This window comes from Trichomycterus rosablanca, chromosome 16, assembly GCF_030014385.1.
Source record: "Trichomycterus rosablanca isolate fTriRos1 chromosome 16, fTriRos1.hap1, whole genome shotgun sequence".
Taxonomy (NCBI): domain Eukaryota; kingdom Metazoa; phylum Chordata; class Actinopteri; order Siluriformes; family Trichomycteridae; genus Trichomycterus; species Trichomycterus rosablanca.
The window spans coordinates 1,629,568-1,701,656 of NC_086003.1; the positions used below are offsets into that span (position 1 = coordinate 1,629,568).

The window sequence follows — 72,089 nt, forward strand, 5'->3', positions numbered from 1 at the left end:
TGGATATGACTAAATTAGGGTGTAGTGCTTTTCCTGGTCATATATACCCCGGACAGGGTGCCAATCCATCGCTCCTCAGACTTAGCCAACTGTGTCTGTGTAGATGCCGAGCAGGCCGGTAGCACTGTGAGATTCGAACCCGGGCTTTTCTGTTACTGGATTATCGTTTATTATTTATATACATCCTAACAACACTGCTGCACCTGCTAATGGTCCACAGTAAGAGGAGGGGTGATCATACAGTGCAACGGATGGACTAGAGTACTGTCAGTAATTGTATACCCACACATTTGATCTGTTTGTTATAAATGACTAACAAACACGAGTACGCCATAGGCATACCTAATAAAATGCTCAGTTGTGCCGCTATTAATCACGTTTGTAAAAAACAGCTTGAACTGTTTGACCTCTAGGTGTCGCTCTTGCATAAAACAAATCTAAAACGCCCCCCGTCTTCCGTCCCCCGACTCAAAACATTAACGTTCCTGATAAACGCGGCGGCTCCAGAGGAACGAAAACTAGACGGTGAACGCAGAAGGTTTCAGACACGCCGAGTTCAAGGGGAAGTGGGTATGTTTAACTGGAAGAAGTATAGTAATCTTCCCCTGCTCTAAATCCACTGGTGCAGAAGAGTCGCGGAACGATCCGGTAACCGGTGCGATCTGATAGACGGCTGCATCGAAGCCGCCACGGACCTGTTTTACACGCGTTTATATTCACGGCGCGTCCCTTCCTGCCCAGGCACAGACGGATCCTATAAAAAGCGCACGTGAGAGGAAACGCGGACGATGCTAATGCTAATGTGCGGTTTGTTGGGAAGAAAGGGGGGGTGTAACGTTTAGGGAGAGATTTACTAAGTGCATCCCAGCGCTCTCATCTGCTGAGACAGGCGTGATTAAAATTTCAGCACGGCTTTAAGAGCGTCGGGCGCAGACGGCCGAACACAAACATTCATCAAATATTGAAGAGGAAGAGCAGAAAGAGAGCCGGAGACTTAACATCAGAGTCTCGGCGGGTCGTGAAGACGGATGCCGGTGCTGAGGGACGGTCGGGGAGGGAGAGGGAGGAAGATGAAGAGAGCGACAGAGAGCAGAGAAATCAATGCCTAATAGCACGGCTTCCTCCCGAGATACACACTGCACATTAAATACACATCACCTCCGGCCCTCCATCATCCTACACACCTCCTCACACGCTAATAGAACCAATCAGCTCCGGCGCACCGAACAACAAACTTCCTCCGGGCTTCTTCTGTACTTTTCACCAAGTTGGACGTTCCAGTAGGGATGTTACGGCTCTGCTCGGCGTTTCCATGCTTTAGATTAAATTCCACTCACAATTTGCTGATCTGAAGAACAGAACAGCTCTCGTCTCCTCGGCAGGCGCTTGTTTTCACCTGACAGCGAGACGTATCGCGTACAGAGAGTCTATGCCCTTGACCGCCAGCAGAGGTCGTGTTTACTGAAGCACGAGATCGAGAACCCCGTCGATCACCCTCCCTCAGGCATGGCCAATCGTGCCAAGTAGATACCCAGATAGGTTGATGGCACAGCTCAGATTAGAACTCAAATCAGGCTGGTGTATCAGTCATTTCCAATCTTCTACCCAATGGTAGACCATGAAGTTTCCTACCCCATGGCATTCTTAAATCCTACCCAATGCTACACCATGGCATTTACTATTTCCTACCCAATGGTAGACCCTGGCAGTTCCAATCTTCTATCCAATGCTACACCATGGCATTTCCTGTCTACTACCCAATACCAGACCATGGCATTTCCCTTCCACTGGTAGACCCTGGCATTTCCTCTTTCTTACCCAATGGCAGACTATGGCATTTCCTCTTTCTTACCCAATGGTAGACCATGGCATTTCCTGTCTACTACCCAATACCAGACCATGGCATTTGCTACTTCCTCCCCAATGGTAGGCCATGGCATTTCCTCCCCAATGGTAGACCATGGCATTTCCTCCCCAATGGTAGACCATGGCATTTCCTCCCCAATGGTAGACCATGGCATTTCCAGTCTTGTACCCAATGGTAGACCATGGCATTTCCTCCCCAATGGTAGACCATGGCATTTCCTCCCCAATGGTAGACCATGGCATTTCCTCCCCAATGGTAGACCATGGCATTTCCTCCCCAATGGTAGACCATGGAATTTCCTCCCCAATGGTAGGCCATGGCATTTCCTCCCCAATGGTAGGCCATGGCATTTCCTCCCCAATGGTAGGCCATGGCATTTCCTCCCCAATGGTAGACCATGGCATTTCCTCCCCAATGGTAGACCATGGAATTTCCTCCCCAATGGTAGGCCATGGCATTTCCTCCCCAATGGTAGACCATGGCATTTCCTCCCCAATGGTAGACCATGGAATTTCCTCCCCAATGGTAGGCCATGGCATTTCCTCCCCAATGGTAGGCCATGGCATTTCCTCCCCAATGGTAGGCCATGGCATTTCCTCCCCAATGGTAGACCATGGCATATCCTTCCCAATAGTAGACCCTGGCATTTTCTATCTTATAGTGGACCATGGCATTTCTTGTCTACTACGCAATGGTAGACCCGGACATTTCGAATCTTGTACCCAATAGTGGACCATGGCATTCTTAAATCCTACCCAATGCTACACCATGGCATTTACTATTTTCTACCCAATGCTACACCCTGGCATTTCTTAATTCCCACCCAATAATAGGAATCACATCCGTTATTGTTTTAGGTCAAATATTCCAACATCACGTTGGAATCAAGACACCCACAGACAAGCCATTACTCACCTGTGTCCATCTGCCAGACGTACACCGAGCCGTCGGAGCAGCCCACCACCAGGTAATCGTCGCACGGGCGCCATTTGATGACCTGGATGGGGAAGAGGTGGCGCGACGCCAACATGATGCACTTCCTCTCTCGGAGACTCAGCAAACCCACCGAGTGGTCGCTGGCTACCGAGCACACGCAGTGCTGCACCCTCGTCTACAAAACACAGCACAGAGTTACTGTATTAGTATTTTAATTAACATAATAGTAATATACATCTTATACCTGGCTCATATCTGCATATATATATATATATACATATATAACAAAACACTAAATTATATATACACACCCCTTTCATAAAAATAAAATGTGGGCTTTAAGACTTATGGGGCAGAAAACGAGGTAAATCATCTCCAGCTGACGTCTTTCAGTAAGACGAATGAGCAGCACTGAACAAGGACGTTCACCTACAGCAACCTTGAGAACTGAGGAACCAAGATATATCGGACACACACACACACACACACACGTCATGAAGGATGAAGACCTGTGTGTGATTCTAAAATGGAAAAACAAACACACTGGGCGCGTTTACCTGCTCGAAATAATTCCATTAATAATAAATAAGTGACAGATCAGCTACAGACTTGAACCAGACTTTAAATGTGCATGTCTGCATGTCTGCGTGTGTGTGTGTGTGTGTGTGTGTGTGAAGGCCAGTGGAGAGTAGATTGCAGTGCTGCTCGGTGTTGACAGATAATGTTCTTAAGTGTTGATATAGAGCCTCTGAGAACCTTGAACATGAACCAGTCATCGCCGGCCTGCTCTCCATCACCGTCGTCGTGACGACCTCGCTGCGGCAGCTCGTCCCTACCGCATCAGCACCGCACAACCTCGAACCTCAGACTGATCCGTATTTTTTTTTATTTTATCTATGCATTTTCTCCCTCCTCTGACCCGCGCGCAGCCCTTGGCAGGACCCTTTTCCACCCATGCACTCTGCACAGGCGCCTCTATTTGCTAATCAGGGTCCTTACACAGCGTTTGAAGACCCCACCCACTTAGTCCGGTCATCCCGCCCTAGCAGAAACGTCTGCTGCAGGCACTGCCAATTATGCCAACCGGGGGCAACGCCAACTGAGTTCAGAATCTCTGCGCTGATGTGCTAGTGGAATATCCCACTGATCCGTATTAATATATCTTGGGCACGACTAAATTCACAGGAGAACGTGCTTAATTTCATGGACCGATTTTTTTTTTTAAGAAAAGCGCCGCATTTCACGTCAGTCCACCTTATAGATGTAAAGTCAGAGACGATCGCTCATCTATTGCTGCTGTTTGAGTCGGTCATCTTCTAGACCTTCATCGGTGGTCACGGGGCGCTGCCCATGTGGGGCTGTTGGCTGGTGGACTATTCTCAGTCCAGCAGTGACAGTGGGGTGTTTTAAAACTCCAGCAGCTGCTGAGAATCATCCACCACCCAAATGTTGGAATGAAACACTGCAGGTATATTTTAATGGAGGGAACCAAGTTTCTGATCATGATCAGCTCAGAAGCTCCAGATCAAGCAAAATAGAAGCTTTGGCTCACAAATCGCTCATCACGTAAATGCTGTACGACTTCCATCAGGCTCATACAGACCCGACGGGAATTTATTTATTTATTTATTTATTTATTTAGGTTTTAACGCCATATTTAACACATGTGTCCTTCAATGGCAAAATGGTTTCCATGCTTCACTACACAGATACGTACGCAGGGCGGAAGTAGATTCAGAAGCACTCAGTATCGCTTAAAAGCGGAGTAGCTCAAGCAGCGGTATTGACGTGCAGTAAATCTGCCGGGACGTAAATCCACGTCCATCTATTCGCTTCTACCTCGTCACCCGTCACGTCTACCCAATCATTCACATGAGAAACAGCAAAAATGCTCCTCCAATGAGACGAACTGTTCGATACGACGTGGTTAAAGCGACTCAGGCCGAACGAACGGCGCTTAACGTGACTTATTATAGTAGTAAAACAGCGAGTGAGGAATTTTCTCCCTTTTTCTCCACATTTAGTGCGTCCGATCGCCCAATTTGCATCACGCCTCCTCTCTGCCTCTGCCGATCCCTGCCCTGACCGAGGAGATCGAAGCTAACCCACATCCCCTCTGACACGTGCCGTATGCATCTTGCCACCCACACATTGACGAGTGTTGTGCCACCTAGCGTTGCGTGCGGAGAGACAGAGAGAGAACCACATACGACCTTAGTCCCGCCCATCTGAACAACCGGCCAATGCCAATCGTTGTTCATATAGTCGCTCAGCCTCGGTCGGTAAGGCAGAGCTGGATTCGATACGACATACATGTGTTTTTACCGCTGCGCCACCCGAGCGGCTATTAGTGGAGGAACTTATGAGCAGTAATAATGAAGAGAAGTTTAGTGCTCCTGTCTCCTTCTTTTACTACATTAAACCACGTTAAGCTTTATTCTGAACCAGAAGCGTTTTAGACTCTGGGAGAAGCTGATTCTGATTCTCACCATTTCTCAGAAGCTGGAGCTGTAACACAAGTTTAAAAGTGAAACAGGGAGGAGAATCCAGATAAACACAGATACACGTGGAGCTGTAACCCTGGATCTGACGCTTATTCCACTTCCGATCAAGCCGAGCGCCTTAGGAATCAAAGTAAGCGAGCGGTGGACTCACGCTGCAGTTCTCCGGAGGGACCAGGAGCTGGGTGATCTCTCCACCGTGCACGCAGAAGATGTGCTTCATCTCTCCGGTGAAAATGTCCCACACGATGACGGAGAAATCCACGCCGCCGGACACCAGGGAGCGCTGGTCGTAACGTGGGGACACCTGGTGAGGGTACAGCAGGCAGGTCACCTTATTCCTGTGACCCCTCAGAGTGCGGTGAGGAGGCCAGCCTGAAAGGAAACGCGTCAGATCAGGGCGGTGGACATCAGTGGGGAAACACCGGACGCGAAGCCTGGTCTACGTGGCCTCTCACCTCTCCGCAGCATGTGCTCTCCCTGCAGCAGCTGCACGATGGCGGTCTGCGTGGCGGGCACCAGGACGATGCTGCCATCCTCTCTGCCGCACACCAGCCGGCCCTGCGAGGGGATGTACACGCTGGCCGTGACCTTGATAGGGTCCTCGGAGCCCGGCAGAACGCTCAGCTGGTCGATGATGCCCGCTGGCCGGGGGGCCAGCTTGTCAAACGCCTCCTGCAGGCTGATAGTGGAGGAAACTGGGAGCTCTGGTAGGAAAATAAAGCAGAGACGTGATATTTCCTGTAGCTATCTGGGAAATTAATGTCATATTTTAAATACAGGTGAGCCAAGTCAGCAGATCTGAGCATTCATAATAATGGCAATATTTCAGCGTTAAGAGCCTTGCTCAGGGGCCCAACAGTGGCCCGCTGGCAGTAGATTACTTTGTGTTTATATCTATTCTATTTCCTAAGTACTAAGTCCACACTGAATCTCATTGTACTTGTATTCGTATTCATATTCGTGAGGCTTGAACCAGCAACCTTCTGATCACGAGCACTGCCCTATTTTGGAAATGAATCCTTTTGAATGGCACCCCAGTTTAATTTAATCTGAGGGCCTCCATTTAGGGGCCAAACCCACCGGCAGGAAGATAAATATGATTTTTGAGTTGCAGTACTCAAACTGAACAGCAGATGGAGACAAATAGCGAAAACGTCATTAAATCAATTGATTCCAATAAAATAAAAATAAATAAATAAATAAATAACAAAGGTTTGTCACTATTTTATGAATTGTAATTGCATCAGATTTTATATTTGATTCATTTCCTTATTTATCTGTTCTTTTTAGCTGCCCTCTTCCTCCCACAGTCCAAAAACAGTGAGTGAGTGAGCTGCCCTCATATTTAGGCGTTGCCACAGAGGATCATTTTGGTTGTATACCCAGACTGGCATCATTTTACAACAGATGCCCTACATACAGACATGATTGGCTATGTCTCAGGGTGGACTGAGTGCCCGAGGACCTGCGACTGATTGGCATCCTGTCCAAGGTGCGTGCTTTCAGAAAAAGCCGGACCCACCACGACCCTGACCCTGATAAACCAACAATAATAAATAAATTCATGACTTTTATTGCACAGTTGAATAGCTATTAAATTTATCTTCCGTCCACCTCACGTATGCTTACCCGCAGCCGAAGACCGGCGCTGTAGCGGCGCCGCGTCCGGAACGCTCCACAGGGTCAACCTGCCGGCGGAGTCTCCCTGAACCAGCAGCTTGTGGAAGGGTTCTCTGCGCCCGTAAAAGAACCGGGTCACCGGGGGACAGATCAGCAACTGTAATAACACAGCGGCCCGGACAAAGTCAGACACACACGCACACGCACACACACGTATGTAAGGTTCCTAGTTCACAGCACGGCAAGCAACGGTCCTCTGTGAAGCCACACAAGCCATTATGTGGTGGACACGCGTGTCGTGTTATTCAGGGTAAGGAAGCAGGGCAGCGGGGCCTCGGCTAAACCCAAAATCCTTTTCACTATACCATCCATGGTGGTATAACAGGCAGGCATGTGTCATGAAACAGGTTGAAGGATTTATGAGTGTATAAGTGGGAGTTTTAAAGCTCATGCAGGTTCACATGTGGTATGATATAATAAGTGAACGTCCTGTTATTTAAACGCATAACAAATGACTACATAAAGATAGAAAGAATGCCAACTGATTTACACATCGGTGCTGATTATAATAATAAACTGGCACTAATATCTTTTCTTTCAGCTGCTCCCGTTATATACAGGTGCCACCACAGCAGATCTGGTCCTCATAGACGTGGCACAGTCGAATGCCCATCCTGACCCAACCCTCCTATTTCCATCTGGGCTCGGGACCGGTACTGAGAGTGCATCCCAATGGTGAGGCTGTTTCAATCATTCTGTATTGATCAGGGTCGGTTAAGCCGAGTAAAAGCACAAATTCCTACAGACACACTCCAAAATCTTGTGAAAAGCCGTCCCAGAAAAGTGGAGGCTGTTATAGTCGCAAAGCTTCCAACCAAGCTCATGATCCGGTGTCCATATACTTTTGGCCATACAATGTACACTCAGTTAACACTCAGTCCCACCCTGTGTCTTTACAGAGCACCCAATCCACCTTCTGCATGTTTGTGAGAGCTGAGGGGGGGTAATACTCTATGGGAACCCACACAGACAAGGAGAGAACATAAAAAACTTCACAATCCCCACAGACATGCTCTTAAATCTTGTGGAAAGCCGTCCCAGATAAGTGGAGGCTGTTATGGTGGCAAAGCTGGTGCGAATGGGCTTCCAACCAAGCTCATGATCCGGTGTCCATATACTTTTGGCCACAAAGTGTACACTCAGTAAACACTCAGTCCCACCTTGTGGCTATACAGAGCAACCAATCCACCTTCTGCATGTTTGTGAGAGCTGAGGGGGACCCACACAGACAAGAAGAGAACATACAAAACTTCACAATCCCTACAGACACGCTATTAAATCTCGTGGAAAGCCGTCCCAGATAAGTGGAGGCTGTTATGGTCGCAAAGCTGGTGCCAAACTTGTTTTGGAATGGGCTTCCAACCAAGCTCATGGTCGGGTGTCCATATACTTTTGGCCATAAAGTGTACAGAACTTTCTGAACCACTAAATAATATAAACAGACACACTCAGTCACACATTGTGTCTATACAGAGCAACCAATCCACCTTCTGCATGTTTGTGAGAGCTGGGGGGGGGGAGAACATACAAAAGTTCATAAAGACGGAATTCAGGTCCTCAGGACTCACAGTACCCGGCAACCAACTGTGTCGTGCAACTTCAAATAAATACAATATAAATAAATGTTGGAACTGAACACTTTTACAGGACTGTAGATGTTTTTTTATAGTTAATAATTATTTATTTTTTATTATTGTTAATAATATACCGAGCCTGATGTTTCCTATTTTTCCCTCGTCATTAAGTGTCCGAAAACACGCAATCGAATTTACTTCCACAATCGAGGGGTGACGGGAAATGTTATGCACCGTGTAACGACAGTATCGCTCTGACAGCACGAGGTATGTCTATGTGTGACATGGTTGTGATGAGTCCATGATGAGAGTGACTGTTTCTGCTAGAACAAGACGTGTGCAGGACATAACAAGGAATGGAGGGTTCTCAAGGCATTCTGGGTAGCCTTGAGTACAGTGCAAAGTTCCAGCAACGGGTTTTACCTGGTGCTAAACACACACACACACGAACACACACCTACAAGGAGGAAAAAACAGGAAGGACGGCAGGACAGAGCACTGCAAGCTTTAATAAAGACTCAGTGGGAAAAACGAAGTGCCCATAGTCATGGTTCGTATTCCATTTCTGTTCTATCTATGCCTTCCTCGCTATCAATTACGCCAAATCAATTATAACGTTTTTGATTACCACTAGTAAGGAGAAAGTGAATCATGGCAGTCTTAGAATTAGGAATGAAGTCGAGGACTGATTTTAGGTGACACAATGGGCGTACCAATTCATCCCAAAAGTGTGTAAAGAAATCAAGATCAGGCCTTCACGTAGGCAACTAGAGTTCCTCATGACTGATCTAACCAGGTATTTACAGATCTCACAAGGGCACAAAAACAAGAAAGGCCCTTCCCCAAACTGTTGCCACAAAGTATTCTGGAGTATAATATTGATTGTTAGCAATTACAGTGACTAAAAACCCCTGAGCTTAGCAATTAAAAGGGTGTGAACATACTTGTGGCCACAGGGTGTCACTGTTTGACCAAAAAAAAAACAATAATAAATACAATAATAATGTACAAACAGCAACTCAGATTAAGCTACACCGTACGTCATTATGGGAAAGTAAAGCTTGCTCGACTGTGGACAGTATCCACTATGTTCCAGCAGCTTTTAATTCAAAAACATCATGGCTCTGTTTTTGTGGGTTATTGGTATTCAACCTACTATGCAAATAAACATTTATCTCTTAGTATTACACTAATTCTCATCTATTTCTTTGTGGCCATGGAAGGAGACAACTGTTCCACGTACTATTTAATGTGGGAAGTCAAACTACAAGCTAATCCTTTAACATGAGCGCAGAGACGTCGCTAGAAACTGAGTTAAATGATGTTATAGAGATTTTTGGAGCTATGCTATTCGTCCATCCTCCCCCCACCCTCAGACACAGCCGATCATTCAAACCCGTGATTCGATGATCCAGCAACGCCCCCAAAGCTCAAAATAAACTCAAATGAATTGACGTCAAGACTGCCATGACGCACGTGTCCCGCGCCCGGGCGTCCGTGGTCGTCGCCTCCTTCTCTAGCCGAGTACGGAGCGCCGGGGTTCTCTGAGGCAGCTTGAGGACTTTGCATGGATCTTCACCAGGTGAAGAAGACAGATGATGGGAGTCGGTGATTGGTCGGTTTTAGTGGGAGGAGCATGAGACTGGGCGAATCAGGAGTGAGTGAAGGAAACTGGCTATCAGTCACAAACAGTGATGCCGGGGGCAGGCGCACCATGGTGGGTCGGGGGGGGGGGGGTCGGATCTCGGAGCATCCGGTCCTATTCACCACTGAGGGTTCTCGATCCCATTAAATACTAATAATACTCATAAGACTAATAATTCACACCTAAAGGGCAGAAATTAGAATTAGAAAATATAACAGGGTCAAAAAGTCCACTACCAATACATTTTAAATAGTTTAGGTCAATTTTGTGAGTTGTACACCAGAGATCCAACTTTTTTTGCACCACGGACGGGTTTCATACAAGATATAATTTCCCGGACCAGCGGGGGCGGAAGGATTTCAAATAGAATAACAATACCGCTCACAAATGATGGAAAATCACTGGTAACGCTGAGCTTTTTATGCTGCAACGAACGCTACACTCCCACCTAGTGGTGATAGGAGACAATAACACCTGAAGTGACTTGACTGCTTTGTAGCGTCTCTAATTATCTATTTTTTATGTGCAGCCCGGTAATAAATGACGGAATCTCGGCACTGATGTGCTAGCTGAACATCCCGCTGCGCCACCTGGGCGCCACTAGCCCTTCATCTTAACCGCTTAGCTACCACGGCCCCATTTTTGCCTCAGAAAAGGCAAAGATTTAACGTTGATATTTGTTAAAGGCCGCTGGGTTACAGGGCTTGAATCCCTAAGCAATACTACTCACCGGTCGGGCGTGTACATACAGGTCATTGGCTACGTCTGAAGCTAGACCCACCGCAACCCTGACCAGGATAAAGCAGCGGTAAATATGAAAATGAATTGAAAGCAATTTCTGACATAAGATTTACTGATTTTACTGAGTTTGTGTCATTTTGTGTCCTTTCATTTTCATTTTCTACCACCAATTTATCCTGGTCAGGGTGGCGGTGGATCCAGTTTCGCTGAAAACACTGGGCACCATCACGAGGCTTTGAACCCTCCCACCACCCTATTTCCTCAGACACACCAATGATGCCTGCTAGGATTCGAACCCGGATCTTAGAGGTTTGTGGGCTTGTGTAATAGACAGTTACTGGTAGTGGATTTATATATATATATATATTTAGCTTGTACAGCTTGTACCATCCCAGTCACCCCACTAAATATTTCCTAACACTCCTCAGCAGGTGAATAAGAGGGCGGATGTCTCCGGGATCACACACACACACACACACACACACACTGAGAGCGACCCCTGCTGCCTGGGAGAGTTGGTGCGCCCGCGCCCCGGCCGCCTGAGGTTCTTACTGGTGCCTCTATAGGCCGCTGGAGGTACAGCAGCTCGGGGGTGTAGAGCTCCGGACCGGACGCGCTGTCGGGAACACACACCACAACACACCGCCCCTCGCTCTCCTCCGCCGGCTGGACGGGCCGGAGGGAGGGGCGGGTCACAGGACAGGGGTTACAACACAGAACACACAGTCATGTGAACAGAATACACACAACGTAAACGACACACACGTAACACACACTCACTGTAACACGAATATTAAAAAATAAAGCACAAATAATGAAACACAAACATGTCAAAGACACAGACGGGTTCAAATTTGTATCACAAATGTTGCCTAATTTTTGCTCTTTTACACCCAAATGGCCTGTATAATTATTAATGAATTACTATTAATTAGTTTGTAAGCTGCACCGACCAAACAGACACATTATGGATGTACAATTACTGACAGGAGCGCATTTGTGGCCCTGTATTTCCACCTCTAATGCTGCAGACCTACACTCATGGCCGAGGAGACCCGTGACTAGCACACACCCCCCCCTAAGACATGCGCAGTATCAAGTACAGTTCATATGGAGACCCGTATGGCGCACGGAGAGTCACGCACCATCCCCGTTACACCTTATCTCTGTGCAGCGCCTCACTTAGCCACCAGAGGTCGTAATAGCAGCAGTTATGAGGAATACGAGGAATCCCAACAAGTCTCCCTCCCACCCCGACAAGCCAACTATCGTCCCCGGGGTCGCGCGATCCGATCCGGGCGCGGGCGCCTGACCTGTTTGTCCGCGCGGTCCGCCATGCTGTACACCAGAGGGGGGATCGAACCTTCGCTGGTTTTGCCTACGTTAGCGCGGAAGTGCTCACTGGCCGGAAGACAGCTGAAACACACACACACACACACACACACACACACACACACACACACACATCACACAAAGTCAGAATCGTGAAGCTCAGAACCTTATTACATTATTAATTCACTTCATAAGCTTCATAAGACGTGAGGAGAACATGCAAACTCCACACGGAAAGGACCCGGACCGCTCCACCTGGGAATCGAACTCAGGACCTTCTCACTGTGAGGCCACAGTGCTACCGTCTACATATCTCTATATATCTAACTATAAACAACATACAGTAACGAAATACCTGTATGTGTAGCCTAGGGCAGTTGTAGACTAGTGGTTAAGGTACAGGACTAGTAATCAGAAGGTTGCCGGGTCAAGCCCCACCTCTGCCAGGTTGCACATGTTGGGCCCTCGAGCAAGGCCCTTAACCCTCAGTTGCTTAGACTGTATACTGTCACAGTCCTGTAAGTCGCTTTGGATAAAAGCGTCCGCTAAATGCAGAAAATGTGAATGTGTGTGTGTGTGTGTGTGTGTGTGTGTGTGTGTGTGTTAGTCACCTGGGAGGAAGCTTGTAGATGTAGCTGCAGCCGTCCTCCGTCCAGACGATAACTTTATCAGCGGCGATGAACTCCCCTCCCGTCCACGCCTGCTCGTTCTCGCTGGGTACGGAGCACAGGAGCGAGAAGTCGCCCGCGTCGAACACCTACGACACACCCACACACAGTCAGGAGGAAGCATGTGCCAGCCTTACGCCCCTAGACGGCGTCCATCAGCTGCCCGGATTATATCCAGACACACACACACACACACACACACACACACTGACCCTCCAGTATTTGGAGCACACGACGAGCAGTGAGAGCTGAGTGAAGGTGCAGAACGAGATACTCTGGCAGCTCTGGCAGTAGATGGGCTTGGACTCCTCCTCGAACACGGGGTCCAGGTCCTGTCCACACACACACAGAGTCAGAGCCAAGGGGTTTAGTTTGAAGCCCCTCAGGATGTCAGCCCCAGGTTTACCCTCACTTAATACAGGTACATACAATTAATGATAGTTTCACACTGCACCCTTCCTGTTTAATGGTCCATAAAGACATGGTTTTGTATGGTCAATCCACCATCACATGTGACTGTTTCTCACTGGACAAATGGTGTCACAGTTTCTGTATCATGCCGGTAGAGAGCTTGGCTCTCAAGAATCAACGCGGCGGCTTTATCGAGGAGCCGGATGATTTGTTGGGTACTAATTAGGACACGATTATTTCCCTTAAACGGCTCATTACAAGGCGCTCGGGTGGAGCAGTGGTCTAACACCCTTGGCCACCACTGCTGAGATCTCAGGTTATTGGTCAGCACGGACACGATTGGCTGCATAGAGACGGGTGATAACGGAGCTGCATGACTCTCTCCACACCCTGGCGTGGGTGATTATTTATTGATTTATTTATTTATATTCATACCTGCATTCTGCTCACTTCCGCTGTAATGATCCACACTTTGAGAATTCCAGTAACAGAGACGGCGACCACGGTATCCTCTGCGGCACAAACACAAAGCATTTAAAGCAACTTTGACCTGGTTGTTTAAGCCCATTCACTTGTAATATATTTAAAATTAATTCAAAATTCAAGTCATTTTAACGTTATCAATGTGTCTAACAGAATAATAAATCGACCTGGACTTGATAAAAACACCAGAATGTGTTTTAAATACCAGAACAAGCACTTAGAAATACAACCAGCATGTGCTATTGACCGACCGGGCACCTACACACGATTGTCTGTGTCTGATGAAAATAACGATCGAAGGGATTGTGACCTCTGCTGGCTGGTCGGAGGTGTGACTAGTGCGTGACTCTCTGTACGCGATACTGCTCTCCGTGTGACCCCCATCTCGAGTGGGGTATTTTGGGTACGGCTCTCCACAAGGGGAGAGATAGAACAGGATGTTTGGATATGACTAAATTGTAAGAAAGTGGGAAAAATGTAAAATTTTGGCTCCGTTTCAATTCACATACATCTGGCGGGTGAAAAGAAGCAGCCATGGACTGCAGGGATTGAGGGAGCTAGTGCTAGTCTGTGTCTCTCCATATGGTCAGATGTATGGGGACACCTGACCCTGAAACAAGGGTTGGACTATGGGATAAAAAGCACAAAAGCCAAGTAAGTAAACTGGGTTCTGTTCTGTGTGTGTGTGTGTGTGTGTGTGTGTTCACGAGAAGGTGCGATACCCTGGGTGCGATGAGAGCGGATGATGCTCATAGAGCTGATCCAGTCGGGCGATATCTTGGACACTAGCGAGTAGAGGACCTCCAGACTGGTCGCGTCCATCACAAGGATCTCCGGGTAGTGGCCGTGGCACAGCAGGCGGCCCTCGCGCTGAGTCCCGATGGCGAACTGGTAGAACTGATAAGAGTTTAGGAATAAGGTTTGACCACATGGGGGCGGTATAGTACAAAATCAATGCGTATCACCGTTACCTGGATGCCCGTGTGGGCACAGGCTAGCTTGGTGAACTCGATGCAGCGCCCATCGTTCACATCCCACAAACACATATCCCTGTAAAACAACACGTTACACATGTTAGGTAAAATATCGAGGTGTCCATAAACTTTTGGGAAGTCCAGCTCACCCCCTCCAGACATTTATCCATTTATTTTATTAGCCTGACTGCATGTTTTTTTGGACTGTGTAAGGAAACCCACACAGAAAGAACCCGGACCACCCCACCTGGGAATCAAACCCACCGAGCCACCGTCCACTCCGACGTGCACCTACCCACTCTCCGAGGCGCTGACCATGTACTGTTTGTCGCCGCTGGCGCTGGCCTTGGCCAGACAGGTCACAGAGGCGGTGTGTCCGAACAGAAGAGCCCTCGGGTTGATCTGCAGAAGCCAGAATAAAGCACACGCACACACACACACATCATTATCAAAGGTCCGCACCGGAACCAGTAACCGAACTGGAACCACGAGAGAGAGAGAGAAGGAGAGAAGCGCCGGTGTGAGACCTCACCTCGAGTTCAGGGGTTAAGTCCCAGATACAGATCTGGCCATCGTGACAGCCGCTGATGATAGTGGCCAGGTCGTCCATCACCAGCAGGCTGGAGATACAGTGAGTGGGGGCATTTCGACCCCACAGCACGATGGGTAGGACCAGAGTGTTTCCCGTCATGTTCTCTTGCCAACTGTGAGACACAGAGAGAGAGAAAAACGTTCGGAGAGAATAAAGACTCAGGATACAAAGGGAGGCAAGAGAAACGATAGAAATGGGAGGGGGGGGGGGGGGGGTACAAGGGTATTAAGGAAAGGGCAAAGAGAAAGTTAAGGATAAAGGGGGAATAATAATAATGATTAAAAGATATTATTAATTTTATTCAGATTTAACACAACATGGACTCGAGGCATGGACTCCTCTAGACCCCTGAAGGTGTGCTGTGGTACCTGGCACCAGGATGTCAGCAGCAGATCCCTTAACTCCTGTAAGTTGTGAGGTGGGGCCACAACATGGATCGGACTTGTTTCGTCCAGCACGTCCCACGGATGCTCGATCGTATCGAGATCTGGGGAATCTGGAGGCCAAACCGTTCCTGAAGCATTTTAGCTTTGTGGCAGGGCGCGTCACCCTGCTGAAAGAGGCCACAGCCATCAGGGATACCGTTTCCAAAGATGCTTAGGTAGGTGAGACGTGTCAGAGTAACATCCGCATGGACGGCAGGACCCGAGGTTTCCCAGCAGAACGTCGCCCAAAGCATCACACCGCCCATAGTGCATCCTGGTGCCGTGTGTCCCCCAGGTAAACGACGCACACTAATATAATAACACGGCTATCCTTGTATTTTCTCGTGTAGGGAATCCTCTTATGGTTCCAGGTACGAGTATTTGTTGCCTTTCCTTAATGTATTTAAGACGTTCTATTAGAAGAAAGGATATATAAGGCGCAGAATAAAATCTAAAAGTAATTCATCATACATTAATCACCCAGAACCTTATTCATTTAGGTTCTGGGGAGCCCAGGTGGAACAGTGGTCCAACACTCCACCCGACCGCTCTTGAGATCTCGAGCTTTTTACACAGACGTGTGATGTGTATGAGGGACGGTGGGCAGAAGGGATCCCTCATTTCTGCTGCAATTGCGGCCTCTGCTGGCAAGTCGAAGCACCGCACAGAGACGGGGAATAATAGAGAGCAGTGCGCAGTACGTGATACCAAGCCCTATGTGAACCCGCCTCGTGCAGGTGAAAAGAAGCGGTTCGATAGCGCACACAACCCTCCTCGTTTAGGATCAGGGTCCGCAGCAGTAGAGGCGATACAACTGGGTAATCGGAAAAGCTCGTTTTAATATTTAATTCTAGATCTCTGCGAGATAAAACTGGATGTTAAAATCTCTATCAGTACCAAGAGCTTCATCCCCCACCCTACAATTTCAGAGCAGTTTGAGTCTGTGGAAGTCTATGGAAATACGGGGTCTATAGTGATTACAGACCATAATGATCTGGACGGAAATGATTGAAGAGGCAATTATTTATCTCCCCACTGGCATCAGTCCACACGTCCACGCATTGAGCCATTCGCACTGAAAGCTGAACTACATTAGCCGGACGAGCCGAACAGATCCGCAAAAAAATCATTCCCGCGTTCCGTAACCGCCGGAGCGAAAACACCCAGCATGCACTTCTGCACATACATCAATCCGTTTTAGCACGCCCCGCTGCACCGTCACCATGAGCACGCCGATATTAACACGTCACCAGGCTTGTTATGTTATAATTTATCATATATACATCACACACTCGACTATACTGTTCCTTTTTTATCTTGGTCAGGGTCACAGTGGGTCCGGTTTCCCTAGAATCACTGGATGCAATGCGGTAACACTCCCCAGACATGGACAATTATATCTGTATATAGCACTGTCAGATATTCGAACCCTGGATCCCAGCAGTAATGTGCCAGGCTCTGCAGCACCCAAGCACCCTTACTCATGTACTTTACATTGGTAGTGAATGTAGAACAGCAATGTGCTATGAGTGAGTAAACACAAGGTTTCCAGGTATCGCCCAACGATGGATTGGCGTTCCATCTGAGGCGTGTTACTACATTGTGCCCATTGATTCAGGGGAAACAGGACCCAGTGCAACCCAGACCAGGACAAATCGGTCATAAAACATGAAAATGAAATGAAGTTGATAAAGTAAAACCTTGAATATCTGAATAAAACAGCTTAACATCACTGCTTATTGCTTTTATTTGCATTTTACCAGCTGTCCCAACTTTTCTGGAATTGCCTGCATCACTAGACATCAAGTTCAGTCTCTATTTTTTATCAAATAAAAGGGAAAAAGACAAAACCATAATGTAAGTGTATTTGTTTTGGAAGCTACAAGCTTGCAGAGTTATTAAGCCTCCACAAGAGTCCCGACGTCACCAGGTCGCCTCCTAAAACTTCACTACTACACATTTAAATCCAACGTGAAGCCTATTTACCTCTCACAGAGCCCACAATCTAGAAAAACACCAGAAATCTGGCAAAGAGAAATGAAACGCATCACACTACCTGACGTGTTTGCTCCGTTTGGCGCCGAGCTTCACGTGGAGTTTTCGTAACATGGTTTTAATCCTGACTAAAGGAGCCAGCCTCATCCTGACCTTACGGATCTCCATCTCAAATATATATATATTTATATAAATATTACAATTTAAAGTAAAACCAGCCCAGATTCAGCCGTCGAGTCTCCGTCTGCATGCAGCACAGACCCACCGAATGGCAGGCGGCAGGACGGGGTCAGATCTAGCAGTGCTTTCTGACTAATCGATGGTCGCACAGCCGGGTCTGAAAGTCAATAGTAGTTCAACTGGTTGGAACTTATTGGAAGATTATAACCACTGAGTGAGTCTATAAAACAGCCAGAACAAAACCAGGCAGGTTTATACAATCTAATCCAACACCCATCAGCAGACTGGTGTATAATACAAGACTGACCAATAATGGAACTTTCCGTGTTGTGTAAGACGGTTTGACCGGCTATAAAAATGGGAAGAACTTTACAGCAGAGATGATTCGTTCACCACGGCACCCATGACAATAAAAAAATAATAAACATTTATGAACATACCGATCAGCTATAACATTAAAACCACCTCCTTGTTTCTACACTCACTTTGTAGTTCTATAATTACTGACTGTTCTTCAATGGTCAGGACCCCCACAGAGCAGATATTATTTAGGTGCTGGATCATTCTCAGCACTGCACTGACACTGACATGGTGGTGGTGTGTTAGTGTGTGTTGTCACTGTCACTGCTGGACTGAGAATAGTCCACCAACCAAAAACATCCAGCCGACAGCGCCCCGTGGGCAGCGTCCTGTGACCACTGATGAAGGTCTAGAAGATGACCGACTCAAACAGCAGCAATAGATGAGCGATCGTCTCTGACATTACATCTACAAGGTGGACCGACTAGGTAGGAGTGTCTAATAGAGTGGACAGTGAGTGGACACGGTGTTTAAAAACTCCAGCAGCGCTGCTGTGTCTGATCCACTCATACCAGCACAACACACACTAACACACCACCACCATGTCAGTGTCACTGCAGTGCTGAGAATCATCCACCACCTAAATAATACCTGCTCTGCTCAAAGCGACTTACAGCACTTTGACAGCGTACTGTCTAAGCAATCGAGGGTTCAGGGCCTTGCTCAAGGGCCCAACAGTGGCAGTGGTGGGGCTTGAACCAGCAACCTTTTGATTACTAGTCCAGTGCCTTAACCACTAGGCTACAACTGCTACTGTCGGACCTTTGAACACAATGCTTGCCTACGCCTACAAAGCCAAAAACTGACCAGTCTTGACCCTCCTTAAAGCTTAAACCATTGGAACATGGGTGACTGTTCACAGTCAAGCAAGCTTTACAATTAAACAGTCATCAGAACCCCAAAACTGCCACGATATACATGTTCCTGTCAAATGTATGTACAGTTTTAGCTGTATGGGGTCAGCGGTGGTCCTATGGAGGGCAGGATGGGGGTAATAAATTGTGCACATCAACAGATGGGCAACAGTAGTGATAAATGCACCAAAATCCTGCCCATCCACCCACAGCCAATACCAGCTCCATAATGGCTGGATCTACTGGGCCATTATTACTAATGCGATCATTAATACTTACATACTAAGCAGTAAATAAAACAGTACACAAATACATACATACATATATATATATACATTACATATACATATATATATATATATATATACATATATGTACTATTTCCTAGAGCAAACAGGACACATCCATAACGATCAGTGGGCATCCCGGACCGCATACTAGCGCACTACATAGTACGGCAGAACACCACGACACATTCGAATGCGCACTATTTTCGCATACTAGTTAGTACGCTAGTGTGTATTCTGTGTACACAGTTAGCATTTAGCTCTCCATCAACACATCGTCGTAGCCTTACTATTCTCTGATTTATTCTCTATTTAATGACACACGTTGAAACAATCACTCACCGTCAACGTCCTTTAATGCAGCATCGTCCTGAATATGCGATATTTTGACTATAAATTTACGGTAAATTCGCTGTTAGCTCGAGCTAGTAGCAGATCGCCCTCTGTCAGCTCGAGCACTGTCAGCTGATCCTACGCTGTTTGCGTAACTCCCGCTCTAGTCGCGCCGATCGTATTTACGCAATTGGCGTAACTTTAGTCGTAACTCAGTGCTGCCAACCTAATGGCCAGATGCAGTATTACAGTAAATATTAATCAGTTCGTTTCTTCTTCACTACGCGTTTCACCCTGGTCAGAATCACGGTGGGTGCAGAGCTTAATGAGAACACCAATTCATTACAGGGACATACAAGCAAGCTGATTTTTTTTTTTTGTAAATGAAAGAATAAATGAATAATCACACAATGTGCGTTTTTGTTAACGAATAACCATTGTTTACTGTAAGGTGGTGCCACATCGCAACATGGGTCTGGGTTTGATCCTCGCTTTGGGACACTGTCCTGAGAGGAGTTTTGCATGTTCTCTCTAACTGCGTCTTTAAACTGGCCCTGGGCTTACTTGAGTGTAGGTGGACAAAGTGTTAGGTTTCAGCCATAACATTTACATTATATTTACATTTTCTGCATTTAGTGGACGCTTTTATTCAAAGCAACTTACAATTGTGACAGTAAACAATCTGAGTAATTGGGGGTTAAGGGTCTTGCTCAAGGACCCAACAGTGGCAACTTGGCGATGGTGGGGCTTGAACCGGCAACCTTCTGATTACTAGTCCAGTACCTTACCCACTAAGCTACAACCGCCCCATAACGATTGCTAACGGGTATAATAAATTAATTATATAGATGTATATATGCTTCCAACTTTGCAGCAACAGTTTAGGGAAGGTCCTTACCCTGTGCACACAGCAAGCTCTTTAAAGACATGAAGAAAAGCTTGATTTAACAAACTTTTGTGATGTTGCCACCACATTAATGCCCATGTTTTAGAATGTGGTGTCCACTTGTGGAGGCTGAAACACATGAGTTCATTAGGGGTGTCCCGATACTTTTGTCAGTATAGTGTACTTCTACTGGTTCTACATTCACAATGATCAACCTAAGGTGCAGTAGTGCAGCACTATAGTTCTTTTTTTTTTCCTCCCATACGCACGCAGAAGACAAACCAGCGGCTTTAAATCGTGGCTGAAGATGAGCACGTGTAGGTGTGAGGACAGCACCGAACCCAGCGGGACCCTGACCAGATTTATTTGTGTAAATATGAATGTAAAATAACCACTAGCCCTACACGACGGTAGATCTCGCCTCATTCAGTCCAACCAGATTGACATCACAAGTTGCCACTGTTTCTTTAATTTGCGTTTTTTTTTTTTACTATAGCTACACCTCAGCCCACCTAAATCACCGCAAATCTAAAAAGTTTTCATTCGTCAGTAGCCAGTTTGTGCCATTTTTGCATTTTTCCTTTTGTAACCTGCACTGTTTGTGAAGATGAGGGCGCAACCGAGCACAAAGAAAGCAAAAACGATTCGATTCAGGCAAAACCCCTGCTGAGACGCTGTTTTGTTCATATGTGGAAGAAGCTGACTGAGTAATTTTAACCCTCAATCTGATATTCATATGAAGTTAAGCGCCTCTGCTGGACAGTTTTGGAACTTGCTGGCTGAGGAAAAATATCCAAACGTAAATGTGCCACATATTTGATTGCCAGAATTTTTTGGATCAACCTACTTGTGTGAATCAGCCTTTTTCACCATAAAAATAATGAAGTCTAAATATCGCATCAGCAGCTCCTGTCCAGACTATATAAAGCGGACTGACACCATTCAGAGTACATCATCAGAATAAAGTCAGTGTGATTTTTCAGTCACTCACCCTGTCAATATCAATATAGGAACTGAAGCACATTTAAAAATGACGAGGCCGAACTTGATGACCTGAAATTGATGACATGATGACCTGTCGACTGAAATTGTAGATCTCAAGCCAAGAAAGTATGGGCACCCCTGTGCTAGACGGTCAAAAAAAGCATCTTACAGCCCGGAAAATACAGAAACGTGTAGAAATCTGTTGATATAATAATAAAGGAATAAAAAGAAGAACAAGATCAAGTCTTTGCTGAATTCAGGGGTGTTTAATAGTACAAATAATGAGACAAAATAGAGCACAAGAGTCAAATCAGACATCAGTGATAGTGGTTCTGGGTGTGAGATATTCTGTAAGTGAACAGACTGTGTGTGTGTGTGTGTGTGTTAGTTCACAAAGAAAAAAAAAAAGGAAAATACATTTTATATTCTGCGCTATACAAGCTGTAAACAAGCTAAATAAAATAGAAAACGAACTTCAGTCTCAGGAAACGTCGTGTGTTTGTTACGGCTCACACATCTCCACATCTCCTCTCTTTAATAAGACACTGGCTAGACACTGGCTACGCTGGACTACCTTCAGAGTGTTCATTTATATATTTATTTAAAATAAAAAGGAGAAATAGGACAGAAGTGTTTGTTAAAGTTTCATTCAGTGCATCTAACCATAATCAGAGTTACGCAGGAATTATAATAATGTAAGATGATATACCAGCTTGGCAGCCGTTACTAAGGATGCCAAATTAATGCCAACAGACACGTTATATGTTTTAGCACCGTGCAGCAATTGTTATTTTATTATTTTACTCATTTATTTTTTTGCATTCCTTTTCTTTTTTAAAACACGTTAGCATATAATCCAAAAACATCGTAGTGGTTAGAAGATGAAGCTTAGTGATTTATTCTTATTTCATATAAAAGAAGGGAAATAAAATAACTTCATCGGCTCGTCCTCCAGACTGCAGCAGAAAGATAAAAGTAATTATTAAAAACAAACAGTACAAACGACGCGCCGAGACGAGATTAAAAGGCTGAAGACGTAAAACTCGGAGCGATTAGGAGCTTAAACGAAACTAAACTGATGCGGCCGGTCGCCTAGGAGATTTCGCTCTCTAGGACTCCGACTTCTTTTTGCTTTTCTTGAGGAACGAGGGCGTGCGGAATTTCTTCTTCTTCTTCGACGGGGATTTGTTCGGGGAGTCGTCGCTGGCCTGGTCGCCGTCGGCGCCGACCTGCTCCTCCCCGTCCGTCTGGGCGGGGCTGGGCTCCGGCTGAGAGGGGGCGGGGTCTTCCTCGGGGAGGGCGACGGTCTCTGCGGGCTCGTCGGGGGTCAGGTCGGGAAGGGTCTGTCTTAAAGTGGTGGAGTCGCTGTCGTCTTTGGGGCTCTGATCCTGCTGGCGCTCTGCAGGGGGGGAGAGCGGGGAGAAAGAAATGTCAAGGGTCGCAAATCAATGTGATACAAGACCATCCTCAACTGATACTAAAGCAATCTTAATGGCATCAGCTAGCCATAAATTATTCTGCATCTGCATATATAAATAAAAAACCTGCTCTGCAATAACTGTGTTGATGCAATTTCATGGCCAACCACTAGATGGCATATCATACTATACACTGATCAGCCATAACATTAAAACCACCTCCTTGTTTCTACACTCACTGTCCATGTTATCAGCTCCACTTACCATATAGAAGCACTTTGTAGTTCTACAATTACTGACTGTAGTCCATCTGTTTCTCTACATACCTTGTTACCCCCTTTCACCCTGTTCTTCAATGGTCAGGACCCCCACAGGACCACCACAGAGCAGGTATTATTTAGGTGGTGGATCATTCTCAGCACTGCAGTGACACTGACATGGTGGAGGTGTGTTAGTGTGTGTTGTGCTGGTATGAGTGGCTCAGACACAGCAGCGCTGCTGGAGTTTTTAAACACCTCACTGTCACTGCTGGACTGAGAATAATCCACCAACCAAAAACATCCAGCTAACAGCGCCCCGTGGGCAGCGTCCTGTGACCACTGATGAAGGTCTAGAAGATGAGTGACTCAAACAGCAGCAATAGATGAGCGATCGTCTCTGACTTTACATCTACAAGGTGGACCGACTAGGTAGGAGTGTCTAACAGAGTGGACAGTGAGTGGACACGGTGTTTAAAAACTCCAGCAGCGCTGCTGTGTCTGATCCACTCATACCAGCACAACACACACTAACACACCACCACCATGTCAGTGTCACTGCAGTGCTGAGAATCATCCACCACCCAAATAATACCTGCTTTCTGGTGGTCCTGTGGGGGTCCTGACCATTGAAGAACAGCATGAAAGGGGGTTAACAAAGCATGTAGAGAAACAGATGAACTACAGTCAGTAATTGTAGAACTACAAAGCGCTTCTATATGGTAAGTGGAGCTGATAACATGGACAGTGAGTGTAGAAACAAGGAGGTGGTTTTAATGATATGTCTGATCAGTATATTGGGACCTCACCTACTATATCTGACCAAATAAAAACCTAGAATTGACTGACCAGCGATACCAAACAAGAGCGACACTCTGCAGAGCCAGAAAAAAGCCGCACACAGCATGATCGATCAACAAGAGAAACACTGACACGGTGGATCTGGACACACCGGGTCTGGACCATACGTTACCTGTTCTAGCTAACGCACAGCAGTCGAGATAATAGAGAAACGGAGCTGAGCCTGTTAATCTTGCAAAAGTTTAATGAGCGGGAGAGTCTAGGAGCTTCTAATACACAGAGCGACTGGAATCATCTCGAGGTTCTGCAATCAGTTTATGAGACTTCAAGAGCGGTCAGGGTTCCAGTTCCAAATATTGACACAAGAACCATTTTTTTGGAAGGAATGGGGGGGATTTAAATGGCTGAAAATGAACCACACTGGACAGGGCTTCGGCCACCCCACCCTCAGACACAGCCAATCATGTCTAGGTAGATGCCCAGTCAACTGATGGCTTATTACTTTATTTTATGGTGGTGCCACCATGTCAAACATGGGCATTGATATTGTGGCACCACCACCACCACCTATTTTAAGGCAATACTGTAGAAAGGCTTCCTACAAGATTTCGGAGTGTGCCTGTAGGAATTTACACATATTCAGTTGAAAGAACACCGACACAGATCGTCCCGGTGCGTTCGGGTCTCGGTTCCACCCTACATGAACCCATCGAAATGAACATTAAACGGCTTTCTGATTGGAGCAGACCCGTCAGATGACCCCAGCGTGACACACAGAGGGAGGTACAGCGCCGGAGCAGGAGAAAGAAGCGACCGGGTCACGAGGAGGAGAAGAGCCGGAGAGATCTAGCGACACATGCAGGCGAGGAGGAGGAGGAGGAGGAAGCTAAAACAAGCATGAGGGTGAAGAGTTGGAGTGGGACAGTACTTACTACGGCAACAGGAATTCTTTTGCATTTCCATCTCCTGATTGTAAAGCAGCCACGGAGAAGAAAACAAAGCACAGTAGAAAATAAAAATAAAAAACGACCACGTGGGTCAAATCACAGCCACCACGTTAAAGAAAATAAAGGGAAAAGAAGATCACCAGGAGGAGAAGAATGGACACCAGCCATTCTTGGAAAGGCCTCAGAGAAATGAGGATGAAGAGCGAATCTGATTACACACAGAGTTTTACTGACCTTCTGATTCTCTAAAAGCTTTAACATTTAAAGCAATTCATTACTGCACTATATGGACAAAAGTATTGGGACACCACTTCACATGTTTGTTTGTTTGTTATCACATTTATGTTCATTATGTTCACGGCAGAAATCGGTGCTCACTCACTTAAGGTCATGGGGGGGGGGTGCTGGAGCCTATCCCAGCTTTTCAATGGGCGCAAGGCACACAGTAACACCCTGGACGGGGTGCCAGTCCATCGCAGGGCAGACACACACACACACATTCACCTATAGGGCAATTCAGTGTCTCCAATTAACCTGACTGCATGTTTTTGGACTGTGGGAGGAAACCGGAGCTCCCGGAGGAAACCCACGCAGACACGGGGAGAGCATGCAAACTCCGCACAGAAAGGACCCGGACCGCCCCGCCTGGGGATCGAACCCAGGACCTTCGCGCTGTGAGACGACAGTGCTACCCACCGAGCCACGGTGCCGCCCATCGGTGCTTTATGTTAACAGGTGTAATAAATTAATTTATATTTATTTATTACTTTGTTTATTTATTTGAGTTTTAACACCATGTTTAATACGCATGTGTCGTTTAATGGCAAGACAATGTTGTCTTTATATCTTGGAACTATTTTATATTTACTTTCTTATGGCTGTGTGCTAAATTAAATTAAAACGGTTCTTGTGTAATCAGTTATATAAAGGACGTTATATTGCAGTGTCCATTTTTGCAGCAACAGTTTAAGGAAGGCCCTTTCCTGTTCCGGCAAGACTGTTCTCTATAAAGACATGGCCTCAACAGCTCTGGAATGAACTGGAACATCAACTGAGGCTTTCCTGAGCAACGGAAAGGGCACAAATTCCCACAGTCTGTCTGTCTATCTATCTATCTATCTATCTATCTATCTATCTATCTATCTATCTATCTATCTAACTAACTAACTAACTAACTAACTAACTAACTAGGACGTCAGACAAGCTCAAGGTCAGGTGTCCAAATACTTTTGGTCGTATAGTGCCATAAATCTTTGGTTCCTTCAAATTTTTTTGTGTTTTTTAGCTACTGCAAACATCATATCTGAGAACACTGGTGTAATCCAACGTAATAAAGATCAAGAGATTTAAAAAAATACCGATAACACGGAGCCGCTATGATTTTAATTATTTGGACGTGACGTTTAGATTCTGGAGGGTCGTTTTGTTCATTTTCACAGCTCAAGGACTTGTGATTGGCTGTGTGCCCGTTGTAGGGCGGGACAAGGGTCCGACAGGGACGCCTCACGCTGCTGTAATTACGACCTCTGCTGGCGGTCGAGGCGCCTGCACAAAGAGAGGTTGAAAAAATGCAACCCTCCTTGGATGGACGTGGGGAGAGGCGGTGGCGGGGAACTAGATTACGTGGAAAAGGGAAGCAAAAAAAATCACCAATGGACATCCATTGATTCTCTTGATCTATTATTACATATGAGAGAGACAGTAAAACGTCTCCAGCTGTTAAAGATCAGACAGTTAAATACACAGACACAAACTAAAACGATCCAAGTATCGACCCTTGAGGCACACCACAGCTCCAAACAAGGAAACATGCTTAAAATGAACCGTGACCACCTGGATAAACCTACCTTCTTCTACTCGAATCGGGGTGCTAGGGGGTGTACGGGTGGGGCTGGGAGCTTTTCCTACCTCCCCGGGCTCCTGAGTTTGATCTAGAAGACAAGAGAGCAAATCACGAGCCGGAAAAAGCAAGAATTTTTTGATAAGTGCTGATTAGGGATTCAAACAGAGTCTGATCAGAGCAGGCACACCAAGCAGTGACCCCCATGGTGGTAGAAACCAGATTCATTATCAGAGACACACCGGAACACCAAGAGCAAGAAACAAAGCAAAGGACCAAGGGAAGGGAAGTGCTAGTAGAGTCAACCCCAAAATTTCAAGCCTCCGATAAGGCGAGGGCAGACAGACGTCACTCCGGGCTACCTGCGGCGGGGCCGTCTCGATCCGGCAGCTCGTGCCCGGATATCTCAGTGGTCAGGGCTTTCAGCACGGCGCTGTGAAACTCCTTGTGCGGCGAATCCGCCCCAGACTCCGTACCTTGGCTTTGGAGGGCAGCCGAGGTGTCGCCGGGCGCCTCAGATTTGTCGTCCGACGGCGCGGGAGGAGTCGGAACTCCCTCCGCGCCGGACTTCAGCGAACCGCCGGACTCGGAGACCTGTACTGGAGGCAACAACAACGTCTTTCCAGACCTGCAGGGGCGTTTCTGAGCTGCAGAGCAACTGGCAACCCACGAGCAAAACTAAAACCATGGTGTTTTATTAAATAAATAAATAAATAAATAAATAAATAAATAAATATTTCAATTGCAGGTTAATTGGCACGGAAACCATATAGACAAAAGTATCTGGACACCTCTTGTATCTTGCATTATTTAAATTTGATTCTAACGAACTGGAACATCAACATCAGTTCCTCAGTCATACAAATGCTCCTTGTATGGCTCAGAATTGGAACAAATTCCCACAGACATAGATCAAGCTCACGCTCAGGTGTCCAAATACTTTAGACCATACAGTCCATAACGTCCAGAACATTCCGTACCCCGCAGGTTTTTACCTTCTGGACCTTTCTGCTTGAGCTCCACCTCTCGGCGGTACTGCTCCAGCTCCTGATCCGTCAGCTTGGTGAACGGGTTCGGTCCGGTCTTGGTGACGATCACCCGAGGCTGGTACTCCTTCTCTATGATGGCTTTAGAGGCCGTGACCAGCTCCCCCTGCGGGGCGAAGAGCAGCACAGACGGGAACGACGACACTTAAAATGCTTGTCATGTCAGAACCATTATTTACATTTTCTGCATTTAGGAGACGCTTTTATCCAGAGCGACTTACAGTACTGCAACAGTAACAGTCTGAGCAATTGAGGGTTAAGGGCCTTGCTTAAGGGCCCAACAGTGGCAACCTGGCAGTGGTGGGGTTTGAACCAGTGACCTTTCGATTACTAGTCCAGTACCTTAACCACCAGGCTACAACTACCCTGTAACCCACAACAAGCTCAACGTCTCAGGTTAACAATCTATCTATCTATCTATCTATCTATCTATCTATCTATCTATCTATCTATCTATCTATCTAATCTGTCTGTCTGTCTGTCTGTCTGTCTGTCTATCTATCTATCTATCTATATAATCTGTCTGTCTATCTATAATCTGTCTGTCTATCTATAATCGGTCTGTCTATCATCTATCTATCTATCATCTATCTATCTATAATCTGTCTGTCTGTCTATCATATACGTATCTATCTATCTATCTATCTATAATCTGTCTGTCTATAATTTGTCTGTCTGTCTATCTATAATTTGTCTGTCTGTCTATCTATCTAAATAAATGAAATTAAAGATCTAATTTAGCTCACAGATTAGTTAATACCATAAAACCATACTGGTTTGCACCCAGTTGTTCCAGTGAGTGCTGAAAATGCCTCTGAATATATTAAATCAAGAAGAAATCAGATGACTACACAGGCTCAGTTCAGTGTAGCTGCTGCTAAAACTCACAGACATCCAAAAAATGAGCTGGTGACTAAATCCACGTGGTTTGCATTAGCAATAACCCATAACTACCTTAATCTAGGAAGAGAAGACTTCAGTACCAGTTTAACCCAGAACCTTCACACATATACTGTAGATGCTAACTATAAACAATGGAGAGGAAATGTTGTGTGTGGTTGATATTCAGCAGGTTGTACCTTTCTAACAGACCTAGCAGGGCTACAGCTGTCTGAGAGGTCGAGGCCATCGATAGACTCCAAACAGTCAGACAGAGGAGCGTCCTGCAATAGTAAAGCTCATCAGCAGTGCACAACTCCAGCTCCGGTCAACAAACGTCACACACACACACACACACACACACCTCACACACACTCACTCACCTCACACACACACACACACACCTCACACACCTCACACACACACACCTCACACACACACACCTCACACACACACACACACCTCACACACACACACACACACCTCACACACACACCTCACACACACACACCACTACACCACTACAATCAATACAGGCACACCAGCACACACACCTCACACACACACACCTCTCACACACACACACCTCTCACACACACACACCTCTCACACACACACACCTCTCACACACACACACCTCTCACACACACACACACACCTCACACACACACCTCACCACTACAATCAATACAGGCACACCAGCACACACACACCTCACACACACACCTCTCACACACCATGAAATACGAATGCGCACACACACCTCACACACACACACCTCACACACCATGAAATACGAATGCGTGCACACACACACACACACACACACACCTCACACACCATGAAATACGAATGCGCGCACACACACACACCTCACACACCTCACACACACCTCACACACACCTCACACACACCTCACACACACCTCACACACACCTCACACACACCTCACACACACACTCACTCACACACTCACTCACACACCATGAAATACGAATGCGCGCGCACACACACACACACCTCACACACACACTCACACACACCTCACACACCATGAAACACGAATGCACACACAGACATGCGCTGAGCATTTCCCAAAAAAAGCAAATGGGACAAATTCAAGCCAAACGGTTGCCAGATGGATCGAAGTCATGCACTGCAAAGTGAGAAATCAAAAGGTGCTAGTCAAACCGCACACAAGTTTCCACTGGAGGTTTTGTTCTTACATGTTGTTCTCCTTTAGACCGACTTTTTTCAAGAAATTGAAGATCATTTACATTTTAACTGGGTTAAAGATTGTAGGTATCGCTGCAGATTATCGTTCCTGTGAGTATTTAGGACATTCAGTCAGTTTGTGTTTGATAGAAACAATAAAAAAAAAAAAAAAAACAAGCAGCTTAAAAATGGTGTTAATTCTTAGAGCTGAATAAATTCAATGTGGAAATATAGTCATGTAAACCGTCCATCAGAAATTATTATAATTCTGCATTGTTATATTAATATTTAGTAGGTTAATAAAACACGACAGGATTGACTGATGCCCTCATTAGGTCTGACTAGCAACTAGCAAAGGCAAAATGAGCAATAGTAGGACATGCAGACTTACAGTGCATGTTGTAAAATTAAGAGACGACACCCGAAAAACTGTCCTGTTAAAAACACATCAATAATAAATAACAGATCAGGCAGGTAGATCTGTTATTCCGCTCTAACAGGACGGTTCGGAGAGGGTCATCACTCGTACCATGACCACTCGCCAATCTTTCCAAATGGACGGGTAATGTGTTATTTTAATCAGAAACCGTTACAGTCCCACAAGTCTAGTGAATCCGGATCTCAGTGGTGGTTCTTCCCTCCCAAATTTCCTCCCAATTTAGTCATATCCAATCACCTAATCATATTTCACCTCCACTCCGGGCCGTGGACCCTATAGAGTGAAACAGTGCCACTTGTGCAGTTTTACCGCTTTGACGCTCGGTTTTTACTGCTTGCCGCTGAGCTCAAAGTTTGCCAGTTCACCACTGACCCTTTTAAAGCGCCGGAAACAAAGCACACCCCCCGGAGGAGTGAAACTGATCATTACCGTTTCATAAAACCTTAAATTTAAAACTAGTATGACTAGTATGCTTTGACAAAAATAGAAAAATACAGCACAACAACTAGCGAGCTGTGCAACTATGAGACCGGGTCCGCATTATAGAGAGCAATACTACGTTTCATCATCCAGGACTCGCTCGTCATGGCTTCATAGCTCTTTTTAGGATTGAATGCGCCATTGGATTGAATAATATAGTATCGTTAAACAACGTTAATCTTCTTACGTGTCCAAGCGATGACTAGTTCTAGCTTTAAACTTAAATACAGCTTATAAATAAATGTATGTAAATAAACTGTCAATACTGTCAGTGTTAAAGTGATTTTATATATATATATATATATATATATATATATATATATGCAGAATACATCCACCCAACACTCCAGCTAGTGCGGTTCCATTGGAAAGGACTAATATGTATATATTAGCCGAAAGAGAGAATTTTTCTGTGGTCATGGTACAAACAGGCTAATTTTGCGCTTAGTGAAATCACACTCGTAACGTTAGTCAAAACCAAAGCAAAAAAAACACGCCACGGCAAACCAAACTAAAGGAAAAGTGAGCGCCACCCCGGCCAGGGGGGATGCGAACATGTAATTACGGTTAGCTCAAACTCAAGCTGTACTTACATGCCAGATAGTCGCCCTCTGTGGTCAAAGAACAAGGCTACGGTTACACACTGAATAATGGGAAGAATGGGATGATGGGAGTGTTGCATTTGTGTAGTATAAATACAGGCTGGATATTTCAAGACTTCTGGAGCAGGTGAGTGCGCCTTGCCTTAAATTAGCTTTAAAATGCATTTTTTTAATTGAGCAAAGTGTCCTGCACTTTGATCTAATTGCAAATTTGGGATACATCATTTAAAACGTTCATAAAAACTCCCTATAACACTGAAAAAATAGTATTTTTTCATGACCCCACTCTAATCTTTCAGAAATCCTTTTTCCAACATTGTTTGGTGACTCCAGATCCCATCTATGTTTTTAATATTTATTTTCCATAAGAACTTGATAATAATGTGGTTAAAATCCATGTTTTAGTCACGTCCCCAGGTTTTCACTCAGTCCTATTTAAGGTCAATGGAAGAGCATTAGTAGGTTCTCCCCTTTTTCCACTGTATGTTTGATAATATTGTAACTCTGACTAAGAAGATTCATTCCTGTTACCTACATTTATTCTTAGTTGTTATTTGTTAAGTTTAAAAACAAATGTTTGTGATAAATCACTAAACTGTGTCCAGTGTTCTTGTGCTTTTAGCATGTTCTCCATGCCGCTATATTTCATGTATTTACTAATTCTAGGTTAAAAACTCCTGTTACTCATGTACAGCTCATCTTCCACTTAGAAACCTTAAAAAAATTAAACAAAGCTGCCTAAGATTCGACCAAAACCCATTCTGAGTAGTTAAGTGTGTGTTACTAGATTCAGTCTTGAACAAAGTCAAGTTACTACACGGTAAGAACTGACCTGGATGAAGGAGCGATCCACCACGGCGCCCGTGAGAACCTGGGACTGCGGTCCAGCGGTCTTGATGTCCTGCAGGTTCTGCTCGCGGATCTGTTAAAGAATCGGCACAATGATTCGTCCTGAAACTGACCCCAGTGCATCACATGACCACGAGTACTATTCAAGAGAAACCTTCAGACCTTGTTGCGCATCTCCTGGACCTCTTTGGGGTTGGTGTTGAGGGGGACGAACTGATTGGCCACGGCGACTTGTCGGGCGCTCTCCTCCTTCGTCCACTGCAATTAGCAAAGCAGAGAGTCGGATACAGAGCGTACGCGAGGGCGAGGGAACTGAAGACAGTTCGAACAGCCGAACGACAACAAACGCACCAGACATACACAAAAATATTACAAAAAATATTAGAAATAAGTGTCACTTCATGCTGTTTTAAATAAAAATAGAATAAGAAGAAAAACTCAAGTATAAATCGGCACAGAACAGGGAACCAATGATGATGAGTTCTAGTCCCAAACATCTCGGTACTCAGAACGCAAAATTCAAACCACTAACTATTAAATTCACTAATAAAATTAAGAAGTGGCATTTTAAAACTCTGTTCTATTTTTTAATGAAAGCAGGCTGTATTCTAACCAAACACTCAAGGAACTGAATGTTGGGAAAGTAGAAACGAGCTTAAAGACGACCTGCGACACACGACTGGTCCGAGAATTCTAACAGAGCCCGTACGGCATGTCCAATTTACACTCGGAAACGGGCTAAATTCGCCCCTCCGATAGGACACGAGTGGTAACGTTAGGTATGTGGCTGCATCAGTATTTCTGTTGAAATGAGAATAGAAATATGAATTTAACACTAATACTGTGGACAGCAGTGGTAACTAGATTTGGGAGGGTTTAAAGGGACAACCAGTCAATTCATTCCCAATTCCTGATTGTAAATCTGCTACCATTCGCACTAACTCCGTTCTGGCTGAAAAGCCCTGTTGAGCATCACACACCCCATTCTTCAGTACCGCTTCTCTTCACCTCACAGGGCTGTATTGCGTACAGAGAGCCATGCTATGCTCAATGTGTCTCCCACCGCCCCAAAAACACGCCCGGACTAGTCCCGGAGATCTAAGTTCACAGCGGTAGCAGGAACACACGCCGTCCAACAGCATTTAGTATCTCATTGATATCCGGGTGTTCTGGTTATCATTGATTGGCAAATTCAAAAGCTCGTCCTAAGATAAAGATTATTGTCAAAGACTTTTTAACAGGGCAGACGTGCATCCATGAATCTGTAGCTGTTATAACTCCATCTTCAGTGTTACCCGCTCTTTACCTGACGAACTCTCTGCTGGCACCTTTATTTAACACTTTGCAGGTCGTGCATTCTGCTTCCCAAGGATCCCAAATGAGACTCCTGGACATTTTTGGTGGTTTTTTAGGTCCAAAAAAGAAGACGTGTCCGGGGAAAAAGAGGACGTACGGTCACCCTAGTATATAACAAGTACTCGCCGCCTTTAATCACTATATTGAGCTTCTTTAGTCTGCAGTGAAAACGTTATTCCTCATCAGCATTGATTCTTGTGCTGCTGAATTTACTGTAATAAATAAAAACAAAATAAACCCTGAAACTAAAATTTAAAGAGGAGAAAGGAAGGAAGGAAGGAAGTGAGGAAGAGAGAGGAAGTGAAGGCAGTAGAGGATGAGAGGTAGTGAGGAAGACGTGAGGCAGAAGCACGACGCGTGTTTATAAGCAGCGACTGTGAGGCATCTGTGGGCAGTGAGTGTTTTATTAAGGTTAAGATCATACACACTAACACACACACACTAACACACACACACACACACTAACACACACACTAACACACACACTAACACACACACTAACACACACACTAACACACACACTAACACACACACTAACACACACACACACTAACACACACACACAGGGATGAACTTACGCCCAGGAAAAGGTAATAATGAATGTTGTTTTACTTTATAGATCAATAATGTAACGAAATATCATTTCTATTGAATAGTAATTTCAGATTACCGTCCACTAATGCAAGTCATTACTTCTGTAAACTAGTTTTAATCATTATCATGGTTAATGCACTTTGCAAGTCCAGAAAGGCTATGAATTATTATTATTATTATTAATATTTCGATTCTTTTCCAGCCCGGTTGGAGGTCTTGTGTTATAAACCACCATGAGCTTCACCAAACTGGAATTCTTAACACTAATGTTTAAAAAAATATATTTCAAAGGCAAAGAAATAATTTGAGAGGCTTGAGGAATAAATAAAAATGAATATTTTATAATAAACTTCAAAGGCTAAACCCCTCAAAATATGATAACACTCCCTGTATAATAACCTTTATTATTCTATTTTATTATTACTAAATTATAATTATTAAGCACTATTTTTATTACTATCATTATAAATATTATTAAAATGATTTAATTACCATTAGTAATTATTATCATTATTATTTATTATTAAAATATTTTTATAATTACATTATTATTAATCATATTATTTATCAGCAGTATTATTTATTATTAAATATTTCTATTACATAATTATCATTATTATTTATAACCATCATTATTTATTATAAAAATATTTTTATAATTACATTATATTATCATTTTTATTTTTATCTTCATTATTTATTATTAAAATATCTGTATAATTACATTATTATTACTTATTACAATCATTATTTATTATTAAAATATTTGTATAATTACATTATTATTAATTATATTATTTATCAGTATTATTATTTATTATTAAAATATTTTTAGAATTACATTATTATTAATAATATTATTTATCAGCATTATTATTTATTAATACATATTTTATAATTACATTATTATCATCATTTATTATTAAAATATTTGCATAATTACATTATCATTAATCATATTATTTATCAGCATCTTTATTATTAAAATATTTGCATAATTACATCATTATAATTTATTAACATAAATATTTATTATTAAAATATTTGCATAATTACATTATAGTTACTACTTATAATCTTAACCATTAGTTTTTGTTATTTTTCACAATATTATGTAATTATTTTCATTATTAGTATCATTATTTATCATAATGAATTAATAAGATGTTATAATTATAGTACCATTATTATAATCAATATTATATTTATTATGAATTATTATTCAGTATAAATATTATTAATGAGACGCTGAGATAAACGAGGCACAGCCTCTCTGGACCTCAGTAATGAACAGCGATGTTGCTTTAAGCGTTTGAATGATTCCTGAGGAACTCGGGGGTGCAGTAAGATTAAGATCATGAGCAGCCGTGAATCATGATTCCTTTCAGTGTTCGGCGAGTAACCGAACATCGTGAGGAGGCGTTTCCGGGCGGGCGTCGGGAAAGGGGGGGGAGGGGGGTCAACATGGGATGAACATGTAAATATGAAATACTCACTGATCACGAATAGAGCCTCACAACACAACACTCGCACTCCCCCAACTAGAGATAATCGTTCGGAGAGTTAAGAGCTGCATCACGTTTGTGTTTTATTATTGTGTGTGTGTGTGTGAGATTTCTTTTTTAAATAGAAGACAACACTCATGCTCAGGAACAGATCTGGAAATCTGTCATCAAACGCAGATAAATTTAAATAAATAAAAACCCAAAAACATTAAAAACCAAAAATAAAAAAGCATCAAAACAAGCCCAAATCAAACGCAAACAAGGTCGGGGATCAGTAAAGTACCTGGAGTCGACAAACCACAAGCAATGACTCCGCAGGTACACCGAGAGCAGCATCGTTTACATTCAGCCCCTCCCTCCCAGTCCTGCTGTATATGCTTCCTTTGAAGCAACAGTTTAGGGAAGGCCCTCTACTGTTCCGGCATGACTGTACCCCTGTGCACAAAGCAGCTCTATAATATAAGACTCGATTTAAAGAAACTGGAAGCAACACGAATGACCAGCCATACGAAGGCTCTGTTCTACTAGTACATGGACACAAATTCCCACAGACACACTTCAAAGTCTCAGTTTGGTTTCGAAACGGGACGTCCGACAAGCTCACGGTCAGTTTAGGGAAGGCCTTCTACTGTTCCGGAATGACTGTGCCCCTGTGCACAAAGCAGCTCTATAATATAAGACTCATGAGTGGCCAGCCATACGAAGGCTCTTTTGTACTAGTACATGGGCACAAATTCCCACAGACACACTCCAAAATCTTGGTTTGGTTTCGAAACGGGACGTCAGACAAGCTCATGGTCAGTTTACTATTCCGGCATGACTGTACCCCTGTGCACAAAGCAGCTCTATAATATAAGTATAATATTATGATATTATAATATAGTGTATAATAATATAATATAATATAATACTAGTACATGGGCACAAATTCCCACAGACACACCCAAAGGTTTTAGTTTGGTTACTAAACGGGACGTCCGACAAGCTCACGGTCAGTTTAGGGAAGGCCCTCCACTGTTCCGGCAAGACTGTGACCCTGTGCACAAAGCAGCTCTATAATATAAGACTCTGGAACCAACATGAGTGCCCAGCTATATGAAGCCTCGTTTGTACTAATAAATGGGCACAAATTCCCACAGACATACTTTAAAGTCATGGTTTGGTTTTGAAACAGTACATCCGACAAGCTCACTATCAGTTTAGGGAAGCCCTTTCATGTTCTGTGCACAAAGCAGCTCTATTATATAAGACTCGATTTAAAGAAACTGGAACCAACATGCGTGCCCGGCTATACTAAGGCTCTGTTCTACTAGTATATGGGCACAAATTCCCACAGACACACTTCAAAGTCTCAGTTTGGTTTCGAAACGGGACGTCCGACAAGCTCACGGTCAGTTTACTGTTCCGGCATGACTGTGCCCCTGTGCACAAAGCAGCTCTACAACATGAGACTCGATTTAAAGAAACTGGAACCAACATCAATGCTCAGCCATACGAAGGCTCTGTTCTACTAGTACATGGGCACAAATTCCCATAGACATACTTTGAAGTCTTGGTTCGGTTTTGAAATGGGACGTCCAAACACGTCACGTGTCCAATCATTAACAGCATCAACGTGTCTGGAACTGGAACCGAAGAACTGGTTCCACTGGGAGTGTAAACGCAACAGGTCCAGAATAATAAGCCAAACCCAAAGACAAAGCAAGACAGACTGTAAAAAATAAAGCACGGGCGGTACGAAACCACATCCAGCCACACTGAACTGACGTGCATGCGACGAGCGTCCACGATGCATCCGATAAATCATGCGACACGGCATGCACTGAGCAGCTAGAGAGCACCCCGACACACCCAGCACCTCACGTCCCGCTCCGTCCTAACACGAATCTGTTGAATCGGGAAGATCCGGGACCTAACGACGACGCTGGGGTGTCGGTGTGCTAGCTGGCCGCCGCCGAGCATCCTTCATTAGCAGTACGGTTCTAAACTATGAACAATAAGGTTGGCACAGACCAAGCAGTTGGTTATACAGCTTGGCACGCAGACACCGGACGAGAGAGACTGCAGCAAGGGTTTGACGTGATCGTGTGTAATGTTCGTCCACACCTTAGTCTTCCCCTTGGGGCTGCCGCCGCCCTCGGACCCCTCGTCGGGGGTGTCGTCCGGCCGGCCCGAGTTCAGCCAGCGGGTCTTGTCGCGCTGCCCCCGCTGGAAGCTGTGCTTGAGCGGGGAGCGAGCGCCCGAGTCGCTGTCCTCCGTGTACGAGTAGCTGGTGGCGGACGGCGGGATCTCTACGTCACTGTACTTTTTGGCTCTGTCGCGCAGGGCCGGGCAGCGGTACGGGTAGCCGGTCCGGTAGCCCTGGAGATGAGAAAGAGGAATAAATAAAACGCAGATTTCCTCACGTAGCTCAACTTTTATGAAGCGTGTAGGATTCGGTACCAAATTATCCAGCATGCGCATCAGGGCTTCGAACTCCTGCTCCCCGATCTGCCACTTGGGGTGCGGAGTCGTCCCGTCACCGGTGGGCTCCAGGTAACGAGGGCGCATCTTGTACTTCCCCGGGTCCAACATGACCAGGTTATCAGGGCCACCAGCGCTGGCAAGGGTACGAACCTGCAACACAAGAGGCAAAATAGATGAACAGAGACGCACAGCACTGGAGCTTCTACACCGCCGACCTCAATCGTCCAAATTCGTTATTGGTCACGTATAGTAGAACCCGACTTTTTGTCCCTCTCTTCCTGTCTTCTGATGCCGATCCCCACCCTGGTTGAGGAGAGCGAGACTGACACATGCCCCCTCCGACACATGTGCAGTACCGACTGCATCTTTTTACCTGCACAAGACGAAGAGTTACACCCTAATGAGCGTATTATTCCTCGACTCTGTGCAGGCACCATCATTCAGCCAGCAGAGGTCGCAACTGCATCAGTTCTGAGGTCCCGGCTCTGGCTCCCACCCTGTATGAACAACAGCCAATCGTTGTTCACGTTTGTTTGTTTGTTCATTTTACGGATTAACGCCATGTTAACACGTTGGTCACATTCATGGCAGGATCACTGAAGTTTTATTTATTTATTTTCCAAGTCTTAGTCTTTCTTGTTTCATCTTAGTTTTATTTATCTTCATATGTAAGTTCTCAGTTGTTATGGATGGCAGAGCTGTGTTTTGAACCGACAAGTTGTCGTCAGCTCTGGTGTGCTAGCGTGTCTTACCGCTGCGCCACCTGAGCACCACGTCCAGCGTTTTTAAATATAAAATTTGATTCGGGATTCGTACGTTGCCCCAGAATTCGGACCTGACGCTAAAAGGAAAGCAGCGAGAACAACAATCAAACAGAATAAAGAACTCACGAAGTTTAAAAGTGGTGCCTCAGACCCAGGCGCTTAATATGGTATGGTGAGATTGACCATATTAAAAAGTAAAGAGGCAATAAAAGAGGCTGATGTGGCGAGAGGCGAGACTGTTATTGCTGTGAATAGGTCGCCTAGAGTTAAAGAAACGGAATTAATGGATTAATGAAAATCAATCGGCTGGTGACGGTGGTTCTAACGTCCCGCCATTTATCCTCCTCCACCTTCTACCATCATTTCCTTGCCACTGTCGCCCTCAGCTGGCTCAACAGGGTTTTTTTGGGGGGGTTTTGAGGGTTTTTGGTTTCTCAGTCCTGGATTCTGTGAAGCCGCTTTAAAACAATGTCCAAAAAAACACTATACAAATAAATTTGACTTAAAAAAATGAGGTAAAAAGGAGGCGGAACGTTACCTGAATCTCACAGGCTGTGACCAGGTTGTGGATGTAGTAAAAAGCCTCTTCTACAGTTTCTCCTACCGACACCAGTCCGTGGTTCCTCAGAATCAGCACCTGTACACACACACACATCACACACACACACACACACACACACAGTCTGAACGTGTCCTTCAAACTATAAGGCCAGAAGTATTTGGACGTAGTCTGGAATCCCATTCTGGTGTTAAAAGGGAGCGACCACTGTCTGATCAGAAGGCGTCTCACAAGACTTTGTAGTATGTCTATGGGAATTCGTGCACATTCAGTCAGAAGAGTATTTGTATTGACTGGGCACCGATTGATCAGTTGATATTCCGGTTCGTTCCAGAGCTGCTCAGTGGTACCGAGGCGACTGGAGTTCCTTTAAACCAAGCTTTTCTTTATGTCTTTATAGAGCAGTCATGCTGGGACAGGAAAGGGCCTTCCCTAAACTGTTTTGGCAACGTTAGAAGCATGTAATGCCCCTTATATTATTAATTTATTATGTATGTTAGTGAATGTTGTGGCTGAAACACATGAGTTCAATAATTGAAGGGTAGTTGTAGGTTAGTGGTTAAGGTACTGGACTAGTAAGCAGAAGGTCGCTGGTTCAAACCCCACCACTGCCAGTTTGCCACTGTTGGGCCCTTAAACAAGGCCCTTAACCCTGACTGTATACTGTAACTGTAATGTAAGTCGCTTTGGATAAAGTACTAAAGTACCGTAAAAGCTGTTGAGATTCCGTACCTTGCTTTTGGGTCCCAGGTTCTTCTGTATAAGAATCTTCTCCTCGTCGTCCACCAGGATGCCGTGGTAGTCGTGGTAAGCCACCTCACCGAGATACAGAGCCTCGGGAGAGATGGGCAGGAGGCCACACTTCATCGCAGAAACCTTAAAAAAAAAAAAACACAGACAGGGCAGGTAAGCCACACCGACGTCTCAGCCCGGTGTGAAATGAACCCGGAGGAAGGATGCGCTCGTTACCGCTGCACCGGCAGGAGTGTGGATGTGAACGATGCACTTCACGTCGGGTCGGGCTGCGTAGATGGCAGAGTGGAGGGTGAAGCCGGCCTGGTTCACGCCCAGGTTAGTGCTGCCCCTCTCCACGATCTCGCCCTGCAGGTTGATCTTCACCTGAAACGAGAGGCGGGGGGTACTCGTCATTCCAAAGCAAAAAACAACGACACTTTATGTGGCACGACAGTCTATTAGACTAGCCCACCACCACCACCACCACCACCACCACCACCACCACCGTCATGCCCTGTGATGGATTGGCACCTTATAGGGAATTCTCAGCTTGTGCCTGGTGACTGGAATTAGGGCAGGAGTAGCTCAGTGGTAAAAGTACTAGTAATCAGAAGGTTGTCCGTTCAAGTCCCACCACTGTTCAAGTTGCCACTGACATTCATTACTATTTTATACTGGTTTCCATCATATAGACGGAGTAAAATCAGATTAAATCTGATCTAATCTAGATCAGATTGAGGAGGTCTGCAGGTAATCAGAGAAAGTTCATTAGCATCTCCAGACCAGATCACACTGCACTGAATGATAAATCTATCTGAAGGGCAAAGCAAGAGAGAGAGAACGAGAGAGAGAGAAAACGAGAGAAAAAAGAAAGAGAGAACGAGAGAAAATAAGAGAGAGAAAGCGAGATTGAGACAGAGAACGAGAGAATGTGAGAAAGAGAATGACAGAGAGAAAATGGAGAGAAAAAAGAGAGAGGAGAGATTGAGAGAGAATGAGAGAAAAAAAGAGGAAGAAAAAAAACGAGAGAGAAAGAGAGAGAGAACACGAGAGAGAGAGTCGGCGAGAGAGAAAAAGCACAAGAGGGAGAGAGAGAGGAAGAACGAAAGAAAAAAGAGAAAGAGAGAGGGGAAGAGAGAGAGAACGAGAAAAAAGAGGGAGAGAACAAGACAGCGAGAGAGAAAAAGAGAGAGAAAGCGAGATCGAGACGGAGAATGAGAGAATGTGAGAGAGAGAGAGAATAACAGAGAGAAAATGGAGAGAAAAAAGAGAGAGAAGGAGAGATTGAGAGAGAATGAGAGAAAAAAGAGGGAGAAAAAACGAGAGAAAGAGAAAACGAGAGAAAATCGGCGAGAGAGAGAAAGTGAGAGAGAACGAGAGAAAGAAAGAGGGAGAAAAAACAAGAGAGAGAATCAAAAAGGAAGAACGAGAGAGAGAAAGAGAGAGAGAGAGAGAGAGAGAGAGAGAGAGAGAGAGAGAGAGAGAGAGAGAGAGAGAATGTGAGAGAGAGCGAGAGAGAGTCCTTTTCCACAATGACTTTGCAGAAACCTGAGGTGAAATGCGCAGTGATCGGCTATGTCCAAGGGGGGGAGCCCTGTCCTTTCTTGCACCCTTGTTTCCTGGTGAAACTGGACCCGCCACGACCCCGACCAGGATAATACCACCAGTAATAATCTGTATTGGTTTCACATATTTTTTACTGTAGTAAAGCAGGAATAAACCAGATCCGTACCAGACTGGAAGCTGAGACTTCACTGTACAGGAGTCCGAAGGGGACGATGAGAAAGCGCTCCTGTTCAGAGTTCAGCCTGACCTGAGGATAAACACATTTGCACCGTGTCACCACGCGTTCATACCTCTCATACCTGAATATTAAAGAACTCCTGTACTTGGTAACCCGGGCACAGACGGGGTAAACATGGCACTCACGGTCAGGTGGTTGTAGATGAGCTGGGACCAGCCGAACAGGTCGGCCAGGCGGTAGAACGCGGCCAGTTTACAGCGCAGCAGCTTCTCTCCTTTCTCATAGGCGATGGAGTCAGAACCACGGAGATCGTTCACCGGGGTCACCATGCCCAAACCTACACCCGGAACAAACGCGTGAGCTGTGCTGCACCATGATGAACCGTCCTATTATAATAAAATGAGACTCAATAATGGACATTACAGCGGTAATAATATAGCCAGGGCGTCTGCACAGACATGACTGGTCATGTATTGGGGTTGGGGTGGAGGAACAGCCTAACTACTGGGAGGTGTACTGGGAGTCACTTGTGCACTTGCATTAAGAATGTTAAAACTGTGCCAAATCAAGTACGCAGTATGTGCCAGTTGTAGCCCAGCAGTTAAGGTACTGGACAAGTAAGCGCAAGGTTCAAACCCTACCGCTGCCAGGTTGTTACTGTTGGGCCCTTGAGCAAGGCCCTTAACTCTGAATTGCTTAGCCTTTGGATTAAAGCGTCTGCTAAATGTGATGTTACTCTAAGGTGGCCGAAAAAGCCTAGTCATGGGTAGGTGCTCTTATCAGTGCGCTCTCAGTGCTGGTCCCAAGCCCGGTTAGAACTAGGAGGGTTGTATCAGGACGGGCATTTGACGTAAAATCTGTGCCAAGTCTGGTATGAGGATCGGATCTGCTGTGGCAACGCCTAAATATGGGAGCATCCAAAAGATAAACCTTCATTCCTTAATGGAACCCAGTCACCTCCGTTCCATTCCTCCCAAACTTTCCACTTTTAAAAAAGGAACAATTAAAAAACTTCATATTATTCAGTATTTTTTTTACGCTCACTTACTCATATTAAGGGCAGCCATGCCACCCTGAGGGGCAGCAGGGTACATGGTGGGCACGCTGGTGGTCATGAAGTCGGCGATCTGCTGCAGGGCCAGCAGGCTGGTGGGGTTCTTTCCCTTTCTCATCTGATCCTGGATCAGAGTCTCCAGCTCATCGCAGAAGGCCTGTAACACATCAGCAGCTCGTTAATCACATGTACTGTATGTACTGTGCCTCATGTACTAGTTAACGAACCAATCAATAAATAGTCAATTAGTGAAGGTTTACGTTAGCACCGCTTCTTTTCACCTTTGCGCACAGTCACGAATCTGTGCAGTACCTCAGTCAGCCAGCAGGGGTCGTAACTGCAGCAGTTAAGAGGAATTTTGACCCTCCCTCCCTCTGACGAGCCCTAAATTGTCCGTATACGCACTCGGCCATCTGATAGCAGAGGTGAGATTCGAACCCGCAAGCTGAAAATGTCAGCACTGGAGGCCTAGCATGCTGTACCACAGCGCCACCCAGGGGCCTCTTTTATTATGAATCCACTGACTATTTGTCAGGGCTTATCAGGGCACCACTTTTATTGGATCTACTCCCCTCTCACCATCCTGCGAGCGAGGATTCTCGTGATATCGCTCTGCTCTCGGCGGCATGATAAAGCCTGTCGTTATCACCCAGGGTCGCCACAGCTACGCTAACAGAGTCCCTCTGTGCGCCGCTCTCTCGCGGCGAGGGCAAACGGCTCGGGGGAGCAGAACGCGAGCCACTCGTCACGAGGTCCGGCGTTCCCTGAATGCGGGAGAGTCTCCGGGTCCCACACAGAGCGATTGTTTACCGGCTGAAGATGCATCTCGTGCTTTTGGGAACGGAGCGCGTCTCGATGGAGCTCTTTATATGCTGCTGCTGATGATCTCCAGAAGAAACTGCTACTGCAGGCTGGGCAAGGTGGCCAAATATACCGATATACTGTATATAAACCATATTTTCACAAAAGTTGGGACATTGCGTACAGCAGTGATTCGTATCGTCCATTTAGGGCGTCCCTTTATTTTGTGATGACGGCTGTGTATTTATTCAGGTGTGCAGCCTTCCTGTGTGTGTGTGTGTGGATCTGAGATCATGCTGAGGGTGGATTAAACAGGAAGAACGTGTGCATGTGTGTGTGTGTGTGTGCTGACCGGACTCTGCAGGATCATGGACACCCTCTTCCGCTGCTCCATCATGTTGAAGTCCTGCCGGAGGTCGGGCGCCATGTTCCTCTCTCTCTGGTACTCGGCGCTGCTCTCGTCCACCCGGTCGAAGTAGCGCTCCTTGTGGGGCGGGTTGGTGGGCGGAGTGGCCGCCACCACCCCAGCGCCGGAGTCTCCGTTCATCCTGTGGTCGGCACCTGAACGACCAGAAGTTCACGATGAATTAATAATCACGTATCCTCGACTATTTAAATAATAAATAAATTACTAATTTAATGTAGTCATTTTTATCATTTTCCCAATCCAGTCGTAGTCTAGACTGGCACGTGCCCCCAACGACACGCCCAGCAGGGGCAACAAGCAATCCTGTTCGAGCATAGTCCCGCCCCCTACAGACACACAGCCAATCACGTGTCTGTATGGAGCAGTCGTGGTTCAGTGGTTAAGGTACTGCACTAGTAATCAGAAGGTTGCCGGTTCAAGAGAACGCGCAAACTCCACATAGAAAGGACCCAGATCACTCCGCCTGAGGATCGAACCCAGGACCTTCGTGCTGTGAGGCGACAGTGCTACCCACCGAGCCACAGTGCCGCCCCGGGCCCCTGAGCAAGGCCCTCAACCCTCAATCGCTTGTATACTGTATACCGTTCTAACTGCGAGTTGCTCCGGATAAAGGCGTCCGCTAAAATGTACATGTGTGTCTGTGCAGGCACCCGGACGGCTGATAGCGCAGCTGAGATTCGAACCGTGGACTGAGTGACAACCGAGTCGGACAGATCAGATTCTGTAACAGGAAGCTCTGCATCAATTTCCTGCTGCGGTAACATCCCGACCGATTTCAAAACACACATTTCACCTCGTACGGAGTCCAGAGCTTCCTCGGCGTGGGCAGCGTGGGCAGCCCTTGGTATCTAAGTGCTGTACGAGTGTGTGTGTGTGTGTGTGTGTGTGTGTGTGTGTGTGTGTGTGTGTGTGTGTGTGTGTGTGTGTGTGAGACAGTAAGAGCTCTGGCGTGTATCCACACACATGCTAGGCTTTAGCGCTCTCCATTAAGCCGTTAAAAGGAAAGAGAGACGCGGCGGTGGCGGGGCGCTGCCATAACAACCTCCGGCGCCCCCACAAACACGCCGAGGCCGAACAGAGAGGCTAAATCAGACGGAGAACGACCCAAATTATCGAGTGTGTGTGCGCGTACGGGCACAGAGAAGTCAAGGAATCAGGTTATATCAACTAATATTCACGTCAATAACCACCTAATAACACAGAGCGTGAGGTAGGAATACCCAGGACAGAAAGTCAATCCATCACAGACTCCCCAGCCCAAGCATAACCACTCATGTATGTGTGCAGACGTCCGGCCGGTCGATAGCACCACCGAGATTCAAACCCAGATCTGAGCGGTTGTGGGCTGGCATGATAGCCCGCAGCGCCACCTAGTGCCACATTTTCGACATTTGGCAGTCTAAGGGCCCAACAGTGGCAAGCTGACAGTGGTAAACACTTGTTGGGGAAACACGCGTTGTGCATGCACACTAAGAAGGCAAGTTCCTAGTTGGACTCTCAGCTCTGCGACCGGTCGGCTGGGCGCCCCCTAGCGGGCACATTTTGCAGTGCAGCAGGCAAAATCGGTCCCTAGTCTGCAAGGTGTAAGGGCCCTGGTTAGTAGCCCGAGGCGCCTGTACAGAAGTGGAAGAAGGTGGAGATCGGTGCGTGACTCTCCATGTGCGAGACCGACCTCACACGCCGATCTACCGAAGTACAGGCGAATGGGATAGTCCTGGACAGTCTGAGACAGTCTAGAACAGCCTTGGATAGTCCTAAACAGTCCTGGACAGTCTGAGACAGTCTTGAATAGCCCTAGACAGTCTGGGATAGTCCTGGACCGTCTGAGATAGTCTGGGACAGTCTGGGACAGTCTAGAATAGCCTTGGCTAGTCCTAAACAGTCTGGGACAGTCCTGGACAGTCTGGGATAGTCTTGGATAGTCCTAAACAGTCCTGGACAGTCTGAGACAGTCTTGAATAGCCCTAGACAGTCTGGGATAGTCCTGGACCGTCTGAGATAGTCTGGGACAGTCTGGGACAGTCTAGAATAGCCTTGGATAGTCCTAAACAGTCTGGGACAGTCCTGGACAGTCTGGGATAGTCTTGGATAGTCCTAAACAGTCCTGGACAGTCTGAGACAGTCTTGAATAGCCCTAGACAGTCTGGGATAGTCCTGGACCGTCTGAGATAGTCTGAGACAGTCTGGGACAGTCTAGAATAGCCTTGGATAGTCCTAAACAGTCTGGGACAGTCCTGGACAGTCTGGGATAGTCTTGGATAGTCCTAAACAGTCTGGGATAGTCCTAAACAGTCTTGGATAGTCCTGGACCGTCTGGGATAGTCTTGGATAATCCTGGACAGCCTGGACAGTTGACCAGGGTATACGATGCTAAACCCTGCAGCATTTGACCATCAGCATCAGGACCACGCCTCACTGGAATGATGTTTCAACACAAACTATGATACGCCAAAATTGGGAGAAAAAGCGAAATTTTTAATGAGCGCATTCCTAGTACGTTCTGAGTCCCGGTACCAGAGCAGCTCCATCTCCAGATGCTCCAGCTACAGCGGGAAGGATTTACGTCCCGCTGTTGTACACTTGTAGAGGCCAGAGCAGGAGAATAAAACAGCTGGATGGAGGGAGGGGGGAGGACGGAGCCGAACAGCGAGACGGCAGAAAGAAATCTGAGACGGTAGAGGCCGGGAAAGCGAAGGGAACTGACGGGAGGAAACCTGAGACGGGATGAAGGAGGGAATGCACCGACTCGGCTTTATCGATCGTAATTAAGCCGTGAGGAGCCAGGAAGCTTCTTCTGCTTCTTCTCCTGAACATCTGCAGACGCTCGACCACGTAACCACACAGGAATCACCCCTCGTCCTTCCTCAGACGCCTTTTGGTGGGTTGCATCCTTTAAACCTGATGTTTTGGAGATGCTTTGACCTAAATGTCCAGCCGTCACAGTTTGCTCCCCCTACAGGCACAGCCAATCCTGTGTCTGCGTAGGTGCCCGGTCGGCTGATAGCAGAGCCGAGATTCGAACCAGAGGGCCCGAGATCTGCACCACACGAGTGATCTTTACTTTTAGTTCGATAATGTTTTGATGGTGCTTTGTACATATTCTTGCCAGGCTTTGATGTGAAGCATTTCAAGGTGGTTCAATGCTGCAAAAACAGCCAACTAGAACCCTGTCTGAAAGAAATCCATCCAATCAGTTGTCCAACAGCTGAGTCCTGGACAGTCTGGGATAGTCCTGGATAGTCTGGGATAGTCCGGGACAGTCCTTCACAGTCTGGGACAGTACTGAACAGTCCTGAACAGTCTGGGATAGTCCGGGAAAGTCTGGGATAGTTTGGGAGAGTCTGAGACAGTCTTGGATAGTGCTGGACAGTCTGGGACATTCTGGGAAAGTCTGGGACAGCCTAGAACAGTCCTGGACAGTCTGGGATGGTCTTGGATAGTCTGGGATAGTCTGGAACAGTCCAGAACAGTCTAGGACAGTTCGGGACAGTCTGAGACCGTCTTGGATAGTCCTGGACAGTCTGGAATAGTCCTGGACAGTTGACCAGGGTATACGATGCTAAACCCTGCAGCGTTTGACCGTCAGCATCGGGGCCACGCCTCACTGGCATGATGTTTCAACACAAACTAGAGTTCAGGGGCAGAAAATCCGAAAGAAAAGCAGAAATAATAGTGAAGTGACACCCGACCGCCGCCCCTCTGTAGTACACAAGAGCCCCAGAGCAGGAAATAACTGGAGCGTTGAGTAATGGGCTCTGCCTCGGGCCAGATGCTCTGCAACACTGACACTAACACACACACAGAAAATCTGGACCCTTGATTCACTTAAAGCTCCACAAAACTGCCCGACTTACAATCATCACTGAAAACAATCTGAGCACTTGAGGGTTAAGGGCCTTGCTCAGGGGCCCAACAGTGTAAATTTAGCGATGGTGGGGCTTGAACCGGCAACATTCTTATTACCAGTGCAGTTTCTTATCCACTGAGCTTCCACTGCCCTGCCCTTAATGTGCATAAATAAATGAATACAGATGAATACATCGAACCAAAAAACGATATTATGCACTATATGGCCAAAAGTATTTGGACACCTTCATGACTCTTTCAGTAGAACCTGATGCTACAGACAAAAGAAACAGAGGAGACAAACATCCCTACTGCACGCAGTACCACAAGGATGGAGTTCAGCTCAGAGAAGAAAAGCCTGTGGAGCTGTGGAGCCGTGACGCATCCGGCCGAGTCTCGTGCCAGAACTTCCTCCCACACTGATAAACCCGAGCTGGAGGAGCGTAGGACGGGCGCCGGTTCGAGAGGCCCGTCTCCTTGGAAACCGAAATCTCTTTCCGAAGATCTGGAGTGGAAGGGGGTCCGTTGCTTCGGCTACGGGCGCCGGAAGGGAGCCGTCAGCCGTCGGAGAGAAACGAATCTGAAAGCTTCATAACGATCTATTCCTAATCACACAAAAGCAGCCAATCAGAATCCATCGTCAGCACCAGAGCGAGCAGGAAGGACGAGACGCGTCCTGCGGTTTCCGTCCCCCGGTGGACGTCTCGTCCGGAATGAACTATGAGGAATCGGCTGTATTGGACCCCCTCGCTTCCATCCACAACTAGGGATGTCCCGATCAAGTTTTTTTTGTTCCCAAACATTAATTTTGATCCCGATCCGATACCGAGTCTCAAACCGATACTTGTATTTTCTAGATATTGTCTAGATAAGAACTAGATAACACTGTTCACACAGTGCACACTTCAACTACATTACAGTTATTCACATTAATCCAGTGTTTATGTTTAACAACTGAATAGCTCTGCAGTGCTGTAGGGAAAAAAAATCCCTGCATCCAAACTATTGCTTAATGTTCTTTTATTTTTACAAAATAAAAGTAAACAAACTTAGTGCAGCATTGTAGTAGTGAAACTAGAACACTCAACATGTTGTGACATTTCTACGAGTGTGTTTTGACCCTTTGGGGCTTCCATAGTGCATGGAACAGCATGCTTGGCTCTAACTGTCCTCTATTCGGTACCGTAACAGAAGAAGGTAATAAAGTGTTAAATGCTCCCGACATATAGCGTGTATTTATTTCTTTATTAAGCGAGTGCATCACTCCGACGCTGGGTTACATAACTAAGCCAATCAGAGCGCTTGATACTGAGATGTCGTTCAGTCTTATAACACGTAAACTGGTAAAAGCTGTATGTTATGGTCCTGAAGTTTTCATACTGGGATTAAAAGTGATTGTTTTGTAAACCGGAGTGATCCTGGACTTACACACCGTATAAACAGTAAAATTCTACAGTAATGAACGCAGCTCTGCTCCCACCGCCTCGTGAAGCGCTCGCATCGCAGACGTCACATTTCACTGTTGGACTTGTTTTACTTTCCAACTTAAAGTATTTCCACACAGCCGACACGCTGACGTAAAACGAAAGATCGGGATTAGGATCGGCCTTAGTAAAGCCGATAGCGATCAGTTAAAAAATGCCTTGATCGGCCCCGATTCCGATCTTTGAGATCGGATCGGGACATCCCTATCCACAGCACCTCTCTCTCTCTCTACAGTCTCCGGTCAGAACCCGCTACAGCTTTGACTCTGAAACGGTGACCACCCGGTCGGCAAGGGGCCGAGATGCTCACATGAGGAACGCAAAGCTAGACACCGGGCGCCTACACGGACACACGACTGTGACTGAACGGTTGAAATAGGATGCGCGTCAACCTGCTGACTGCTCGAGACGCTTACAAAGCAGGTTGTGCACTGGTCCGAGAAGGGTGGGGGGGTGTCACCGATTTCTTTAATGATTTAACCCTCCTTATTGTATCCGGGCTTGGGACCGGCACTGACAAGTGAACCTCGGAGTGGCTGGGACGTTCAGTCAACCAGACCAAGCCAATCACGTCCGTGTCCGTGCATGAGATTCAAACCCGGGTCCTATAGGTTGCATTTATGTTCATGTTACTGCTATTCCTTTAATGTATTTCCATTTTTAATGGGCCACCATGTAGCATCAGGGCTTTAAAACACACCGCCGTTGATCCGCCGCTCGTATTATGCAAGCGCGGGTTATGTAAGAGCCGTAGGTGGAAGAGGGTTCGGCACATCGACGTGTCAAACAAAACATCTCCAAGCGCATTCAGAACTCTAAAGAGAACCACGGCCGCCTACACACACTCACGTTCTCACCTATACACTCACACACACACACACACACACACACACACACACACACACACACACACGCACACACGCACACACGCACACACGCACACACGCACACGCACACGTCTGAGCGGTGCTGTGTGGGCGGCACTTCTATCCGAGCACGTCACAGGGAGTTCAGTAGGATGTAGAAATGATGGTCATTATTAAGGTTTGATCAATTATATACCTTGCAGCAACAGTTTAGGGAAGGCCCTTGTCTGTTCCAGCATGACTGTGCACCTCAGCAACCTAAAGAACCCCAGGAACCTGCTGAACCCCAGAGGAACCTGAGAAACCTCAGAGGAACCTGAAAAACTTGAGAAAACTAAGGAACCTCAGAGGAAGCCGAGGAACCTCAGAGCAACCTAAAGAATCTCAGGAATATGATGAACCCCAGAGGAACCTGAGGAACCTCAGAGCAACCTGAGGAACCTCAGAGCAACCTAAAGAACCTCAGGCACCTGCTGAACCCCAGAGGAACCTGAGAAACCTTAGAGAAACCTGATAAAACATGAGAAACCTAAGGAACCTGAGAAACCTCAGAGGAACCTGAAAAACTTGAGAAACCTAAGGAACCTCAGAGGAAGTCGAGGAACCTCAGAGCAACCTAAAGAACCCCAGGAACCTGCTGAAACCCAGAGGAACCTGAGAAACCTCAGAGGAACCTGAGGAACCCCAGAGCAACCTAAAGAACCTCAGGAACATGATGAACCTCAGAGGAACCTGAGAAACATGAGAAACCTAAGGAACCTCGGAGGAAGTCGAGAAACCTCAGAGCAACCTAAAGAACCCCAGGAACCTGCTGAAACCCAGAGGAACCTGAGAAACCTTAGAGGAACCTGAGGAACCTCAGAGAAACCTGAGGAACCCAAAGAACCTCAGAGGAACTTGAGGAACCTCAGAGAAACCTCAGAGAAACCTGAGGAATCTTTTCAATCCTCACCTCTGTTCAGTGTTTGTGAAGAGATCTGCACATTGTCCATGTGGGCGAGTGGGTGTCTTATGTACCCTGGGGTCCTCCCACTGCCCAAAACATGCAGAAGGTGGATTGGCTACTTTTTTGCTGCTCCGACTCCGATCCTAACCAGACGAGTGTAAATAAATGAATATTGAAGCTACACGTCAGGCAGAAACGCCGCTCCCCTCTCTCGCTCTTGAGAAATTCATCCACATGTTCCAGATGTGTGAACTCCTGACCTCCACGTTCTCATTTCAGCACTAAAATCTCCCTCCTCTGGTTTAATCCTCCCTGTACGTTCAATATCTGGCTGCTCCACTACGGCAAATCTCCAGGAACGGCGGACAGGGCGGAGGAACGTGGAGACCAGCGCGTGACTCTCCATGCGCCAGACTGGCCTCATGAGCCAAGCCACTGGAAATGACTAAATTGGGAGACTGGGATTTGGAGGGCAGCATATGTATTTTTTGGGACCATTACTCCACCTTCTCCAGTGGTTCTGGAACCAGTAAGACCTGGAGGAGAAGCGATACCACAGTTCCACATCCAGTATGTAAAGCAGGACACTCCCACTAACACCACAGGAAAATGCACTCAGGATGTGGGAGAGTGTCCAGGTCTGTCTGAAAACCTCCTGACCTCTCTATACAGATCATCCTACACGCCCGAGAAGCTGACTGCCTGCTGAAGCCTGACTGAATGACGAGGGAGGCAATCCCAGCATTTGTTTTTTATGTTTTATTTATTTATTGTATTTATTTTATTTAATGTATTAATTTTTTTATTGTATTTGTTGTACTTATTTTATTTATTTATTTTATTACTTTATTTATTGTATTTACTTTATTTATTTTATTTATTGTATTTACTTTATTTATTTTATTTATTGTATTTACTTTATTTATTGTATTTATTGTATTTACTTTATTTATTGTATTTATTTTATTTATTGTACTTTATTTTATTTATTGTATTTACTTTATTTATTGTATTTATTGTATTTATTTTATTTATTGTACTTACTTTATTTATTTTATTTATTGTATTTACTTTATTATATTTATTGTATTTATTTTATTTATTGTATTTATTATATTTATTGTATTTATTTTATTTATTGTATTTAATATATTTATAGTATTTATTTTATGTATTTTATTTAATGTTTTTTTTATTTGATTTATTGTATTTACTTCATTTACTGTATTTACTGTATTTATTTATTTTATGTATTGTATTTATTGTATTTATTTTATTATTGTATTTATTGTATTTATTTTATTTACTGTATTTATTTATTGTATTTATTTTATTCATTTATTTAATTTATTGTATTTATTGAATTTATTTTTTGGTATCAAATGGTTCCAAGTAAAATTCTTCTTCTTAATATCTTACGTAGCTGAACAAAAAATGACAAATGTGGCGGACAAATGTGGAGCAACCAACAGAGTTCTTTTTAAATGTAAATAAACTCTCATTGATTTTTAATTTGTATACAGGTGTATTTGTAAATTGGGGCGTCAGGGACAGTTTAGGCGTTTTCGTACACGGCGGGAGACGTTAGCTGGCGTGCTAGCGTCGGTTTGAATGGCTAAAACTACAGTGACGTGATCGGATTAATCTCTGTATTAGTAGTGCGTCTAAATAATCTGCTTTATGAGCTCCATGTTGCATTAGAACCCTCTCTACTGAGGTTTTCAGACAGGGCGATATATATCTGCTCTCAGGACTATTAAATGCTAAGAGTCGTTTAAAAGAGTGGACGTTCCAAGCTTGTGCTGCTCTCAGGAATAATGGAGATGTAGAAAGCATTTAAACAGGACTGGAGATCTGTGCAGGCCTCTGTAGGTCAGTCTGACGTGTGGAAGCTCTTATCTGTTCCAGGAACCAACCCAAGTGCGCCAGGAGCAGCAAACCGCTTTAGAAAAACGCTCGTCCTGGTGGTGTTTTTATTTTATTTCAGGTACAATTCCCACCACAACCAACCGAACGCCAAGCAGGTCGATGGAATCTGTATGAAGAAACCACAGAGCGTAACGGGGTGGAACAGATCGAGATCCACCAAGAGAAAGTGGAAGCGTGGCGCTCGCTTATCTCAGGCACTTCACAAAACAGATGCGACGGGGGGGGGGGGGGGGGAAGGGGGTCGGCATGTCGGCCCGTCAGCCAAAAACAGACCTGGGTGTGGTCATGTCTGCGCTACGAATCCAGCGTGAATGAACAGACTAAGTGACGTCCATTAGTCTCCACGGTACAAGAACTTTGGTTCGGGATCCCAGAGCTTAAATAATTCATTACAGCACATCCGTGAACGTCTAATCGGTTCTCTCTTCAGCAAGGAAACCACGTCAGTCTGGAGTAAAAACGGCTGATTTGCTTTGCAAACGTCACGGAGTCAAGCCTGGTCGTCCAGCCCTTGATATGACTGATGCACTTCAAACTCTAATGGAAAGCCATCGGTGGAGAGTGGACGCTCCTTCTTATTGTATTAATGCCCGTGGTGTTGGACTGTGACATCCGACAGGGTCGTTGCTTCACTAACAGCCTTTCATCCCCCCAAAATGTAAATATTTTAATGTTTGTTTGATCTCATTGGGTTACAAAGACCTTGAATGTTCATTTTTTAGGCATTAAACTTGGATTTTCATGTAATCAATGAGCGCAACACTGCAAAACACTCCAAAAAAGACGCCAATCTACCGCAGGGCCACTCCATGAAGACGCCTGACCGGTCAACGGCACCTTTGGGTACCCAAACCCTGGATGTTTACATTCTTGGACATTTTGCATCAAGTCCCAGTGTGACGGTTAAACTCATCATATTATAAAAGCTTATTATCTTCTAACAACGACACTAACATTAAAACCGCCTCCTTGTTTCTACACTCACTGTCCATTTTATCAGCTCCACTTACCATATAGAAGCACTTTGTAGGTCTACAATTACTGACTGTAGTCCATCTGTTTCTCTGCATGCTTTGTTAGCCCCCTTTCATGCTGTTCTTAAATGGTCAGGACCCCCACAGGACCACCACAGAGCAGATATTATTTAGGTGGTAGATGATTCTCAGCACTGCAGTGACACTGACATGGTGGTGGTGTGTTAGTGTGTGTTGTGCTGGTATGAGTGGATCAGACACAGCAGCGCTGCTGGAGTTTTTAAATACCGTGTCCACTCACTGTCCACTCTATTAGACACTCCTACCTAGTCGGTCCACCTTGTAGATGTAGTCAGAGACGATCGCTCATCTATCGCTGCTGTTTAGTTTGAGTCGGTCATCTTCTAGACCTTCATCAGTGGTCACAGGACGCTGCCCACGGGGCGCCGTTGGCTGGATATTTTTGGTTGGTGGACGATTCATACCAGCACAACACACACTAACACACCACCACCATGTCAGTGTCACTGCAGTGCTGAGAATGATCCACCACCTAAATAATACCTGCTCTGTGGGGGTTCTGACCATTGAAGAACAGGGTGAAAGGGGGTAACAAAGCATGTAGAGAAACAGATGGACTACAGTCAGTAATTGTAGAACTACAAAGTGCTTCTATATGGTAAGTGGAGCTGATAACATGGACAGTGAGTGTAGAAACAAGGAGGTGGTTTTAATGTTATGGCTGATCAGTGTATTCAGCTCTTGTAACTGTTTCCTACCAAGTGTGTTTAAAATCTACATTCCTCTCTGCTACGTCACCGACAGGACGATATCGATCCGATCTTAACGTTATGTGTCTGATAAAGCCGGGTTATTATATCATCGGACAGGTTCATTCGTTACTGTAGGTTTGTTCGGAGTAGGGAGGACGGCAGTGCCGAGGGGGTCGCATTCCTGACACGCCGCAGCCCTACACACCCACACGTGCAGGCTAAATGTAGCGCCCCCGGGTCCGACATCCAGAATAGTACACATACGAGAGATACCTCGCACCGCCAGGGTCACCACGTCCATACGTCCATACGTCCATACATCCATCCTCCCGGCTCCTCCGGGCTGCACCGTATATCAGAGTGGATCCGGAGTATAAAACGACATTCATTTATAATCCTCCGAGATAAAGAGATTCATTTTTTTTAGATGTTTAAACCAAACTGGCCGGACTCGCCCCGAGCTAACTTTGTAAAACGTTAACAATGACCTGTAGAAGCCGCACGTCAAGGAAAGAGAAAACTAAACGACGTGATGTGACGTTTTTCCAACACAAACGTCTGACTTCCTCCAAGCTTATTAAAGTAAACAGACTAACAGCGAGTACCACAGCACTAATTAAAGGTTTAATTAACCAATCAGCCTGAAGACAAGGAATTAATTGTTGCGATTATTAATATGCGCTGAAGCTCAGTAATCAGAAACCTAATGACTTGCAGGGTTTATGACAAACATAAAAATGCAGGGGTTATTCCTAATGCGCCGGTGGTTGCTGTTTTATCAGGCTAAACAAACACTTGTAAGCTGAACACTTCCCTCCTGAGGTTATAAACTATGACTGTGTGATTTATAAAAGGTTCCGGATTGCAAGATTAAATAACACACATTTCCATCTCTGCAGAGTGAGTTTGTGTGGGTGTGGAACCAACAGAATGACGCTCAGACACTGAACAGAATCCATACCGCACGGACAGACAGCACAGACGAGAGAAGACGAGGATCGAGATTCTATTCATCGCCGAAACTGACAGATGAGAATTCTGAACTCAGAATCTGGCTCAGTCCCGAGTCCTGGACGATCACAGGATTCGGGGAGGCTCTCTCTCCTAGAGATCAGGCCCGTTACACTAATCCTCCCCGATGGAGTGAGGGCTCAGAGTCAGCACACATGCAGAAAGACAAACAACACCGAGATCCAGCAGCTTAGCAGAGCCCAGCCCCGGCTTTTACACAAACCTACATGCATCCAGTACCCGTCTCAGCTTCTATATCTAGAGTAGCAAAGCAATCAATCTAACACAATAGTGTATACAGAATTGCTCATGGCGGTCTCACGACGACGCCAGCGTGCTGTAAAGTGTCGATTAGTACATAGTTCTATCATCTGAGGTTTTATTACTCTGTTCATGAACAATCAAGGATTCACTGAACCAGTTAACCAAGTGATCGACAGTGGACAGGAGTTTGGATGGACACTCTGACTGGTCTTCACCAATAAGCTTTGTGCAGGTATGGATGGATGGATGGATGGATGGATGGATGGATGGATAGAAAACCTAATCATTATCCTGACTATAATCCTACAAATCCCCTGATTTTGTGCAAGTGTACCCAACAGAATTGATGTGGTGGCCACACCAAACACTGAATTGATTTACATTTCTCTTTTGTTCAGTCACTGTCAAAAATAAACTAATAAAACTTCTATTGTTGAAAGCATGAAAGCATTCTTACTTTGCATCATTTTTTCCACACCTACCTAAAACTTTAGCTTAGTACTATATATGCATCACTTTAAACAATCATTTAATGTATACATATACATATATATATATATATATATATATATATATATATATATATATATATATATATATATATATATATATATATAGAGAGAGAGAGAGAGAGAGAGAGAGAGAGAGAGAGAGTAATTAAAGACGAGAGAGCACAACAAGTGTAATCTGTCCCACAGAGCACTAGTACAATATAATATGTACGTATTTATATGTAACTTTCACTCAGCACTATACATTATATATGTGTATATATATGTATGAATGTGTATGTGACTTTAATCTGACCCACAGCAGCAATACAATATGTATGTATTTACATGTAACCTTTGCTCAGTACTATATATATATATATATTTGAGACTAAACAATCGTTTAATGCATACATATTACATATATATATAGTAATACATCTAAGACAATTGAGTACAATAATACTGTAACATGACCCACAGCAGCAATACAATATAATATCATATGCATTTACATGTAACCTTTGCTTAGTACTATATAGTGTAAATATATATTTATGACTTTAAAGGATCGTTTAATGTATATATAGTATTTGATCTAAGACAATAGAGTACAATAATAGTGTAATCTGACCCACAGAGCAGCAGTACAATATAATATATATGTATTTATATGTATATATGTATACATGTGTGTGTATATATCAACAAACCGCAGCCAGCAGTGCTGATTCCCTGGGGATTGTTTGCATGGGCCCGGCAGTAGTTTATCCTCTACCACTGATACTGAGAGTATTTGTGCATGTTTATGCTCTATAACTGAACCTGTATCACAGTAACATGAGTGTTGGGAGTAAACTGTGATAATAACAGAGTTACATCATCATCACATTCACATTAATGTAAACACGCCCCTCAGTACAAGTCCATTACACCGAGCCAGGACTGAAACATCCATAAAACATTCAGAACCCCGACATTAAACCCGCTCTCACTTACTGTACTGCTGTGTGTTAGTGGAGTAGAAGGACAGCGACTCGGAACACAACCACGCCGGCTGGTTTTAACTCTATTTTACTGATATTTCTGATTTCACTTCCCTCTGTTTTCGACCGCCTTTCTGCTCCTGCTACAAACCCGATCTGCCTCCCTGCCCGACCCTGACCGCGCATGCGCACTAGCGGCACGCATGCGTATCTTTAAGCGGGCGCGATTTGTACCGCGCATGCGTGCTGTAGCAACGCGGCGATCATGGCAGTCTCGCCATGCGGCCAGTAAACGGCAGCATTTAGCTGCTGCACTCGACTTAAACGTGTATTAAATCACTATTGTTTGTGTAAAAATACACTTCAGATTTGCACAGCTTCGGACAACATTTAGACAATGTTGATGAATGTCTGTATTGTCAAAAAAACACAGTCCAGTACATTTACATTTGCAGCATTTAGCAGACGCTTTTACCCAACGTAATTTACAGTACTGTGACAGTATCTTGTCCAAGCAATTGAGGGTTAAGGGCCTTGCTCAAGGGCCCAACAGTTTGCAACCTGGCAGTGGTGGGGCTTGATTACTAGTCCAGTACCTTAACCACTAGGCTAACTGCCTACAAGGATTCATGACAGGGTTCTGTCTTTGATTTCACTAATATTCGTTATTTTATTTCATTTTCATGTTATGCCACCACTTTATTCTGGTCAGGGTCACGCTGGGTCCAGTAACATTTACAGTTTTGGCATTTAGCAGACTATCCAAAGCGACTCACCATTGTGACTATACAATCCAAGCAATTGAGGGTTAAGGGTCTTGCTCAAGAGCCCAACAGTAGCAACCTGATTGTGGTGAGCCTTGAACCTGCAACCACAGTACAATTCCAACCGCATACAGGTGAGTAATGACACAGCAACCATCATGTTCACAGGGTAAATAGCTTTGATCACCAAAGATGTAGTTCAAACCCCCAACCTTCCATAACCACTGACCCACTACTTTCCAGTGGGTGCAGTCAATCATTTTTTATTTCTACACCACCAATCTACTTATCTAAGTTATTGTTTGTACAGGTATATTGCTGGCCCAGCAGATTTGCAGATAATCCACAATAAATGCACCGACATGTTTACTCGACATAAACATGTATTTAATCACTTTTGTTCGTGTTATTTAAAACTTGTAGTGTGTAAAATACACTTCAGATTTGCACATACTGTCTCTGAGTCTCTTTGAGTCATTTTCTTTGCTCATTTCAACCGCACACAGGGTGAGTAACGACACAGCAACCTTTGAGTTAACATGGTAAAGAGCTTTGGTCAAGGACCCCAAAGTTGTAGTTCAACAAAGCCAAAAGTAAAACCTGTACTGTGGAAGCACTTCTGCTAAATGTTGAAAATAAAAATGTAGAATATCAACCCCCCGACCTTCTGGTTAACAGGTTTAACCATAACCACTGACACACTACTTTCCAGTGGGTGCAGTCAATCATTGTTTATTTCTAGAACGTTCTACACCACTGATCTACTTATCTAAGTTGTTTGTATATTGCTGAACTCAAATTTGGTTGCAATAATTTCTTCATGATTTCTCCTCGTGGACCCAAACCATGCCAGCACTCTTCTTGGTGCACCCTGCACACATGATGTAACACATAAAACGCTTGAGCAGTCTTAGTTTCTGGATTAACTCGCACCCATCTCCTAAAAATAAACCTTTTTTCTCTTGTCATTCCTTCTGCTCTTGTTGTAGTTGACAGCAACAGCAACATGCCATGAACGTCCAGCTCTAGATGATTTATAAGCTTTCTTGTGCATGAGCCAATGATTTAGGAAGGATGGCTAGCAAAGGCAAATGAAGGGTGGTGCCCTTGAACTGTTTTAAACATTTTTTTATGATCTCTTACAGTAAGGGAAACATCTGACACTGGTGCTATACTCGATTAACTTCCTTTTTCTGGTCAACAGCAGCTGATTCAGCATGCTTGTGCTGCTGTTTACTTAGATGCTTGGAACAGTCAGCTACCCTGTGATCCTATTTTTTGCACAGGGTGACAGTTGTGACTGGCATGTTAAAATTAAGAGCTTAAAATCAACATTTTTGCATGCATTCTTTTGCATTTTGCATGTCTTTTTTGCTGCTTAGGTCAGCGGAGAATGGAAAGTCCCTCACAGTCTGACCGACAGAGGTTAAACCACACTTTCTGACTGACCAGCAGTTATGCAGCTGATTTTTACGCTCTGCTATAGATTGGGAACTGATGTATGTTCACACAATGGGGGAATTTATGGACTCAGATTATGGTTATAGTTTCAGAATCAACATGTTATTGAGGGTGTGAATATATTATTTTTTAATATATTGTCAGTGAAAGGTATTCTTCTTAAAGAATGCTGCAACATCCATAGGGCTTAAGCCCCAATTCAGAAATGCTGAGCACTCTGGTTGGTGCTCTCTTCTTATACCATTCAGCAACATTGTGTGATTCATTTCATTCTTTGAGACTGCTGGAGCAGCTTGTTTGTTTGTATGTATTGTTTTCCTTGTTTAAAAGTGGAAACACCCTTTATAATTATTGGGTTCAGGTGTTCCAGCCATTTATACAGACATATAACAGATATATAACCCAGATAGAAATCTTCAAGATGAAACAATGCCACACGTTTGTGAGCATATAATAATAAAATACGATTAATTATGAACAAACTGATGTTTTGTTTTGTTTTTGGATTCTGGGAGGTCGAAGCTATTTGGTGTTTCTAATGGATTTCTTTAGTGTTGTGTTTGTTGAATCAGGAAAGCTCATTATTTGCTTTAACTGATAAACTAATCATTTACAGTTTTCCCTCAATACCTCGGACACATTTCCTTAAACAGGGAACTGTGCATTTAAAGCAGCTGACTCAGAGCCTCTGTTGTTTTGCAAAACAACACGTTCGTCTGACAAAAGTCCCTAAAACAACTGCAAAGCAGAAATAGCAAATACAAAAGCTCTCAGACTGCTAAATAGTGCATTATGGGTCATGAGGCCGCATCCCTACACCTTCGTCTCCTGCCAGGCGGCTCCATCTTCATCACCCTTCTCCTGATAGAACTCTCATTCCTCCTCTGCACATGCTCGAACCATCTCAATCTCCCTAACTTTATCTCCCAGACGTTCTACCTGCGCTGTACCTCTAATGAACTCCTTCCTAATCCTGTCCATCCTTGTTACTCTTAACGAGAATTTCAGCACCTTCATCTCTGCCACCTCCAACTCTCTCTCCTGTCTGTTTGTCAGTGCCACCACCTTCAAGCTGTACAACATAGCAGGTCTCACTACTGTCATGTAAACTTTCATTATCCACTATTATGCATGTAGATCAGGTGGAGTAGAATTTATAGCCCAAATGCAGCTATAACAGTTGGAGTGTGTCTGTGGGAGGTTATGTCTATTTATTCAAAAGAGCATTTTTGAGGTCAGACACTGATGTTGGTTGAGACAACCTGGCTGACAACTGACATTTTAAACAATGCCAAAGATGTTTACTAGGGTTAAGGTCAGTACTATGTGCAGATCACTGTTTCTTTACATCTGACTGGTTAAACCATGTCTTTATAAAAAGGGAAATGGCCTTCCCCAATTTATTGGAATAAAAAATAAAGTAAAATAAACTGGCTCAGTAAATGCACAATAATAGCAGATATGTATATATATGGAGCTCTGAGGTGCTCGGGTGGTAGCCCAGTACCACTGGGATCCAAGGTTCAAATCCTCAGTGGTGCTGTCAGCCGGTTGGGCGATTGGCTGTGTCTTCAAGGGTCTGGTGTGTGTTACTGCATTGTCGCTTGTGATTGCAAGGAAGTGAGACCTACTGTGACCCTGAGCAGATAAAGCACCGGTCAAACATGGAAAATGGAAATTAAATGACCATAGATGTGGCGGGTGTCACATCTATGGATTTTTGACCGAAGACCCATATTGAAGGTTCAAATTTGTGTTTAGATTTTATTTGCTGGTTTGAAATGAAGAGATGTTAATAAATCAACCTGCACTTGTTGTGTTATTGCACATAAAATACATTTTCATGTGTTTATTCACACAAACTTTTAGTAAATGAGGATGTGGTGTTTTGCCGAGTGTGTGACTGCCCTTCTGAAAAAAAGTCCCTGGCAGTACCAGATTTAACCGACTGCTAGTTGAAGTTGGTTTAAACTGGGCATCATTGCTTTCAGCTCTATGTGGAAATGTTTTATTAGTGTAGATAATAAAACCACCTGACACAAATTATTAGAGGTTTAAAACCAAAGCTCCCCTTCACAAACCAGTACTGGTTACAGTACCAGTAACCAGCCTATCCAGCATACAGATAAAAACAAAGATAAACATAAAAAACAGTAACTAACTAGCAGGGGTTTGCAGGTATGTTTTGCACTTTCTGCTACTGTAGTTTGTGTACTTAATATTAAACTCACTCTATAAAAAATGTTCAGTGTGTGTGTGTGTGTGTATGTGTGTGTGTGTCCTGTGAACGACCGGCAACCTGTCCAGGGTGTTTCCTACCTTTCTTCCAGCAAATCAGACCCACCCTGAACCCTGAATAGGATAAAGCGATGGTTTGACAATGAAAGAATGAAAGAAAGAATGAATTAATTGTAAAACATGCTGTAGAAATACTGTTGCCTGGACTTGACTTGACAGGAAATGTTTGTGTATTTTTAACGCTTGACGATGATGCAACAAGTTACGGTAAGGTAGATGAATCAAATTACTCCTAACGAGGAAGAAGCTGTTTTAAATAAATCCTTTATTTCTTCATGGGTAATGAGGAAGTGAAATTTCCTGGACTGGTCTGAGGAGACATTTTTAAAAAGGAAAATCTACCCTTGTTAGATCTTCAGTAAGTGCATTATTATATCTTACACGACATGGACAGATGCATTGGGACACCAGAATATGAGCTTAATGACGTCAGGCACTGATGTTGAAGGACAAGTGAAGACCTGGCTTGCAATTCAAATATAATTCATCAAGTGTTGAGTTGGGCTGAGTATTCACCAGGGTTCTGTGTAGGTAACTTGAGGTACTTTGCACACAGTCATGCTGAAAGAGAGAGGGGAATTCCCCAAACTGTTTCCACTATATTAAAAGCATAGCATTTACCTTATATCATTTTTATACACCTGTTAGCAATGGGTGTTAAGAAAACTACATTTATTTATCAGGAGGGGTGTCCGCATACTTTTGGCCATACAGTGTGCACTAAGTATGGTATTTTTTCTGTAAATAAATAACTAACAAAATGTTCTGGGCGCCCAGGTTGTGGCCGCCCAGGTGGCGCAGGCTCTGTGTTGCCATCGGTCGGCTGGGCGCCATATGGCGGGCATAATTGGCAGTTCCTGCAGCAGATACTAATTGGCCACCGTATCTGCAGGGTGGGGACCGGACTATATGTGGGTGGGTGGGTCTTCATACGCTGTGTAAGGACCCTGATTGGCAGAAGAGACGCCCGTGCAGGAAGCAGGGACGAGAAGAGGAGGGCTGTACACGTGTAAAGTAAGCGTGGGCAGTGGCGTGCTCTCCTTGGATGCAAAATCTGGTGTCTGTCAGCAGTGAAAGACAATTTGGATGCACTAAATCGGGAGGAAAATGGGGAGAAAATGCATAAAAAAATAAAGAAAAAAAACTGCTAGGTCGAAAAACACACTCTGAAAGTGTTCTGAATCCAAGACAGTGCACATTTTAACACAGCAATGACCCAAAGCACACATCCAAAACAACACTGGAAAGGTTTCAGGACTTTAGCCAAAACCCCTTCAAAAAACATCCCTGCAAAGCAAAATCCAGCTGTAATTGATGCCAAATTGGCTTCTAAAAGGTATAAAATAGTCTGACTTTATCTTTATGGAAGATTAAGTGTAAATTTATGCTTAAAAATAACAATGATATCAATTCAAAATCAAATCCACACCACAATAAAGTGAGCAAAAGATCAAGGGTAGGTCTGAATACTTTCAGAATCCATTGTGCAGCCCAAGGACGTGTTTATTTAAACTTTCAACCTCAACAGCCGTTAAATCTTGGAAGTGTCCTGGATCAGGATTTCAACACGCCCTCCTCCCAAATCCAGTGTGCACCGGTTCTGTGGAAAGCTTTGTTAAACTGACACAAAATCTATTCACTGTTACTGGTGTTTACAACATTTACCGTATACCAATCCCCTTCTTATCTAGAAAGAGAAAGTGAAAGTAACTCAAACAGCCGTCCCACAGGACGAGAATCCAAATAACTTCCAAATGTGAGATCAGACCCATTCACACCAAGTCTGCACGACAGTGCTGTACAAACTCACTCACTCACTCACTCACTGCCTTAACCGCTTATCCAATCAGGGTCACGGGGGGTTGCTGGAGCCTATCCCAGCTTTTAAATAGGCTCTAGGCACACAGTAACACCCTGGACGGGGGGCCAGTCCATTGCAGGGTAGACACACACACACACACCCCCATAGAGCAATTCAGTGTCTCTGATTAACCTGACTGCATGTTTTTGGACTGTGGGAGGAAACCAGAGCTCCTACAGGAAACCCACGTGGGCACGGGGAGAACATGCAAACTCAGCACAGAAAGGACCCGGACCTCCCCGCCTGGGGATCGAACCCAGGACCTTCTTGCTGTGAGGCGACAGTGCTACCCACCGTGCCGCCCACTGTACAAACTTTGTAATGAATTAAAACCAAAGCACACAATCCAGAGATATATTAAAATGTTATTTATTAAAAATAGATCCTACAAATGTAATTTATTTCATTTCATATTCTTTACAATGAAACATTCCTTTATGCTGTTATGAAAAGTGCCGTATGAAAAGCTTTTATAGAGATTTTACAGTGCAAAACCATCAGTGAATCTTGAGTTTGTTCCAAACCCGACAGAGGGAAGTTGCTAAATTCAGGGCTGCCAATAACTGGGATGTGGTTTTATAAAAAAACCAGCTTTTTCTGTCAGGTTTTACTTTCACTTTTAGTGTGAGATGAGCTAAAGGTTCCCATCATTCTAGAAGCATTTCATAAATCAACTTAAAACTACAGCTTTTATAAAAATAAACTTTTAATACAGGTACACTTGCTCGCTTTTACATTCATGTTTACATCCAGGTCTACAGAAGACACTTTGAACTGAAAATGGAACATCACAGACGCTCAATTTCCAATCTGACAAATCTCGAGAGGATCCGTCATGAAAAAATGAGCTAAACCGGCCAAACCCAGGCTGCAAAGCTTGCAGAGACGTTTACAAGAGGACTAGCAGCAGTAAATGCTTGAATACATCCCTGAATACGAGTTTAAAACAATAGCATGTTATTTCCCTTAAATATTAAATCTACAAAACAATAAAGTGCGCAAAAGATCAAGGGTCTGAATACTTTCTGAATTCTGAATCCACTGTACATTCCACATTTACGACATTTAGCAGACGCTTTTATTTAACGCAACTTACGAGTGAATGTATGACTGAATACAATTTAAGGACCTTGCTCAGGGGTCCAACAGTGGCAACTTGGCTGTGGTGAGGCTCGAACCCTCTGATAACCAGCCCAGGTACCACTTCACCTAATCTATAAATATACTGCCATGCGCTACCAGATTACAAATCTCTCGTAATTGCAGCGGCAATGAAGAACCAGTCTGACCATCCGGTTCCCCTTGAGATCTAAATGGTGGTGAGCTAGCGCAGAAGATCGCTGTGCCCCCCGAGTGCTGGAAGAAACGTTTTAAAGACATTTTCGCCAATATTATAGAAAGATTTTCTGTTAATTGGGTTATTACTTATGGATATTATAATAAAAGCATCCTCCTGGTCGATGGACAGGGCATCAATAGTGCAAACACAGTCCTAATCACTCACATTAACAAAGCTGGTAAACACACAGTTGTGTGGATGTTTTGTCCATCTCCAGTCCACCTTAAGAAACGTTCATGGCGTTTTCCAGTTCCTCGCCTGACGAGACTTGCAGGTTTGAGTGCAGAATGAAATAAAAAGGACTTTAAACACTATCAGGTTCAGCTCGGCAGAGGCTCCGTGTGAAGACTCAGTACTTTCCTGACCACCTCCACCAGAGTCCTGTTCTCGCCCGGGCGTGACGTGATCAGAACTCTGCAGGTCTTCCGTTCTGTCAGGAATTCACCCAGGGACTCGTCCAGCTCCCCGTCTCCTTCCTTATAGCTGTCCAGAATGAGTAAGCAGTCCTCGTCCCCCAGCAGGATCTCTTTTAGATCGTTCGTCTCCAGTCCCGACTCTGTAGGAAGCCTGGACTTCACCGCTTGATAAAAATCCCCTTCTGCTTTATTTAGGTCGACCGAAATAAGCAGGCGGAGATCACAGACGCTTCTGAAGGCGTCTGAGCTGAAGCTTCCGGCCCAGACGAAGGCCAGGGTTTGAGATATAGAGGATCTGATGGGACCTTCTTCTCCTTCTAGAAGAACAGTTTCCCTCAGTCCTGGAAGGACGGCCTGGGTCTCGCAGAGCTGGTCGTCCCTAAAAAGAAGAATTTAAATTATATAATTTACATGTAGCTCAATTTTGGCTCATTACTCTTTAAAAATCTTTAATTCCACAAGAACTCCAAGAAAAATCCTTTTAAAGGTCCCACATAGTTAAACTCTCCATGAACGGTTAATAGGATTCAGGAACATTTACAATATAAGGACAAAAGTATTGGGACGCCCCTTCTAATGATCAAATTCATGTGTTTCAGCCACAACTGTTGCTTACAGGTGTAATAAATCAGTGATATAAAGGAAATCACATGCTTCACACTATGCTTAAACAGTTTAGGGAAGGCCCTTTCCTATTCTAGTAAGACAGACCTGCACAGAGCTCTGACCTCAGCCCCACTCAACAGCTTTTGAATGACCGACATCAGTGCCCAGCCATTCAAATGCTCTTCTGACTAAACTGGCACAAATTCCCACAGACCTTCTCAGAAGAGCGGCTGTTGTTCTAGCTGAAAACAATCACATAGAGGTCAGTCTATTTTATTTTAAGCAAACTGTACTGCTGTGGGACGGCACGGTGGTTCGGTGGGTAGCACTATCACCTCACAGCAAGAAGGTCCTGGGTTTGATCCCCAGGCGGGGCGGTCCGGGTGTGGAGTTTGCATGTTCTCCCCATGTCTGTGTGGGTTTCCTCCGGGAGCTCCGGTTTCCTCCCACAGTCCAAAAACATGCAGTCAGGTTAACTGGAGACACTGAATTGCCCTATAGGTGAACGGGTGTGTGTCTGCCCTGTGTCTGTCCAGGGTGTTACTGTGTGCCTTGCACCCATTGAAAAGCTGGGATAGGCTCCAGCTTATCTTAGAGCGGGGCTGCATATCATGATGAAACTAAACTGCTTAGTACACACATTACCACAGAACTGATAAAACCGAATGCCTTCTTCGGAAAAACACACCCACCCCACCACTATACAGATGAAAAGCTCATACCCGGACAGGACGGAGTCCGGAAGCGTCATCATGTCGGCGGCTGTGCTGAGCTGAGCATAGTTCCGCTTCAACACCTCCCTCAGGTTTTCGACTCTGCCATCATACACTGGAAAAAAACACACGTCTATTATTCACACACGCTCAGAGCGGGAAAGAAATGATCTCAAATGATCAGAATGTTAACCAGGACAGTAAAAACATGCCACGGCAGGTAAAGCAGACGTTACAGTTGACAGCAGATCGAGCTCCGTGCCAGATTTCATGAGCTCTCAGCTATCAACAAACAAAATTTTCATTATTTTAAATACGGATGAAATCCTGATGTAATTATTCATTCATTTTAATGTGTCATGCCATGCAGTAGCATCCATCTACCCAGATATACCCAACCATGTCTGTATGTAGACACCTGACTGGTCGGTAGTACCTTCAGTGGACTGGCATAATCTGAACATTCATACATGTCTCTTTTACCATCGCTCTATCCTGATCAGGGTTGTGGTGGGTGTAATTCACCAGGCGCAAGGCAGGAAAGACCCTGAAGAGTTCACCAGTCTATCACAAGGCAAACACCAACACACATACACACATTCACACCCAGGGAAATTTTATATCTCCAGTTGACCCGACTGCACGTCTTTGGCAACCCACACAGACACAAGGAGAACATGCAAACTCAACCTGGGAATCGAACCCAGGACCTTCTTGCTGCACAGTGACAGTGCCACCCATGGCAATGTAATAATGCATCAGAGAATACAAAACACAGCATCAATCTAAGACTAAACAGCATAAATCAGGTCAGGATTTTAATATTATCATTGATTTCATGTTTTCTATTGATGTTATGTGTTGTTTTACATTCATGTGTCACCCGTTTGTACTTCTGCAGCACTAACACATTCAGGTACCATAAAAAACAGATCAGAATGCCTACCCTCTGATGAAATGACGAAGGTATCTGCTTTAGAATCAGTTTTCGGAAGTAAAACTGGAGAAAAGTAATGAAAAAACTTTGCATTAATACTGAGCCAATCTAAACCTGAATTTTTTTATTGATAATAATAAACGGGACATTTTCTGATGGGTCTGAGGGCTCAGTTGGAGTCATTAGTATCTTTATAACCCAGGAATAGCGGCATAAGTATAAAATATAATGCTATGGACGTTCAGCTATACTTACGATCGGTCCATGTGAGGGTCAGATTCTGATCAGGCGATAAACAATCGTTCTGCGTAACGTCCGCACCTTTCTGGCCTGTGAACATACGACATGCAAACAGCAATCAGTATGAGAAATGCTCAAATTATTAACTTAGGTATATGTACTTTTTATGGCTATTTAAGCAGTTTTAAAGTTTTTGCTTGTCAAAACAAGTCGTAAAGTGAATCATGAGTCTGAGATAAGACTTCAGTGGAACCTCACACACACAGAATACACTTCAAGTTCCAAAGAAATAAACCATTCATATTAATGTTTAACCTCAATGTAAAAAAACGTGATGCTTATTTTTAAATCTGATATCTGCATTACCTGGGAGCCTATCCCAGCTTTTCAATGGGCGCAAGGCACACAGTAACACCCTGGATGGGGTGCCAGTCCATGCAGGGCAGACACATTCACCCATTCACCTATAGGGCAATTAAGTATCTCCAATTAACCTGACTGCATGTTTTTGGACTGTAGGAGGAAACCGGAGCACCTGGAGGGAACCCACACGGACACAGGGAGAACATGCAAACTCCAAACAAAAAGGACCCGGACCACTCCACCTGGGAATCAGACCCCTTCTAGCTGTGAGGCGACAGTGCTACCCACCGAGCCACCCTTTAAATTACAGACAGGAAGGAATCATTCGGCTTTGTCCTCAAAATATACAGCTCATGTTTAAACATTAAATGTTTTTAATAGCAGACAGGTCAGGACTGCACTCGCTGTTTTCCTATGTGGCCACGTCCTTCCATGAACACAAATCTAAAAGATTTATAGACCTATAGACGTTCTTATAGGACGTTTTCATTCTGCACCAGTCCTTCCTGGTTAAAGGTAAAGTTTTAACAGTGCAGACTGGTAGGTTTCATGTGTCATAAGTCACAAGCGCTGGTCCACAGTATCTGAACATCACATCGCGTGAGGATAAGAATATTAATCACTATAGGTGATATTACTGGAAACTGTGAGGGGGGGGAAACTGTTCATTCAAAACAGGAATCGAGTTATTTTACGTCTCAGCCTCACATGTGCGGTTTTGCATCCTGTCTCACGGGAATCCCCGGTAACCACCGATTAGCATCAGAGGACCTGGTTCTATTTTAAGCACTGAAAAATGCGTGGGGCACGGGGTGTGTACCGCGTCGTGAAATCAGATATAAAAGCACGACGCTCTCATAACGTGGGAGAATTTCTACAGAAAACCCTCAGGTATTTTCATCTGAATGTGATTAGGTATAAGGAGGAATTAAAACACTACGGGGAAAAAACACAACCATAAAAATAGTGACTGAAGTGAACGTCAGGTATTCAAAAATATTCAATAGCAGGACCACTAGAGGTGGATCAACCTCATTCTGGAGGAGGAAACCGACTGCTGATTGTCTTCTAGCATGAAATTGCTCATTCTGATCGGAACGCTGCGTCATACGCTTACCCAGGAACAAATCTGACACATAAAGCTAAGATAAGATTGCTCAGAACCACACTGTGATCTTATCTTAGTTCTAACTATGTGTAGTTCAATGCTGCATGCCTTAAATCAGGGGGTTCAGCCTATGTGGGGGGGCTGATATTTAGGATTACACTATAAGGCTGAACATGAAACTCTAGATCAAACGTATTTAAGTGGAAGTGAAAGATATGAAGTAAAGAAAACAGAGAACTCACACAAGCTTTTCTTCTTCCTGCGCCGAATCAGCAGCGTGAGGAAGCAAACCGCTACGCCTGTCAAAAAGATAGCGATGATCGCCAAGCACGTCGATCCCAGCAGGCTTCCGTCCTTAGGAATCTCACCTGAAGGAAAAGAATCATCACAGGTTGTGTTTACATGCACGGTATATAGTTATTGAACAATCTGATTTGGGTCAATCATCATCAAGACATTTTGGAGCCAATTGAGCTTTTATTTCCTGGATTGTTTGGACCTGATCCTAAATAAATATAAAATTAATACAAATATTTCTGCTAACTATAAGAGCTAAACAGGATGAGAATGTAAAATAGCAGTTGGTTTTCTTACATATATACATATATACCACTCTTTTTTCCCATTTTTCCGATTCCAATTCCACTCGCACCACCCCTGCGATCTATCTGTCTGTCCGTCCATCCATCCATCCATCTATCTATCTATCCATCTATCTATCCATCTGTCTATCTATCTGTCTAACTATCTATCTGTCCGTCCGTCCATCCATCCATCCATCCATCTATCTATCTCTCCATCCATCCATCCATCGTGCCTGTCAGACATCAGCCAGGTCAAGCTCAAGCTTTCCATTGTTGTGGACTGAAATATGAGATCGCTGCACCACATATATCAAAATACTTTGCACATTTTTATCTTTTGTAATTCGGGATAAATTGCTCTGAGATCCAGTGCCAAATAGATTGGGACACTATCACCCTGCACTAGGCTCCCATACAGGATGGAAATGCTTCATTATATTAATCCGGTGATCAGTCAGAATAAATTTTCATTAGCTGACCAAGCAAACCAAGCCAGTAAAATACAGTAAAATCTCTGGGTTACTGCAGGTTTTGATTTCAGCTGTTGGTTTTGTCATTGCACCATAAAGCCAAAGGTTCAGGAAGATCTGGCTTACTAGGGTATTTAGTTTCCTTGATGTCCTACATATAAAATATCAGCATGTAAACACGTAAATGAAAGTAACTCTGAAGCTGCGTGCTGTTTCAGGAAATCCCCTCATCGTGCAGCATCCTGAAGCCAGAGTTTAGAGTTCATGTTTAATGATACACTATACTGGGAGTGGGAAGATCTCTCACTTGAGAGATGAAAAACAGGGATTCCAGTATGTTTGCATGTGGAGGAACAACTGGAAATGAGTAATCACATTCAGCACAACACTTAATATCTGCACAACTTCTACTTAATGTATTGGAAATTGTTAAATGACAATAACTTGCACATATGACAGTTTGTCTTGCTCTGCAGTCTCAAAGCTTGTGGCTCGTGTAAAACCTGCTTGACTGTGGACAGTGTCACTAGTTTCCTGCAGCTTTTTATTCTATCAAAGGCCTGTTTTTGTGTGGTTCTGTTCCAAAAGACTGCTGTTCCAAGTAACCGCTTTTCCACAAGACCACTGTTCCAAGTGACCACTGTTCTAAAAGACAACTGTTCCAAGAGACCACTGTTCCAATAGACCACTGTTCCAAGAGACTGCTATTCCAAGTGACCACTTTTCCAGGAGACCACTGTTCCAAGTGACAACTGTTCCAAAAGACCACTGTTCCAAGTGACCACTGTTCCAAGTGACCACTGTTCTAAAAGACAACTGTTTCAAGTGACAACTGTTCCAAAAGACCACTGTTCCAAGTGACCACTGTTC

At 44.7% G+C, this 72,089-nt stretch overlaps 3 protein-coding genes across 13 annotated transcripts in view; all 3 read right to left on the minus strand.

Annotated features, from left to right (window-relative positions):
* LOC134330945 (WD repeat-containing protein 7) overlaps nt 1-19,960 on the minus strand; it is a 118,164-nt gene extending 98,204 nt beyond the window's left edge. For all 4 annotated transcript variants that reach the window (XM_063012243.1, XM_063012242.1, XM_063012244.1 and 1 more), the window contains exons 1-13: nt 19,851-19,960; nt 15,348-15,519; nt 15,111-15,217; nt 14,813-14,891; nt 14,564-14,738; nt 13,794-13,870; nt 13,160-13,279; nt 12,891-13,036; nt 12,261-12,363; nt 6,937-7,084; nt 5,763-6,011; nt 5,459-5,679; nt 2,783-2,978 (exon numbers count right to left, since the gene is read on the minus strand). In XM_063012243.1, the coding sequence (XP_062868313.1) occupies nt 2,783-2,978; nt 5,459-5,679; nt 5,763-6,011; nt 6,937-7,084; nt 12,261-12,363; nt 12,891-13,036; nt 13,160-13,279; nt 13,794-13,870; nt 14,564-14,738; nt 14,813-14,891; nt 15,111-15,217; nt 15,348-15,506 (1,780 nt within the window). In that variant the 5' untranslated portion in view covers nt 15,507-15,519; nt 19,851-19,960. The remainder of the gene's footprint in view (nt 1-2,782; nt 2,979-5,458; nt 5,680-5,762; nt 6,012-6,936; nt 7,085-12,260; nt 12,364-12,890; nt 13,037-13,159; nt 13,280-13,793; nt 13,871-14,563; nt 14,739-14,812; nt 14,892-15,110; nt 15,218-15,347; nt 15,520-19,850) is intronic.
* Nucleotides 19,961-21,957: 1,997 nt separating this feature from the next.
* Nucleotides 21,958-58,227, minus strand: add1 (adducin 1 (alpha)). Of its 8 annotated transcripts, XM_063012303.1 has the most exons (19): nt 58,073-58,227; nt 44,415-44,623; nt 43,256-43,418; nt 42,393-42,544; nt 42,196-42,276; nt 40,698-40,847; nt 40,461-40,604; nt 39,708-39,806; nt 38,382-38,555; nt 38,046-38,300; nt 32,647-32,742; nt 32,468-32,557; nt 31,627-31,644; nt 29,100-29,183; nt 27,970-28,126; nt 27,337-27,573; nt 26,982-27,065; nt 25,120-25,153; nt 23,020-23,110 (listed from the first exon to the last, which is right to left on the minus strand). In XM_063012303.1, coding segments are annotated over exons 2-19 (2,214 nt in total). In that variant the 5' UTR covers nt 44,610-44,623; nt 58,073-58,227; the 3' UTR covers nt 23,020-23,109. The 8 variants fall into 8 exon arrangements, with proteins under 8 accessions (XP_062868367.1, XP_062868369.1, XP_062868370.1 ...); XM_063012297.1 differs by lacking the exon at nt 25,120-25,153 and having other exon boundaries at nt 21,958-23,110; XM_063012299.1 differs by lacking the exons at nt 25,120-25,153; nt 58,073-58,227 and adding an exon at nt 57,787-57,805 and having other exon boundaries at nt 21,958-23,110.
* A 6,606-nt stretch (nt 58,228-64,833) lies between these two features.
* si:ch211-241b2.5 (golgin subfamily A member 6-like protein 25) overlaps nt 64,834-72,089 on the minus strand; it is a 21,749-nt gene continuing 14,493 nt past the window's right edge. Inside the window, exons 4-8 of the mRNA XM_063012081.1 lie at nt 70,408-70,533; nt 68,710-68,784; nt 68,464-68,517; nt 67,527-67,632; nt 64,834-66,577 (exon numbers count right to left, since the gene is read on the minus strand). Of these exons, the coding sequence (XP_062868151.1) occupies nt 66,103-66,577; nt 67,527-67,632; nt 68,464-68,517; nt 68,710-68,784; nt 70,408-70,533 (836 nt within the window). The 3' untranslated portion in view covers nt 64,834-66,102. The remainder of the gene's footprint in view (nt 66,578-67,526; nt 67,633-68,463; nt 68,518-68,709; nt 68,785-70,407; nt 70,534-72,089) is intronic.

Coding starts and splice junctions, on each gene's coding strand:
- add1 (XM_063012297.1), bottom strand. CDS start 44,609: ATGAACGGAGACTCCGGCGCTGGGGTGGTGGCGGCCACTCCGCCCACC. Junction 32,558..32,646: donor TCCAGGAGATGCGCAACAAG/GTCTGAAGGTTT, acceptor ATTCTTTAACAG/ATCCGCGAGCAGAACCTGCA. Junction 27,066..27,336: donor TCGAGACGGCCCCGCCGCAG/GTAGCCCGGAGT, acceptor CTTGTCTTCTAG/ATCAAACTCAGGAGCCCGGG.